Source organism: Triticum aestivum, chromosome 4D, assembly GCF_018294505.1.
Source record: "Triticum aestivum cultivar Chinese Spring chromosome 4D, IWGSC CS RefSeq v2.1, whole genome shotgun sequence".
NCBI lineage: Eukaryota > Viridiplantae > Streptophyta > Magnoliopsida > Poales > Poaceae > Triticum > Triticum aestivum.
Genome location: NC_057805.1, coordinates 490444104 through 490515777, shown reverse-complemented (window position 1 = coordinate 490515777; position 71674 = coordinate 490444104). Strand labels below are relative to the sequence as shown.

The 71674-nt window shown below is 45.8% G+C and overlaps 3 protein-coding genes and 1 pseudogene across 12 annotated transcripts in view; 2 read left to right on the top strand and 2 right to left on the bottom strand.

The window, feature by feature from the left end:
- The first annotated feature begins 28799 nt into the window (after positions 1-28799).
- LOC123098940 (uncharacterized) lies at positions 28800-32242 on the top strand. 8 transcript variants are annotated; one of them, XR_006448048.1, is made up of 3 exons: positions 28800-30077; positions 30572-30637; positions 31138-32242. XR_006448048.1 is itself a non-coding variant. In XM_044521026.1 (3 exons), the coding sequence occupies exons 1-2, from the start codon at positions 28859-28861 to the stop codon at positions 30619-30621; spliced, it is 642 nt and encodes a 213-aa protein (XP_044376961.1). In that variant the 5' UTR covers positions 28800-28858; the 3' UTR covers positions 30622-30637; positions 31814-32242. The 8 variants fall into 8 exon arrangements, 6 of the variants coding, with proteins under 6 accessions (XP_044376961.1, XP_044376960.1, XP_044376959.1 ...); XM_044521026.1 differs by having other exon boundaries at positions 28800-29450; positions 31814-32242; XM_044521025.1 differs by having other exon boundaries at positions 28800-29450.
- Positions 32243-34819: 2577 nt separating this feature from the next.
- On the bottom strand, positions 34820-36679 carry LOC123097132 (uncharacterized; annotated as a pseudogene).
- A 221-nt stretch (positions 36680-36900) lies between these two features.
- LOC123098939 (uncharacterized) lies at positions 36901-39539 on the top strand. Of its 3 annotated transcripts, XR_006448046.1 has the most exons (4): positions 36901-38187; positions 38612-38693; positions 38767-38832; positions 39179-39539. XR_006448046.1 is itself a non-coding variant. In XM_044521020.1 (3 exons), exons 1-2 carry the CDS (start codon positions 36999-37001, stop codon positions 38814-38816), a joined length of 1239 nt encoding a protein of 412 aa, XP_044376955.1. In that variant the 5' UTR covers positions 36901-36998; the 3' UTR covers positions 38817-38832; positions 39179-39539. The 3 variants fall into 3 exon arrangements, 1 of the variants encoding a protein (XP_044376955.1); XR_006448045.1 differs by having other exon boundaries at positions 38612-38832; XM_044521020.1 differs by lacking the exon at positions 38612-38693.
- Positions 39540-70216: 30677 nt separating this feature from the next.
- Positions 70217-71674, bottom strand: part of LOC123100529 (protein REDUCED WALL ACETYLATION 3) — a 4586-nt gene continuing 3128 nt past the window's right edge. Inside the window, exons 8-14 of the mRNA XM_044522445.1 lie at positions 71626-71674; positions 71286-71372; positions 71118-71206; positions 70978-71040; positions 70822-70878; positions 70527-70623; positions 70217-70449 (exon numbers count right to left, since the gene is read on the bottom strand). The exon at positions 71626-71674 is cut by the window's right edge and continues 73 nt beyond it. Coding sequence (XP_044378380.1) covers positions 70291-70449; positions 70527-70623; positions 70822-70878; positions 70978-71040; positions 71118-71206; positions 71286-71372; positions 71626-71674 — 601 coding nt within the window. The 3' untranslated portion in view covers positions 70217-70290. The remainder of the gene's footprint in view (positions 70450-70526; positions 70624-70821; positions 70879-70977; positions 71041-71117; positions 71207-71285; positions 71373-71625) is intronic.

Here is a 71674-nt window from a genome sequence, read left to right as displayed (position 1 = left end):
TGTTATTTGGTGTTTGCGTTGAGCATAAACATGATTGGATTATGTTTATCGCAATACGGTTATTCATTTAAGGAGAATAATGGTTACTCTGTTTATTTGAATAATACCTTCAATGGTCTTGCACCTAAAATGAATCTCGATCGCAGTGATACACATGTTCGTGCCAAAAGATATAAAATAGTAATGATAGTACCACATACTTGTGGCACTGCCATTTGAGTCATATTGGTATAGAACGCATGAAGAAGCTCCATGTAGATGGATCTTTGGACTCACTCGTTTTTGAAAAGATTGAGACATGCGAACCATGTCTATTGGTATATATGCATGAAGAAACTCCATGCAGATGGATCGTTTGGACTCACTTGATTTTGAATCACTTGAGACATGCAAATCATACCACATGGGCAAGATGACTGAAAGGCCTCGTTTTCAGTAAGATGGAACAAGAGAGCAACTTGTTGGAAGTAATACATTTGATGTGTGCAGTCCAATGAGTGCTGAGGCACGCAGTGGATATCGATATGTTCTTACTTCACAGATGATTTGAGTAGATGCTGAGAATATTTACTTGATGAAACACAAGTCTGAATTATTGAAAGGTTCAAGTAATTTCAGAGTGAAGTTGAAGATCGTCGTGACAAGAGGATAAAATGTCTATGATATGATCATAGAGATATCTGAGTTACGAGTTTGGCACACAATTAAGACATTGTGGAAAGTGTTTCACAATTAATACCGCCTGGAACACCACAATGTGATGGTGTGTCCGAACATCATAACTGCACCCTATTGGATATGGTGCATACCATGATGTCTCTTTACCACTATCGTTTATGGGTTAGGCATTAGAGACAACCGCATTCACTTTAAATAGGGCACCACGCAATTCCGTTGAGACGACACCGTTTAGAGAAACCTAAGTTGTCGTTTCTTAAAAGTTTGGGGCTGCGATGCTTATGTGAAAAAGTTTCAGGCTGATAAGCTCGAACCCAAAGCGGATAAATGCATCTTCATAGAATACCCAAAACAGTTGGGTATACCTCCTATTTCAGATCTGGAAGCAAAAGTAATTGCTTCTAGAAACGGGTCCTTTCTCGAGGAAAAGTTTCTCTCGAAAGAATTGAGTGGGAGGATGGTGGAGACTTGATGAGGTTATTGAACCATAACTTCAACTAGTGTGTAGCAGGGCACAGGAAGTTGTTCCTGTGGCACCTACACCAATTGAAGTGGAAGCTTATGATAGTGATCATGAAACTTCGGATCAAGTCACTACCAAACCTCGTAGGTCGACAAGGACATGTACTACTCCTGAGTGGTACGGTAATCCTGTCTTAGATATCATGTTGTTAGACAATACTGAACCTACGAGCTATGGAGAAGCGATGGTGGGCCCATATTCCGACAAATGGTTAGAAGCCATGAAATCCGAGATAGGATCCATGTATCAGAACAAAGCATGGACTTTGGTGAACTTGCCCGATGATCGGCAAGCCATTGAGATAAATGGATCTTTAAGAAGAAGACGGACGTGGACGGTAAGGTTACCGTCTATGAAGCTCGACTTGTGGCAAAGAGTATTTTCACAAGTTCAAGGAGTTGACTACGATGAGATTTTCTCATCCGTAGCGATGCTTAAGTCCGTCGGAATCATGTTAGCATTAGCTGCATTTATGAAATCTGGCAGATGGATGTCAAAACAAGTTTCCTTACCAGTTTTCGTAAGGAAAGGTTGTATGTGATACAATCAGAAAGGTTTTGTCGATCCTAAGGATGCTAAAAGGTATGCTAGCTCCAGCGATCCTTCCATGGACTAGAGCAAGCATCTCGGAGTCAGAATATACGCTTTGATGGAGTGATCAAAGTTTTTGGGTTTATACAAAGTTTGTTAGAAACTTGTATTTACAATAAAGTGAGTGGGAGCGCTACAACATTTCTGATAAGTATATGTGAATGACATATTGTTGATCCGAAATGATGTAGAATTTCTGGAAAGCATAAAGGGTTGTTTGAAAGGAGTTTTTCAAAGGAAGACCTGGATAAAGCTGCTTACATATTGGGCATCAAGATCTATAGAGATAGATCAAGACGCCTGATGATACTTTCAAAGAACGCACACCTTGACATGATTTTGAAAGAGTTCAAAATAGATCAGCAAAGAAGGAGTTCTTGGCTGTGTTACAAGGTGTGAGTATTGAGTAAGACTCAAGACCTGACCACAGCAGAAGAGAGAGAAAGGACGAAGGTCGTCCCCTATGCTTTAGACGTAGGCTCTACAGTATGCTATGCTGTGTACCGCACATGAAGTGTGCCTTGCCATGAGTTGGTCAAGGGGTACAATAGTGATCCGGGAATGGATCACATGACAGCGGTCGAACTTATCCTTAGTATCTAGTGGACTAAGGAATTTTCTCGATTATGGAGGTGAAAAGGAGTTCGTCGTAAAGGGTTACGTCGATGCGAACTTTGACACTAATCCGGATGACTCTGAGTAGTAAACCGGATTCGTATAGTAGAGCAGTTATTTGAAATGGCTCCAAGTAGCGCGTGGTAGCATCCACAAGATGACATAGATATTCGTAAAGCACACACGGATCTGAAAGGTTCAGACCCGTTGACTAATAACCTCTCTCACAAGCATAACATGATCAAACCAGAACTCATTGAGTGTTAATCACATAGTGATGTGAACTAGATTGTTGACTCTAGTAAACTCTTTGGATGTTGGTCACATGGTGATGTGACCTGTGAGTGTTAATCACATGGTGATGTGAACTAGATTATTGACTCTAGTGCAAGTGGGAGACTGTTGGAAATATGCCCTAGAGGCAATAATAAATTGGTTATTATTATATTTCCTTGTTCATGATAATCGTTTATTATCCATGCTAGAATTGTATTGATAGGAAACTCAGATACATGTGTGGATACATAGACAACACCATGTCCCTAGTAAGCCTCTAGTTGACTAGCTCGTTGATCAATAGATGGTTACGGTTTCCTGACCATGGACATTGGATGTCGTTGATAACGGGATCACATCATTAGGAGAATGATGTGATGGACAAGACCCAATCCTAAGCCTAGCACAAGATCGTGTAGTTCGTTTGCTAAGAGCTTTTCTAATGTCAAGTATCATTTCCTTAGACCATGAGATTGTGCAACTCCCGGATACCGTAGGAATGCTTTGGGTGTACCAAACGTCACAACGTAACTGGGTGGCTATAAAGGTGCACTACAGGTATCTCCGAAAGTGTCTGTTGGGTTGGCACGAATCGAGACTGGGATTTGTCACTCCGTGTAAACGGAGAGGTATCTCTGGGCCCACTCGGTAGGACATCATCATAATGTGCACAATGTGACCAAGGAGTTGATCACGGGATGATGTGTTACGGAACGAGTAAAGAGACTTGCCGGTAACGAGATTGAACAAGGTATCGGGATACCGACGATCGAATCTCGGGCAAGTAACATACCGATAGACAAAGGGAATTGTATACGGGATTGATTGAATCCCCGACATCGTGGTTCATCCGATGAGATCATCGTGGAACATGTGGGAGCCAACATGGGTATCCAGATCCCGCTGTTGGTTATTGGCCGGAGAACGTCTCGGTCATGTCTGCATGGTTCCCGAACCCGTAGGGTCTACACACTTAAGGTTCGATGACGCTAGGGTTATAGGGAATAGATATACGTGGTTACCGAATGTTGTTCGGAGTCCCGGATGAGATCCCGGACGTCACGAGGAGTTCCGGAATGGTCCGGAGGTAAAGATTTATATATGGGAAGTCATGTTTTGGTCACCGGAAAAGTTTCGGGTGCTATCGGTAACGTACCGGGACCACCGGGAGGGTCCCGGGGGTCCACCAGGTGGGGCCACCGGCCCCAGAGGGCTGCGTGGGCCAAGTGTGGGAAGGGACCAGCCCTAGGTGGGCTGGTGCGCCTCCCACAAGGGGCCCAAGGCGCAGGGAAAGGGGGAAACCCTAGGCTCAGATGGGCCTAAGGCCCACCTAGTGGTGCGCCCTCTCTCTCCCCCTCGGCCGCCCCTCCAAGTCCCATCTAGGGCTGGCCGCACCCCTTGGGGGGGAACCCTAGATGGGGGCGCAGCCCCTCCCCCTCCCCTATATATAGTGGGGGTTTTGGGGCTGCCATGGACATGACACTTCCTCTCTCTTTGGTGCAGCCCTACCCCTCTCCCTCCTCGTCTCTCGCAGTGCTTGGCGAAGCCCTGCTGGAGTGCCACGCTCCTCCATCACCACCATGCCGTTGTGCTGCTGCTGGACGGAGTCTTCCCCAACCTCTCCCTCTCTCCTTGCTGGATCAAGGCGTGGGAGACGTCTCCGGGCTGCACGTGTGTTGAACGCGGAGGCGTTGTGGTTCGGCGCTTAGATCGGAATCAACCGCGATATGAAGCTACGAGTACGACACCTTCATCCGCGTTCTTGCAACTCTTCCGCATCGCGATCTACAATGGTATGTAGATGCACTCCCCTTCCCCTCGTTGCTAGATTACTCCATAGATTGATCTTGGTGATGCGTAGAAATTTTTTGAATTTCTGCTACGTTCCCCAACAAGGGGAGCCACGAGGGGCCCACGAGGGTGGAGGGCGCGCCCTAGGGGGGTGGGGGCGCCCCCCTACCTCGTGGCTCCCTCGTTTCTTTCCTGACATGCACTCCAAGTCTATCAGGTTGCTTTCCTTCCAAAATTAACTTCTCCAGAAGGTTTCATTCTGTTTCGACTCCGTTTGATATTCCTTTTCTTCGAAACACTGAAACAAGGAAAAAACAGGAACTGGCACTGGGCTCTGGGTCAATAGGTTAGTCCCAAAAATAATATAAAAGTGCATAATAAAGCCCATAAACATCCAAAACAGATAATATAATAGCATGGAACAATCAAAAATTATAGATACGTTGGAGACGTATCACCGGGACTCACCAATTTTGATGTGAAGAAATTCGATGGCACGGGTAACTTCGGTCTATGGCAGACAAGAGTCAAGGATATTCTGGCGTAGCAGGGAATCTTGAAGGGTTTGCAGGAGACGAAGCCGGCCAAGGTTGATAACGATGCGTGGGAGAATCTGCAAGTGCAGGCGGCCGCTACCATACGGCTTTGTCTTGCGGATCAGGTCATGTATCATGTCATGGACGAAGATACTCCTAAGGGAATTTGGGATAAGTTGGCAAATCGTTATATGTCTAAGTCAACGACCAATAAGCTGTATTTGAAGCAAAAGTTCTATGGGCTGAAGATGCAGGAGGGGTCGGATCTTGTGGAGCATGTGAATGCCTTTAATCAATTGGTCACGGATCTAGCGCGTCTGGATGTGAAGATTGAGGACGAGGATAAGGCAGTGCTTCTTCTTGTTTCATTGCCACCATCCTATGAGCATTTGGTCATTACATTGACACATGGAAAAACAACCGTCAATAATGAGGAAGTCACTGCAGCATTGCTTGGGCATGAGTTGAGGAAGCAAAAGAATGCTACAGAGGAGAGTACTCAAGGTTTGGGGTTGGCAGTTAAAGGTTATCGGCTCAGGAAGAGACAAGAGGCGGAGAAGAAAAAGAAGAAAAGGGTGCAGTGCTACAGGTGCAAAGACTGGGGACATATAAAGAGGGAATGTCCAGAACTGAAGGGTGGGGCAAGTGCTAATGCGGCTACTCATGGTGATGGCTTGGACAGTGATAGTGATGTTCTCGTTGTATCAAACAGGCGGTCAACAAAAACTGAAGCGTGGATGTTGGATTCAGCTTGCTCTTTTCATGCTACGCCCAACAGGGTGGGGTTCTCTTTGCACAAGTCTGGTGAATTTGGTTTAGCCTATGTGGGCGATGACACAGGTTATCGTGTTGCTGGAGTAGGTGACATTAAAATCAAGATGCTTCGGGGAGTCAGGCATGTGCCAGGGCTAAGGAGGAATCTAATTTCGTTTGGTGTTCTTCATGATGGTGGTATGGAATTCCGTTGTGATCAGGATACGAAGACCATGAAAATCATGGAAGATGGGGTGACCGTGATGATAGGAGAGAGGGCGACTTCGCATCTTTACAAGTTGCAAGGGAGCACTATTGCAGGTGGAGCCATGGAAAGTGGAGTTGCAGGAGTAGCAGTGAAGTCCCACGGTGACGGCGGGTCTGACCCGTCGGGTAGCTCTCAGTAAGCTACAAAGAAGACAATCCAAGTCCAGAGTACATGGAGGTTCGAGCATGGTCGACTTCTAGGTGGTGAAGAATATTCGCCAAGGTGGAGTTTGTTATATTTGTGTCGAATATTATGTACGCAAGGGGTTACGTGGACTTGGAGTTGTAATTGGTGTGGATTAGGTACGAGTCGTGTAGGAGTCGGACATATTGTATCCTAGGCCTCTTATATACGGAGGGGCACCACACGTTGTAACCCATGACGACTTGATAGCAACAGGTACGCGGGGGAGCCGGCGGCTTGTGCCGGCGCCCGGGCGGCCGGTGTTGCGGTATTTTGGGGAGGAGCGTTCGTAGTCATGCCCCGTGGATGTAGCCATATCGGTGAACCTCGTTAACAAATATTGTGCCTCGGTGTGTCGTCTATGATCTTGCATTAGCGTTTTATTCTAACAGGTTTCAGGCTTTATTATGGGCCCTTTTCCCATGCTTATATTAGAGCTCCAAGAAGGTTGATTTAGATGAAAATTAGGTGGAGAACTGCAAAAGCAAATTGTTGTAGATTTATTCGCAGTTACTGCTTTACACATGAAAGGTTTACTGCTGAACAATAGAATGGTCAAGGTACTGTTGTGATATGGAAACATGATTATTTGGTCACATATTTTTCTTTCATGATATAGGTATCGCCAGCTGTCCTTGCAACCCTGCCGCTGGAAGATGCAGGCTTGCTAGGATGTGAGAGTGAGACTGCACCTAGCGGAACTATCCGGCAAATTTGCCCAGATCTGCTTCCTAGATTATGCAATCAATATAGGTTTTATATAAGCAGGTTTATGGAGGGCCATATGATTATCTCTACTTGACTAATAATAGTAATCACTTCTCTGCAGGTCCTGAAGGATGCAAGCTGGAGGTGGATGCAAAATTTCTACATTAGACTCAAATTCCTTGATGTTGCACTGATTATGTAATCTGGTATGGATTCGTAACTAGGTAACCCCCATGGCGAATCTTTTCAAGAAAAGAAAGAGAGCAGTGTTCAATTATTCTTGTGAATTCATCAGTAAAACTTTCTCTTTGTTCGAATCGAATATGAAGAGCCTCCCCTGGAGCAACATCCTTTGTTTCTTGCTTCAATTATAAAGCTCTGTCTAGACCGGAGAAGTTTAGTGAGGTGTTAATTTACATGTAGATTACCTTTGTTGCCTACAATGTATAGAGCTTATTTTTTGCTAAATGTGTGCCTGGCAGTAAATTTCAACATGATCATGCGAAAAATAATAATTCGAATTGGTTGTATATGGACAAGCATGTTGTAGATCTGCTTATAATAATTTTGTAGTACTGAGGTTTGTTTAGATGGGCTCATTTCTTCAGTAAAAATTGCTTCCATGTTCCATGGCAGAAATTTTGGGAAGCAAATTATTCACCTTCAGAATAGTAGTGCCAGCACACTAAATTATTTGTTAATTACAACAATTCTTATTCAGCTGCGTTCTTGAGGGTAGGTTTTTGAACAACCTTCTATTGACTAGAACAAAGGGAAATCTGTGGAATTTTTCCTAAGATAGCTGTGATTCTGCATTGTGGTGCGACTGTGTCTCTGTTCATCAGGCTTTGAATGTTGCTGCTGTGAACTCGCATCTATATTAACCAGTTCTTTCTTAATACCATTGTTTTTTAGAACCGTTCTTTTTCTGGAACAGGAGTTAGGAATGCAACCTGTCACTTTCTACTGTCCACAAAGGCATTTGTTTGATGTTGCTATTCTGCCTCATATTGGCTGATGCATACATCTTCATTCCTTGCTAAAATCTTGATTTTATTAAGTATTCTACATATAAAGAAGTTTGTTTATTTTTACTACCTAGGATAGGAGCATCCGAGTGACTGGGTAGGACCTTCCACCCGTTCTAAAAAATATTGATCGCACCGCCTGGGGTGCAATTAACATTGTGTTGTCCTAACTGATAGGATTCCAGTGGATTTAGCATCTCCTTGACAATATCACACATTAGGGGAATATTTAGCTAATTTTGGGTCTGATTTCAACATAGTACATACCATTCAAATATACTTTTAGAAAAGAAACACATATAGAAAGAGACATACTGTATGTATACTTCTTTTTACATGCGTGTTAGAAAATTCAGTTTGGAGTTCTTGTTATTTACTTCTTATTGATATAAGTTTGTCATTCTTCTTTTCAGTGAAAATACAAGAGGATTCATGTCAACTGTGCGTATGATTTGTTTTATCACCATGGTGATGCGACCAAGTGGCTTAGGAGTTCATATATATCCCGCTTCGGTACAACCCCCTCCAAAACATATAAAGGGCAATATGGTCTTCTCACTCATCGTATCCATTTTCATACTCATGTTCCGTTGCACGCCGTATAGGCCGTACATATGAGGGTCGGCCCATTAATATTTTTTTAATATTAAAAAATATATGCAGGTAGTGAGATTCGAACTCATTACCACGTTTTGATGCTGGTGTACAGAATGCAACTTTTGTTGTTCTTATCCTAAACAACTCCTGAACAACCTATGTACCCATGCGTTCTACAAATGTTTCTCGGCCGCAGCCGTGCCCTTAGACGTGACGTAAACAAATAAGGTAACGCCTTGTTTTATTTTTTTCTCGTTTTGTCTAGCCATTTTTTTTACTTTTTTTCTCTCGATCTCCTTCTCTTTTTTCATTTTCATTCTCTTTTCCTTTCTAAAGTTCACATTTTTTTTTCTAAATCCTGAAATTTTCATAAATTCATGAACTGTGTTTGAAATCCGTGTCTAATTTCTTAAACTTGTGAACTTTTTCTCAAATGAATGATTTTTTTCAAATACATGAACGGTTTTAGATCCACGAACTTGTCTCAATTTTTACAAACTTTTTCTAAAACCCGTGATTTTTTCCAAAAACTCGTGCGAACAATCTATGTCCGAGCGAGAGGAAAGACGAACGAGAAGAAAATAGCCATTTCCTCTGCTTGTCATAAGCATCGGTCTTACTCTTTGTTTAGGATATGGACTGCTACCATGAATATTCACTAGTTCCGAACTAGGATGGTTCATACAAACAGTTTCATATTCTTCAAAATGAGAGCATTGATGACTGTTGTATTATTTTAAAATCGCAATGTTACAAAATGTTCAGCATATTTATTTATTTATTCATATTTTTCAAAATAGTTCGAAAATATCAAAAAATGGTTGCATTTTCAGAAAAAAAAACAGTTTTTAAAATTGTTTGTGTTTTGAAATATTATTCAGAATTTCAAAAAAAATCTTGGTTTCCAAAATTTATTCAGAGTTTAAAATCCGTTCTACTTTTCGGAAAATTTCTATGCATGTTAAAAAAATCAATTTTGAATTTCTTTTGCATTCAAAAAAGTCACGTTCAAATTTCTAAAAAATTGTTCAGCTATGTCGCTGTTAATAGTCTTAACACACCGCGCTGCTCTTTTATCATTGTAGTTGTGTCAGTCTAGTGGTTGGCTCATTTCCTTGAGAGTGTAAGGTCTTGTGTTCAATACCTGTCGCATGCATGTTTTTTTTAGGATTTTCCGGTGTTTCAGATAGACGACTTGCTGTTGGGCCGGCCTAACGTTAGCCGCTGTTTATTTTCGCGGGCTTTCTAAAAAAAATTGCCGCCGGCGTATTTTGAAAGAAGGACCATCATACCCTTTATTATGAAGGGGTATGGGTATATCTCCTCCGTTGATGTGTTTAGGGGGATTGTACCAAAGCGGAAGTGGCCGTAAGGCTGTCTGGGTTCCGGTAGGAACTAGTTCTGGACGGCGAAGCCCTGCCGGATAGATGACACCGTATGTGTGCAACTCTGTAGAGAGATCGTAGTTTCGGTCTTAGTTCGTGAGTGCCTCCTGAAGGGCTGTCCGTGTGACCGTCCAAGTTTCGAAGGTCCTCCCGAAGGGCTGTCCGAGTGACCGTTCGAGTTTCGAAGGTCCTCCCGAAGGGCTGTCCGCGACATCGTCTGGGGGGCTGTTCGACCATCTCCCGGAGGGCTGTCTGAGGAGCAGATGAGGGTATACATCCTCGCGGTTGGGAGGTTGAAAATTCTAGCTGCAGGGATCTGCACCGCTGATCGTCATCGACTCTACTTCCCGCTGCGCTACGAGTCGGTAACGAAAAAGATGAAACCATGTATGCAGTCTCCATAGTGGTCCTGGGCTCGTGCGTAGGTCGGAAAATTTTTGTTTTCTGCTGCGTTACCCTACAGAAAACACAGTACAGGAAGGAGAAATTCCTAAAGAACAACGTTGTCTCTATGACAACTGATGAACTTGTGAAGATCCAGTCTGAAATCAAAGTTCTCAACGATGATTTCAATGCTTACTATGCTGATTGGAAAGGAGCAAAGGTCAGGTTTGTCAAACTGACAAATATGTTCACCTCAAATGTTGCAGCCCCATCGCAACAAGAAATTCCTCAGGCTGAAGCATCTGCTCAGCCTACTGAAGAACATGCCAGCACCGCTGATGACAATCAGGCTGCTGAAGAAAATGTGAGTTCCAGGGCTGAACTGCATTCCAGCCGCTGATGAAACTGCCAGGGCACCCACTAGTGGTGAGCCTGAAGAAAATGAAGAGGTCAGAGTAACTGCATCAGTTGTGCCAGAATAAAATCAACCACATTCCTCTGCTCCTCCTGCGCCTACACCAACTCCAATTCTTCCATCTGCATCAGATGTGAAGAAGACCAATGCTGCAGAGCGTGCAGCAATGAAGAAAAGGAAAGCATCAGCTCCTTCAGATTCTCTAGCACCGAAGAAGATGAAGAAATTGACAAGCTCATTTGCTAATCCAATTGATGCTGTTCTAGTTTCCTCCATGCCATCAAAGGAAATCATCCCATTTGATGAAGAATATGTGATCACTAGTGGATCTGATGAAGAAAATCCTTCTGCTGCTTCGTCAGAGCAGATGGATGAAGAAATTGAAGTGGATAAAATCCCTTCAACCCCCACAGTTTCCTCGCCTATGCCTCAGTTTACTGCTGAAGAGGCTGGCGTTGAAGAAATTGAAGAAGAAGATGTGGACATTGGCTGTACCACACCAGTGATGAATGATGACTTTTGGGAAAGTCAGCACCCCAATTCTCCACTCTTCACTCCACTGCAGCAAATTCCTCAGTCCCCAGCCAGTACAATTCAAATGGGATCTGATGAAGCTCATGAAGACATTCCAGCCGCTAGTGCTGAAGAAAATGAAAATGAAGATTTGAAGAACTAGGCTGCCACTGAAGAGGAACTAGAAATTCCTCAGCCTGAAGAACCTGAGATTGCGATTCCTGAGGTCATCATGCAACTGACTGACACTCCTCTGCCCAAGCCAAAGGATCCATTCTCAAGGAAGCAACAATTCAAGGCTGATGATTTCTTCGGCGAGCACATATTCTTCACTGATTACAACCCTTATGACTCTGCTCGCATAAGGAAGAGGCGTTTCTGGACTGCCAGCCAGGCAAATTTCTATTCCTCAGTGTTGTTCAACAAAGACAAAGTCTTCGATCATGAGCACATTCCTCACGTGGATATGAAATCTCTGCCATGCTTCAGGCCAGTCCTCAGTGTTCTCTATGACGCTGGACTGTTAAATTTCTGCACTGACATATGTGATTGGAATGAAGAGCTAATTCTTCAATTTTATGCAACTCTGCACATCACCGGCAACTCTGAAGACGTGAATTCATGGGTGCTGGACTGGATGTCTGAAAACACTCACTACAAAGCACCAGCTACTGAATTGCTTCGTGCTTTGCCTCTCAGTCCGCCCCTTGAAGGTGCTTGTTGCGTCTACAATGAACCTGAGCTTACCGATCACTATATGCAAGTGCTGATGAAGCCTTTGAAGCCAGGTCAGGCCCCAAGAACAAAATTCCTTGTGAAGGAATTGTTGTATGTGCCTCGGACTGTCTATCGCATTCTGACGAAGACATTGAGTCCTATCAAGGGCCACGACTCGAATGAAGAAGAAGTCGTTGGCATCATGAAGAATCTGCTTTTCAATATCATTCATGGCGTTCCCGTCAACTTCCATGATTTCTTCATGAGGACTCTGGCCAATGTCGCAATGTCACCATTTGAGTTGAAGCCTTATGCACCGTGGATTATGAGATTCATCAGAACAAGGTCTTCACTCAACTACAAAGCTGATACACTGAACCATTGCAGCTACTTGCCCCCGATTGAAGTCCTTAAATGGACATTTTCCTCAGCTGATGAAAAGGGCAAGGCTACGGTTGTAATTGATGAAGGCATTCGTCCATTGGATGGTCAATTTCGCAAGGCTGTATCCTACTCCACCAATGATGACTCTGCCACCCATGACTCTGCCGCCAACGCACCCAAGCAAAATCCTCAAGGCACAGCACCCAGGGTGATGACTGGCCGTGAGCTTCTCCTCAGTCTTCACCAGAAGGTTGATCGCAATCATAAATGGGTCAAACGTCAGTTTGGTTCAATTCTTCACAACATGACTGCTACCCACAATGCAGTGAAGAAAAACCACTACTACCTTCATGAAACCCTCAACCGCACCTGGGTTGTTCTGTCGCACATATATGGTGAAGAAGATCTGAAGAAAATGGGTCTCAAGGATGATCTTGACTGGGCTACATCTCCTCTGAAGAAGTACAAGAAGGTCAAGGTTCCTTCCTTGGTGGCCAGCTCCTATTCTTCATCGCGCGAAACTGATGAGCATGAAGACTTGGACGACACTGCGGAAGGCCCTACTACAACAAACGACCCCGACAACGCTGACGCTCCTTCATCTACTCGATATTCTTCAGGGGCGTTAGTCCTCATTTTCGAACCTTTTGGTCATTCGATGACAAAGGGGGAGAAATTTGAGTTAGTCTTCAAGCGGGTCTATTATATGGGCCTGTTTTTTTCCTAAGTTACAACTCTCGTTCTTCTGATGACTTTGTTGGATCGAGTTGTAAACTTAAACTCTATGGTGGCCTGATACTTTTGCTGTTTCTTCTGCATGCTTATTCCTCGTTAATGTCATTGCACGCATGCTGAATTACATCAGTCACCATATTTCATCATGCATTTCAAATTCTTCATATATTATGTCAAATGCGTGTATGAATTACAAGATATAGGGGGAAATCTCCATGATTCAACTCTTCAAGTGTGCATTGTTTCAAAAGCAAATTCCTCACTATGCACATCTTCAGGGGGAGTTCTTCTATATCTTGCAATCAAATTCCTCAATATCAGTATTTAGACTTCATTTGTTTATCCCCGTTGAAAACTTAACCTATATTGTCATCAATCACCAAAAAGGGGGAGATTGTAAGTGCATCTAGTGCCCCTTAGTGATTTTGGTGTATTGAAGACTTATAGGTTAAGGGACTAATGTGTTTATGAGTGTACACAGGTCTATAAGTCTATGAGGAGTTTGATATTTACAGAGAAAGTCGACCCCTAAAAATGAAGTTCTTCGACTGAAGACTTTAGATTTCTGAAGACTTTCTGAAGACTTTGAAAGTGAAGAAATTGGTGTGACCTTGAAGACTTGGTATTCATTTGAGCAACATGAAGCGTGAAGACTTTTTTTACGTAGTTTCATTTTCTCTTTCTTGAGTCATAGGAAACACCGTACTGTTAAAGAGGGTCGAGGAAATACTAAGGAAAAATTTCCATGTGATGCTCAACTCAAAATCCTACACCTACCAATCTCTTCGAGTGAAGCCATTGGAAATCTCATACAGTTCAGTCATATTCTTCAGTGACAGAGACGAAGTTCTTCTGGTCTCTAAGGAATTTGTTCTGACTTAGGAGTTAGGAATTCGCCAGTGCGGATTGTCTACACAGTGAGGAACATGATAGCCCTGAGGAATTTGATACTCAAATTTCCGACCGTTGCTGTGCTATGCGCCAGCCCTCCCAAAATATCTACCCACCTAACGGACATATCATTTAAGGGCATTTATGTCTTATCATGCCGGGCTGCTCCCTAGGCTATAAATAGCCGCCCCCTACAACCACTAGCTGGTTGGCTGCTCCGAGAGAAACTGACACTTGTCATTTGAGAGCATCCCATCCTCTGAGGACTTTGAGCGAAAATCATCAAGTGAGGAAAACCCAAACCCAAACACCCACAAACCTAAAGTGATTGAGCATCACTGAAGAGATTGATCCTGCGTGGATCCGACGCTTGTTACCTTTGAAGACTGTGCTTCTTCCAGACGGTTAGGCGTCATGGTATAGAGCATCCAAGAGCAAATTGTGGATCGCCGAGTGGCCGAGTCTGTGAAGGTTTGGAAGTCACCTGAAGACTTACCACGAGTGATTGGGCGAGGTCTGTGTGACCTTAGCTCAAGGAGAATACGGTGAGGACTGTGTGTCCTTAGGTTTAAATACCTAGCCGCTCCAACCAGACGTACAACTGAGACAGCTGTTGGAACTGGTCTACCAAATCATTGTCTTCACCAAGCCTACTGCTTCTATTTCCTCAACTCTTTTATTTCCTCATAACTGTGTTGTGCACTTGTTCATATCTGTGTTTGAAGACTTTGACTGAAGACTTTCTCAATTTCCTCAGTTCAATTTCTTCAGTCTGTTTGTCTTCATCCTGTGCTATCCTGTGTTTACGCTTCTGTACTCTGTGCTTGTCTTCATTTCATCATGATGACCATGCTTGTGTTCTGCTATGCATACTTTTGAGTACTTATTCCGCTGCAAGTAGTTCTTCACTAAGGAATTTCCTCACTGGAAAATTCCTCAGTGAAGAATTCATAAAAATCGCCTATTCACCCCCCCCTATAGTCGATACAACGCACTTTCACTTCTGGGTGGTCGGCTCTGCTCCAGCTGATGGGCTTCTCGGACCAATGCATGAACTCGGGGGTCTCCGACGCCACCGCATTCACTTCTTGCTGTCATTGCCATCTGTTGTGCTTATCGTCGGCCACGCTGGTGAACACGACATAAGCTCCGTGCTCTTCAGGATACTCGTCGTGTATGGCTCCGATTGGTTGAACCGCCGGCTGCTGGGGGGAGGAGGAGGCGGCTGCCCAGCAGGCGGAGGAGGCAGAAGGCCGTCACCCTTGGCGCATCACTGTGGTGTGGTTGGACGGCTTCGCACCACTGTGGAACTTGCAGGGCGCATCAAGGGTCTGCTCATATGAGAAAGCGGGCAGCCAATTGGGCTTGCCGCCCTTCTGGCGCTTAGATGGGGGCTGCCCTTCCAGCTGCTGGTCTTCGACTGTCGCCACCTGCCGGCTTATAGAAGTCGTCTGCGCGGCCTTGCGTTTGTTGTCATTGGGTTGCTGACGCCGACTGGTGTCACCAGCCGGGGCCCGAGGAGCTGGAGGAGCCACTTTGCCAGACGCATCAACTTGGATCTCTGCCTTCATGGAGGAGTCGGCCGTGGCGTATTTATCTGCTATGATCAGCAGCTCGTCGAGGGTCGCTGGCTCGTCGCAGAGAAGCCTGTGCTTGAGAAGGGTGCCCTCTCGGCACCCGGCGGTGAAGTACTCGATGTCCTGCACCTCGTGCACGCCTTCGCAAGAGTTGTGGAGCTCGGCCCAGCGCGTGAGGTAGTCATGAGTCGACTCGTTGGGGCCTTGGACACACAAGGAGAGTTGTCGAGGCTTGGGCGGCCGCTTGTATGTGTTGGTGAAGTTGCGGATGAAGGCTTCGGTGAAATCGATCCAGCTGTTGATGCTGCGGGGTTTCAGGCTGTTCAGCCATGTCCGGGTCGTGCCCTGGAGCATGAGCGGAACATACTTCACGGCAACGCGCTTGTTGCCGTTCGCGATGCTGACGGCTGTGGAGTAGTCGACCAGCCAGTCATCCGGCTTCACGGAGCCGGTGTATTTGGGCGTGTCTCTCGGGAGCGTGAACCCTTTTGGGAAGGGCTCATCTCGAATGCGGGGGCCGAAACAAGGCGGACCCAGCTCATCTTCTTCTTCTAGCGCCAGGGATCGGTTGAGACGGTCGATCCGGTGGCGGGCATCGTTCTCTCCGACCCCTTCTCGGCGGCCAAGGCGGTCGCCGAGTGTCGGGTGTTCAATAGGCAGCGGGGAGACGCGCCTTTCCCTGCGAGGGGGAGGAGGCGGACAGCCATCCCGTCGTTCTACTGCTCTTGGGCGGCCATCTTGGTCACGCTCGAAGGTGAGGCGAGTCCGGCTGCGGCTGGTAGCCGGCTCCTTGTCTCTTCTTCCGCGGACGCCACCAGTCAGCGTCCGGGATGTCGCGCCTTGATCTCGGCGGGGAGGCGGATCGTCATTCTGCCGGTTGGGAGCCTCAGTACGGCAGCCGGCCTCGTGCTGCTCAGCAGCCGCGTCGAGGAGTCGCTGGACGCGCTCCGCCATCTGGCGACGCTCCTCGCCCTCAAACTTGTCCAGCTCTTCTGCTGCCTCCTGGGCAGCTCGTATGTTTTCCGCGGGCGTGGCATAGACGGGGCGATCTGCCCCGAATAGGCTGGCGATGGCCGCGCTGCATTGCTGGACCGTGCCGATGCGGCTAGGTCCACCAGGAGCCGGCATGCCACCCGCAGCGCGGTCCATCTCGCGCTGGTAGACCTCCGACATGCGTCTCATGTTGGCCAGCTTCTTGGCGCTCTCGACTAGCTGGGCGCGGCGTGCTTCCAGCATCTCGGCGTCGGCGAGCCTACAGATTCCAAGTCCACAGCAGGCTCGCTGGTGACGTGGAGCTGATCGAGGAGGCTCGCGAGGCAGCTCTCAGGGCCTTCGGTGCCCGCGTCAGACGTGGGCTCGTCGGAGAGGCGAACCTCGCCAACAAGATCGGCGAAGCAGCCCGCCGCGCAGGCGACCTCCGCGCCATGCAGCACGTCAGCGCAGGCTCCGTCTTTAGTGATCTAAACGCTCTTATATTTCTTTAGAGGGAGTACAAGATTTGTAAGATTTTGTTACTCCCATGTTTTATACTCATCACTGTGGTCCCTTGTAGCTTACATTATGCACGAGATTTGCAGGTCCGGAGCAGTCAAATCTATAAATATTGTAGAGTATCTGGCAGCATTACTGATGACATCTTAGTTGAGCCCAAAGATGGATCAGTTAAGCTTGAGCCCACTGAATGTTGTGTCAATGATAACTGTGCGGAGACTGGAATATAGTATTTCCTTGTCACTCTGACCCCAAGGACACTGAATGCGTAGACTCTATTTCGGAGCGCCATGATTACAAAGAGCTTGACACACTATGTAAGGGTAAGTGCACCTCCAGCGGTAGATCAGTATAGTGACCTAGCTACTCCCTCCGTTCCTAAATATAAGTCTTTATAGAGATTCCACTATGGATCACATACGGATATATATAGATGCATTTCAAGTGTAGATTCACTCATTTTGCTCCGTATGTAGTCAATAGTGAAATCTCTACAAAGACTTATATTTAGGAACAGAGGGAGTAGATGCCTAGATCACATCCATGCTATGCTATGCTGCTGAACACTCCTTTGTAATCATTGTTGATTTGGGTTACATGGGTGGGTGTGAAGCTCATTTATATATGAAAAAACAGATCGATGCACGTACTCTCACTCCCCATCCATTTTGTTGAACGATCTTATCGACATGATGAAGCCAATAGTTGGTATGAACAAAGCGAAACTTCATATTTGCTGCTTGTACTGAAGTTGCGAAATGCGTATGGCTTGCATTGTCAACTTCATATGCGTTCATTTTACCTGGATGTCATGACGGTTTGTTTAAAGTGGTGTGTAACGGGTTTCTGCGAGATGAATCCGTGATGTGTATATATGTGAACTGCCTGATATATTGTTACAGAAGGCATGCTAACATTTCTTTGCGGTGTTAAAAATAAGAACATTTCCTTGTGAACCAACCCGCTCGTGACCTGCTGGTGGTATGGAAACATTGCAACCGGGTGTATGACAAGTGTACTGGCAGTTCAATTTATGAAACTCCAGGATTGCTACCGGAATCAGAGGGTGATGTGTTTGTGAAAGAAGCAAAATTTGAAGAAAAGATCAACTACAGATCATCTGCTTTGCATCCCTGGTCACAATGATCATCTGCACCGCCATCTTCCCCATCTCCACCACCTGCATGTTCATTCCCTCCAGTAGATTGAGATTCTGATATTCAACCCCCTTCAGATCTTGATATAGGTGGTCAATTCTTTGAGATTTATTGGTAAAATCTTGATATTGTATCTATCATGATACAGCCCTTGTTCACGACTTCGATTGTTTCTTGTGAGCAATTTCACCAGTTCTTGAGGACAAGGGTAAACACCTAATTTAAGTATTGAATTAAACTTTCTTCAGTTGTCGTGTTAATATTGTTTCTTTGTGTTGTTTAAATTCTTTCATGACTGTTGAGTACATGCGTTATGTGCATATTGTGTATTGGGCCTGCCTCCTAGTTCCTTGTATAGTTGAGGTCCGTGTCCCACCTTTGTACATCATATATACGTGCCTATGCACAGGAGCAATACATCGTGCAATCATCACATCTTACAATGACTTTGTGCGAAAACTGATTGCACATTCTTTGCCTTCAAGAAAAGCCTAGTTCCTCCCCTCGCCGGCGCCGATCCACTTCGAGAAAGGCTCGAGGCCTTGAGCCGCTTGAGATCGACTTGTCTTTTGGCTCGACTGAAAAATAAATAAACTGAGTATTATCACTTTATGTAGCTCGGTCGTGAAACAAACTGGTCTTGAGGCAACATTAAATCACTTGATTTTACTTCCATAGCTTGATTAATATAATTATATTAATTAAGCCCAATATATATGTTAAAAAGAAATAGGATAATTTATTACCATATATGTTGTGTATGATTTTTGTTCATATTATACACTAGCAACCATTGAAGCTTAGGAACAATATTTAGGCCCTTAAATGGTTTGTAGTCACGTGGATTAAATATCCTGCTATTTTTAGCCAAACTTTGAGAGGAAACACACTTTCATTTTCTTCTATTTATAGTTCATCCATGATATCTTGCTAATTTGTCCAAGATGAACGCTCGAGGACATGACGGAGACTGTTGTACGTTCGATTGAAGTAAGCCATTTTTCTACTTCTTTAGCTTGAAACTGCTCGAGGTGGGGCTGTGACTTGATCCTTTTCCTCTCCCGCGACCGTGTCGCCCCCGCGGGCGGCCAGTCGCGTCCAGCCTCCTCCCCCGCGCAACTCTCCCTCCCCCTTCCTCCCTGCCGCCGTCGCCGGCGCCCGCTGCGGGCCTGGCCTGGGCGACGCTGGTGGCGGCGGCCCCCTGGCCTTTCCCCTCTCGGGTGTCCACCGGCGCGGGACGGGGCGACCCCGGGTGGTGCTTCTAGGCGGTGACGGTCCAGCGCGGCGGCGGGGGCTCCTGGCGCGAGCGGGGGCGTACTTCTGGTCCGCGGCGTCGCCGTTGGCGGCGGGGCGACGCGGCGGCGCGGTCTAGCGGCGCCCGCTCGACCAAGATCTGGGCCCTTCGGGCCCCATCTGGGCCTGGGCGGGCTGGCGGCGGGGTGGGTCTGCTTCGTGGCTTCCGGGAGGCGGGGGAGCGGCGATGAGCAGCACGGTGCTGGCGGCGCCATCGCCGGCTTGCTGCAGCATGGCGGCGGGGCTTAGCGGGCCCGTTTCGGGCCTGGCCGGGCCAGGGGTGGCCTGGCATGCCCTGCTGCCGCGTCCGGACAGCTACCGCGACGGTGCCGGAGGCTCTGGCCTCCCACACAACGGCGGTGGAGGTGGTTCCCTCCCGTTCGGCTTCGGTGCTGCTTCTCCCTCTGCGGGGCACTTCTCTCCGGTCCTCTTGGCCTCGTGTGGGTGTTCGCAGTGAGGCGGCGTGGGTGGCGGCGCAACCGCGATGGCGCATGGTGGTGGGCGGCGGTTTGGCTGATCGGCTCCGGTCCGTTGGGCGGTGGGGATTGGAGTACGGGAGAAATCTTTGCCGGTCTTCGGCTCCGATGCGGTGACACCTACGGGTGCCACCATTCCTTCCTGAAGGGTGTCGGTGATATCCATCCCCCACCTCCCTCCGCGTGCCGGGGAAACCCTAGGACATGTCCGGGCAGCAGCGTCGTCGGTGTCGCTTTCCTTCTTGGAGGTGATGTTTTGTTCGCGGTGGTTCGGAGCCTCGGGTTGTAGTGGTTTGTCTCTGGTGGGCGTAGCGGTGGCGGGTCATCCGCGCTTGTCGAGCTGCCGTTGTTGGCATTTGCTTCTTTTTCTTTTTCTTTTTGCTTGTTGTGCTGCTCGCCCCAGCAATCCTGTATCGGTGTTGGTTGCTTTGGAATACAAAGCGGGGAAACCCTTTTTCGATAAACTAGCTCGAGGTCGATACAAACTGAGCAGAAGCCAGTTTCCACGGCTTCCCCTTGAGCTTCACTCAGTTTGAGCTCGCTCTCGAATTTGAGGATAAGTTGAGCTGACCGGGGCTTCAAGAAAGGCTCGAGGCTGTGAGCCGCTTGAGACTGGGTTGTCTTTTCACTCAACTCAAAAATAAATAAACTGAGTATGATCATTTTATGTAGCTCGGTCGAGAAACAAACTGATCTTGAGGCAACACTAAATCACTTTATTTTACTTTGATAGTTTGGTATAATATAATTATATTAATTAAGCCCAATATATATGAAAAATAAATAGGATAATTTATTACCATATATGTTGTGTTTGATTTTTGTTCATTTTATACACTAGCAACCATGGAAGCTTAGGAATGAAAGTCCTATTCCGATCCCGAGCTCAAATGCACTCTTGTGAATAGTAAAATCAAAAAAAAATATTAAACAAAGTAAAAAAACTCTGATTTTTTTATAAACTTTCACAACTGTTTTGTATGCCTGTCAAATTTGAGCATGAAATGACATTCGTGAAAATTTGTGCTGAAATTTGGCTCTCGTCGAGGATTGGTCCTGGCCCTCGTCGCCACTCCTCTGGTCCAGCCAGTGTACCCAATACACTAAAATGTGGGCTCAAACTGCAATCGGGATCACCGACGCAGCAGGGTAAAGATCGCCTAGTACACCTGCGGGAATCCACTTCCTCGCACCGCTCTTAGCTAATCGAGAACAACCCACCTCAGCCAATCGTTCACGTTGCCTGGCCCCCACAGCCTCACGACCCCACCAGTCATCCTCTCCGAAAGCGGCTATGAAAGCTAGCGGAGGCCTCCGGTGGGCAGGGTATGGCAGCCGCCATACCTTGATTCTGAGGAGAAAAAAATGTATACGTATGTAGTATGTTACGGCTGCCTTGCTAGTTGGTTTTGACCGCTCGCATTTTACGCTAAAAGGAGAGATGGGCGGATGCATCCAGCTAGTTGGGCCAGGAATTGATCGAGCGCCCACGCACGAAGCAGCAAACTATCGAGGTTCCCTAGAAAAAGCAAACGACGGAGGTTCCCCTAAAAAAAAAAAGCAAACGATCGAGGCGTCGAGCCAAACACTCTGCTATGCTTGATCAGGGTCGTCACTTGTGGCTTATCCACCCCTAAAAAAACATGTGGCTTATCCATCCTATATTTCTTTGAACACTTTTATGGATCAATAAAGTGTTGGCAAATCAAAAAAAAAAAGCAACCAATCAAGACGTCGAGCCAGGTCGAGAACGCACGACCCTATCAAGACGCACATGCACGTCTCCACCCACTTCTTACTCCACGCGACGACCGACGCGACGAACGCTAACTAGCACGGCAGCGACGGTTGGCCAGGTCACCAGGACATGGCGGGCAACCGCGACGGGGCAGCCAACGCCAGATGGCCAGGTCGCCAGGACGAGGCAGGCGACCGCGACGGGGAAGCCAATGGCGGCGGCAGGCGACCGCGACGGGGAAGCCAATGACGGTGGCAGGCTGGGGGCCTAGAGGGCGGCGGCAACAAGCGACAGCAGCGCCAATGGCAACTCTTGCCGAGGCGGGCAACCGCGACGGGGCAGGAGGTTTGGTTCATCAAATGGAGACCTTTTGGTTCAACCTGAATAAGCTTGCTAAGCTTACAGAGATTTATCATGATGATTTCTCTGATTATGAACGTGGACTTTAGAGCTTGTCATGATATTGCAAGCCTAGCTAAATGCTGGTTGAACTTAAAAGGCATGTCATGTTTCCTACTGTTTATCGCCTCATCGAGTTGGCATTGCTACTACCGGTAGCGACGACAACAGTTGAAAGGGCCTTCTCATCAATGAAAATCATCAAGACTGAGTTGCGCAGCAAGATGACCGATGGTTGGCTTAATGACTTGATTGTTTATTATATTGAGCAAGATATCTTTAAAAGTATTGATCTTGATAAAATTAAGTAAGATTTTCATAATGAGGGTAGGGCATTGCCATTGCCTGGGTCTTCTAGATGCCATTGAAAACTTCATTATCTGTATGTTTTAGGTTGTTTTCCTATTGAAACATGCATATATTTTCATTGTATTTGGTTTTCCATTGTAATGTGTATGGACTCTTTCGATTTGAATCAAAAGAATTATTTCCTGAAGACTTCGCCACACCTCAATTTTTTCCCGTCCTCCGCCTCTGGCTATGAATGTTGGAAACTGTGGACGGTTGACCAGCCGCCAGCAGTCAAAAAATCACTATGGTAAATTGATCTGGCGGTAAAAAACGCAGCGCTTGCGGGATGCCTCTAGAATAGCGGGTAGGCGCGAGGTTTATAGGAGAAACGGGAGTCGAGCGAGGGCAAAACTGGTAATCGCCTCAAAAAAATTCTTCGACACCTTTAAAGATTTAATTGAATGTTATATTTTTAAAATTTATGTAAAAGGTAAGAATCTTAATATATGGTCATTAGCATTTCCAAGAGCGAAAAAAGGAAGCATGTATAAATCTTAATGGCCAGTAAATCAGAATTGACCAAGTTTATTTCCATTGTCCGCCTGATCCTTTCCTAAAGAAGGCATACAAATACCAGGAAATACAGCGGCTACGACGTGGAACCGTGAACATCATAGCAAGGCGCCATCGAGCACAATGGCGCCAATAGTCCTGTCCATGGACGTGCACTGCAATGGCTGCGCCAAGGACATCCGAAAGGCCCTCAAGAAATTTGGTTGTGCGTCTACTCTATATACCTTACCTACGGGTGCGTTCGTGGGTGAGTCCACATCGATCGATCGATCGATCGATCTGTATAATACATGTATGTGCTTTTGGTTGGTTGCAGGGGTGGAGAGCGTGTCGGCGTCGTACGAGACGGGGCTGGTGAATGTGGAGGTGGAGGGCGTGCCGGCGTCCTACGAGATGGCGGTGGTGCTCCAGTTGCGGCTCAGTCGCAAGATGAGGAACAAGCCCGTCACCATCGTGTCCTACGGCGGCTCAGACGAGGATCAGGCGCCTTCCAGCCCAGCTCCAGCAGCGCGCGCGCGGACATCTCCTCCCAACTACCCGCCGCCACCACCGCCGACCAGAAGATACACGCCGTCGTCTCCTCCAAACTACCCTCCGCCATCCCCGCCGACCAGCCGCTCCAGCTCCAGCTACTACACGCCGACGTACTCCCCTCCGCCGACTAGCAGCTCCAGCGACTACCCGCCGGGCGGCTACTACTCCTACTACGCGCCGCCACCCCGGCAGCCGGACGGCGGGTACGGCTACCCGCCGCTCGACGACTACTACAACTACGACCAGTCGCGCGGCGGGCCTTACTACGCGCCCACCACATTCAACGATGAGAACCCAAACGCTTGCTCCATCCAGTGACCGATGACGACCCAGCGGCACCATCAACGTCTGCGTCCACGTCCAACGCCACCTCCAGTTCCAGTTTTATTAGCCCTCCTCATGAGGTGCTATCGTCGTTTAGTTCCAACTGATAATATAGTAGTACAATATAAAGCTGCAACTCAATAATAAAAAACATCGATAATAATATCTGGATGATAGCCGTCCGATTGTTCTATTTTGGTTGGGAATTCTGTGTGTTGGGCCTCAATTAGATTACATCGGAGGCGTTGAAGTATTTTTCCCGGAGACTAGAGGACATCGAATTGATCATATGGATGCAAAGTATCACCGAATTATTATCTTCTTAATTTTATTTTCGGTAGAGCCTTCTAAAATGGTTTTTTTTTGGTTGATATTTGTGCATGGCAAGAATGGATCTATCCACATTACGATCACACACCAAGATGGGGAAGTTGCTGACCTTTATGTGGAATATCGTACGGAGGAGGAAGATCACTTTTTTCCCGATAAAGTGTAATATGTTAATACAAGTGGATAACAATTATATCCAGCCTCTGCAACATCACAAAATCATGAACAAGTCTAAACAAACCCGTAATCTGAGAAATGAAAGCTAGGTTTTCACTTTCCTTGCGATGGGCCTGGCTTTGGGAGGAACATGCCAAGTATCTGCATGGGATTATTGTTGGAGTGTTTACTCCGGACACCAGGGATCAAGGATACCCTATATTTTTTTAGTTCGGCCATGGTTTACATCAGCAATCATAAGTAAGGTACTTGAAGTCCTTTTCTCCAACAGAATTATAGAAGGCAATGGACGACCAGTTGTGTTTTTGTCCATCGATTATCACACTCTTTCCTGCTACAACAGTTGTACACCATTCAGAAGATATTTCATGCCTTCTCTTTCTTTTGCAGAGTCTGTATGTAGTGCATTAAGCTCATATGTTTTTATACACCTCAAATTGTTCACTAACTGATCTAACTGAGGGTCCAGGAACCAATACCATATTGCAAAGTTGTCCTAGACTTTCATTTTCTAACTGGAACAATCAAACTCATCGGCTATCTGGTTCCCCCTCTATTTGTCCTTCTTATCGTTTTGAAAACAGCTTCGATTCAATATACTTTATAAAACAGTGTGACTGCAACTGTAACTAGTTGGGATGCTGAGGGTACAACTTGCAGCTTTGTATTGGAGAACCCACTTCTAGATTTTTTTGATCTGCCGGATACTTACCAAGGCCTTTAGTATTGCAATGTGTTGAGCGGAGTTACCAGAGGAGCACTTGAAATGGTCCATCCTCTATACTGCCATCTTCATATTCTCTTGTCAAATAGGCAATGAATAATTACTTGATAAAATGTAACTGGGATCCCTGACCTCATGCTTCTATAAAACTGACATTAAAAAAATAAAACAAGAATTGCATAGTAATATAATGCTTTTCCCCATGTGGATTGCATTTCCACATCTTAAGAGTATCTCCAATTGATGATCTATTTTACATCATCAAAAAGTGGTTAGAATAAAATATACATCACCAAAAATGCTTTTTACATCACCAAAAACGTCCAACTCGAACAGAGGATGTAAAATAGGGCAGCCGCATTATAGCTGCTCCAACAGATGATGGAAAAATAGGCCACCAGCCGCGCGATAGCAGCACAACATCAGCCAACAGCAGCTAACAACCGCATATGTTTGAATCAAAATCATCCCAAATTAATTCGTAAACAAACTTAAAAGAATTTTATCAATCCACCATATCAAATTATTACATAATTCATCAAATCCACAACATGAAATGCAACACAAATACAACAAAATTCTTACACAATACGACAAACATAGAGATGAAACGGGCTTGTTTCCCATGCCATGTCCACCACTCCTCCATGATATCTTTCAAAAAATTACCCATTATTTGGGGAATTCAGATGCAACATAAGCTGCTTTATGGAGCCACCTCCACCTTATTGATCTTTTGACTTGGTGGTGCGCCACATGCTCGAATTAGCGACTTCTCAGAGTACTATGTGTTAATGTTGTATTGTTTTCTTTGAAATGCCGAACTTTTTTAACTAGTAGGAACTCAATGACTGCATGTCAGACTGCTTCAATTTTTGTGAGTTATGTCATGTCTTAGTTTCAGTGAAGTAATGAGTGGATAAGCTGAATTGCCTATCTCTTTCAGATTTGGACACTTTTGGTTACTAGTTTGGTTATTTTGGCTTTGTAAATGATTAGAACTGATGTTGCTATAACAATAAGTATGATGCAGCATGAGTACTAGAGAACATATCCATAGTTATGCTCTTAAGGAACTGATATGGAGTTCTCTCAAGAAAGAAATTTTGATGTAAAGTTTAGATGTACTCCTATAACATACTGTACTAATTTCCCATCTGAAGTTTTTCTTAAAGGTATGTACCAACCATCTTATCAGTAATAGCTTCTGTTTTGTACTCCCTCCGTTCCAAATTACTCGTCGTGGTTTTAGTTTGAACTAAAATCACGACGAGTAATTTGGAACGGAGGGAGTAGGTGTCAGGAATATAAGTGATGACCAACATGGTCTCATTTTATTTAATTTTCTGCAACCTAGCAACATTCTTTTGGTTATAACTAGAACCAGTACGCAAGGCAGCTCCGCCTAGTGCAATGACTGCTTGCCATCTACGTGGCCTTGGCCTGATCCATCTCACCAAGGTAGTTCCGTCTGAGGCAAAAGTTGAGAATTTTGCAGCACAGCTTGATGCTAAAATTGTTTGATAACAGTATACAACATCAAGTTATTTTAGAGAAGAGCAATCATTATCGAGTTTTGCTTGCCATGTTGCATAGATATCTGAATATGCAAAGCCCTGTGACAACCATAACCAAAACAACCAACAAAAAAAGTTAGCTCACCACCATACAGCATGCAGACATTGAGCAAAAATATAAGCCGTAAATTCACTAATATTCTGAAGTGGCAGAAAGAGGGTTTTATCTGAAGGATTCTGTTCTATGCCATTAGATTTCCAAACATGTCTCACACTAGCGCAACCAAAGTCATATTATGGCAATCGCCATGCTTTTTTACATTAAATTCTGTGGAGTAAGATAATCCGCTTCCTCGGCTTCAATGGAATTCGCTTCTACGAGTGGAGCTTGACACACTTTGTAAGGATAGCGTGCCTGCAGCGGAAGATCGGTATAGTGACCTGGATCACATACATGCTGTGTTGTTGCCTGTTGGCCCCATATTAGATCAACAGACGGAGGCCCCATATTGAACACAAGCTGATCGGCTTGCTGCTGCAGTGGGTGAAGATAGTTCAGCAGGAGAAGGACATGCAGGCCATACAACTTTGGAGATCTGTATTTCCTACTACACCTGGAGATGTGGTGCAGATATCTGAAACTGAGACCCACCAAGAAATTGCTAAGGACACAAGTGAAAGTGGCGCAGAAAAATTATCTGTGGCTGACACCCGAGGCGATGCTCTGGTTTACATGGACGGAGTTTCGGCGACAGGACCATATCTGCTGGATATGCCCCCATTATCTCTAAATTGCAGAGGTACCAAAGACGATTTCCGTTGCGACGAGATCCTGATGTTCTGATGACACCTGATGCTTGTGGCTGTAACAGAAACACATAGGCATTTCAACTTTTTGATGTGAATGTCAGTTGTTGGTTCAAGTTGCTTTCGACTAGGATGGTGTACCATTAGTTGGGAGGTAATTCAGGGGACCAATAGTAAAAGCACTTTTGCCTGAGGAAAATGGAAACCAGTGAACACTGCATTTTGTTCTGAATTTGACTAACACCTGTACCTTTGCATTGAGGGGAAAGAAGTTGAGCATTCCCTTGTAATCTTTGTAATCTGGGCAGAACAACAATAAATAAACACAAAGTTCACCAGGCAAGAAAACGAAATCCATGACTTGTACTACGTAATTCACAAATAAGTGACGTGTTTTACATTGGCTTAGTCTTTAACCTTTAATCTCTGCTGTACTCTGTAGTATATGTTTAAAACCTAAGAAATTTTGTAGTACTCAATAAATATTTCCCGGGACAAATCAATTTATACAATCTCGTCTTAAATTCCAATATTTAAAATGATATCAGCGAACCAAGTTTCGACAGTTTGATCAAAGTAAGTCCAGTACATCATAGTGGAGAGTACCAGTTCAGCTCCAGTATGTTGCCAACTATAAACGCCAGCCTTGAGAACTTGGTTGTCAACAACAGAGAAACTCTTCTGTATATATTTAGGATGCACTTGGTTACTCGCATGGTTTTCGGGCACTTCCGTATGTGGCTCAGTAGAGCCTGTTTGAAGGTATACAGGCTCTGGGCCAACTTTTGTAGATTGTATGGTACCCTGCATCGCACCACTGAGCATTTGAATGCATGACCTCCTCGACCCCGTCCACCTCCACGCCTCGTCCTTGGGCAAGATCCAAAGCTCACGTTCCCGTCCGCGCACGATGCCACCCTCCGTCGGCAAGCACATCCCACCCCTTCCTTTTGAGGTGGTGGTCTCAACCAGTGACCTGGATTCCTCATCTTCGGACCCTGTTCTTGCGGCTATGGAATTGCTCAGACTCAGACCCAGACGAAAGCTCTGACCGGCTTGCCATTGCTGGCAGCGAAGGCACTCGCGGGTGTCGTTTCCCTTCTTGGAGGCTCTGCCATGGCCTTTATTTGTTCCCCTCTTCGAGCACCAGGGAGGATCCCTTTCTCTGCTTCGGATGCGTCCACGCCTTCCTCGTTCGTGCCATGTGTTGTACCCCTCTACTAAATTCTATTTCCTTCAATCAATGAAATGATACACATTCTTTGTGTATTAATGAAAAAGATAATGTATATATTACTCTAAGGCAGCTTTAGTACAACTTGGGAGTACAAAGATTTTTTTTACTTTCTCTTTTGAAATGAAATTCTGCTCCGCCTCTTCTTTCTAAAGAAAAAGAAAAGAGAAATTCTCCCCCGCCTCCATTCCACTCGACTCGACGCAGCCTGCAGCCAGAGAGTCCCAAACCCTAGCCTCGCCGGAATGAGCCGCCCCTCGCCGGCGCCCGCGCTGGACGGCGGGGTCCTCCTCGAAGAGATCCTCCTCCGCCTCCCTCCGCAGCCCTCCTCCCTCCCGCGCGCATCCCTCGTGTGCACGCGCTGGCGCCGCATCCTCTCCGACCCCGGCTTCCGCCGCCGCTTCCGCGAGCACCACGGCCGGAACAACCCACCGCCACTGCTCGGCTTCTTCGAAAAGGAATTCCGCGTAGACAAGCCGCCCATCTTCAACACCACGGCGACGGGCGAGCGGGACCGCATCCCACCCGCGCGCTTCTCCGCGCCATGGAGCCTGGGCGAGGGCTGGGAGTTTCTCGGCTGCCGCCACGGCCTCGCCCTCCTCATCTGCCGGGCGCGCCGCGAGGCAATCGTGTGGGATCCCCTCACGGGCCACCGTCGCCGCGTCGCGTTTCCACCGGGGTGGAAGTCCGTCCAGAACGCCGCGGTGATGTGCGCCGCCGCCGGCCAAGATGGGCATGTGCACGGTGACTGCCGGTTCTCCCCATTTAGATTGGCCTTGGTGCGCGGGGGTTCTAACGGCACACGCCATTTTGCATGCCTCTACGAGTCAGAATCAGGTGTGTGGGGGGATATTGCTTCAGTAGAGACTGAACATTCGACTTCGACTTGCATTGCGAACCCCAGCGTCCTGCTTAGGAATTCATTTTGCTGGCTTCTGTCTGGAGGTGCCATCCTGGAGTTTGATTTTCAAAACCAGAGCCTTGCGGTTATCCAGAAGCCGGCGGACGCTCATGCTGCCGACTACTACTGGTCCTTTTACGTGGTACAGACAGAGCATAGTAGCCTGGGCCTTGCTGTTTTGTCAGAGACAGATTTTGTAAGCAGCATCATCCAATTATGGGAGAGGAAATCTAACTGCGATGGTGTTGTTGGATGGGAGCTGCAGAAAACCATTCAACTAGACGGGCTCTTTTCACCAGGACCGACCATGGGGCAAAATGCGGTGATGATGCAAGGGTACAATGAGGACACCGATGCGATTTTCTTATCTACCTTTTTCGGCAACTACATGCTCCAGCTTGAGACCACACAGTTCACAAATCTTCCTAAAACACGAAGAAATTGCATGTCTAGCAGGACCTTTTATCCCTACAGAAATTTCTACATTACATGTAATTCCTTGTCTCTGTCTGTCATGACTCCGCTTGTATTGGCATATTCAGCATGAGCTTTCTGATGAACCGGTAAGCAGCAAGTGGGCAACAACTGCGCTAAAACTCTATTGCGAAAACATTTTATATCATAAGTGTTATTTGATTTCCACATGTGGAGTACTATATATCTTCATATTAATCATAAATTCATAATAGCTATTGGCATCTATATTATCCTACATTGGAAAAAAATTACTAGTTTCATTCAACCCGAATAGTAGTGAGTATTGTCATTTGCCACTTAAGTTTCTCAAATTGAGCTTTTGTTTTTTACCCATTTGGTATTACTGGAAGGAAACCTCTCCAGAATAGTAATTCTGTTTGAAACCTCTGGACAGCTAAACAGTCCTAACATGTAATTCATTACTAGGTAAATGATAATTGTCGCTCTACCTTGTGCCTAGCAGTAGGTGCTGTTCCATTTCCCTATTCCTACCTTTGTCATAAATGGTAGTTTTTGCCTTCTCATCATTTTAGCTCTTCCACGAATTTTCTTCGGTTTATTGGAATCCTTTTACCTGCAGGTAGCAGAGTTGGTGGTCAAGATGGTGGAGCTGAAATGTCAATTAATTAGATGATTGTCCCATTAGGTATGCTAATGTGCTATGTTTGTTGAACAGGTTATGTCGATTTTGCTGTTTTAATATATCAACATTCGTAAATATGGACGATTCAAATGTTTTATATAGTATTGGACCTGAACTAGTAGTAATCATTATCAGAGATCAGTTGATGATGCTGTCTTTGGACAAGTGAATGATGCTTCTGCTTCTACTTTGCTTTTGTTTATCCAATCTATACAGTATATATTAATTGCTGTAGCTGTTCGTTTCCTTATTTTGTTAGAGCGCTATGTTGCTACTGTTGCATATTCTGTTAATAATTTCATCACTCGAACACTCTTACATACATATTGTTGGGCAGTATAAATTGATCTCCCTAGCTGTTTGTTTCCTCATTTTCCATTCAGGGTCTTGTTCACTTGTTATATGACAAATGCTATTGATTGTTTCTCGAGTGAAGTGTTTTTCATATTTCCCTGCAACTAACATGATATCCTTATTCCGGGCTTGTGCTTTGGGGAATTCAGATGCAATGCAAGCTGCTTCGTGGAGCCACCTTATTGTTCTTTTGACTGGGTGGCGGGCCACATGCTCAAATTAGTGACATCTCAGAGATGGTCACCACAGACCTGACAATTTCATTGTATCTAAGCTGCATTAGTACTGACTGTTGTTTCATGTTTTATTGTTTGCTCCGAATTGTCGAGCTGGTAGACTGAAATATGCTGCAAGCCCTGCAGATTAGCTATTTAACTAGTAGGAATTCAGTGACTGCATGTCAGACCGCTTCAGTTCTTATGTCATGTCCTAGCAAGTGTGTACTGTTTTTAATGGAGTAATGAGTGGAACTGCCAATATCTTTCAGATTTGAACTCCTTCCTTCACTAGTTTTTATAGTTTTAGTTATGAAATGATTAGAACTAATGTTGCTGTAACAGCAAGCATGATGCAGCATGAACACTAAAGAATATATCCATAGTTATGGTCTTAAGGAACTGGTATAGAGTTCTCTTAAGAAAGGTTTTTTTTAATGAAAAGTTTAGTGTGAATGGGGTGTATCTTCTCAGATTTGTTTGCCCACCTCTATTTTAACTTGCAGGCGGCACCCATACATTGGCCTTCTGTCTTTGTTTGTCCTACTGAAATACTAGTTTCTTTCAGCTCCTTGCTTTTCACTGACTCACTATTTTTCATGTTGATCAGAGAAATGTTTAACTTATTTGCCTTGAAAAGAATCAGCCATCATCCGTGCCCTGATATCTTCTTTGCGAAACTGTGTGCATCGATTCCTCATTCGTGTGACTGATAAGCAGAGCAAGGAACAAGGTTTGCGCACTTGTTCAACCTCAGCCATTCAGGAATGCATTTCAATTGGTGTTGGAATGTTGCCGTAGAGCTACAAAGCAGGGCATGTGGTTAATAGCACCGAAAGTTTCCGAGTTCTCTCCTGCCTTTGCTTATGACCAATGTAACTATTACTCCCTCCGTACCATATTAATTGTTATTAAAACAGATGTATCTAGATATATTTTAGTATTAGATATTGCCGTTTGAGCGGCAATTAATACGAGACGAAGGGAGTATATTCCAAATCAATGAAGTGCACCAGATGGCTTTAACGTAAAAAACAAACTGCGACCCGAATGTTCTTCATAAGTTCTGATGTACCCCCTCCGTCCCATAATATAAGCATCTTATATTATGGAACGGAAGGAGCAGTATTGTTTGTTGCAATAATATCTTATATTATGGGACGGGGGGATTAGTATTGTTTCGACCACATAAGATCAGTTTCACGAAATGCAAGAATTGTTACACCTATCATATTCCCGATGTTCAGACTTCAGACGATCAAGCAAAAGCAACAAAGTGAACACCTTTTGTTTTGGCAGTAGCTTAGACTACCAAATTTAAGAAGTAGCAATGTCATGAGGGATGGCTTCAAAGGTAAACTTATAGCAGCGAGTTGAAGAATCATAGACGCCATCTTCACCATCTCCATGAGTACCATGTGCATGGCCTACACTTTCAAGTAGAATGAGATTCTCTAAACTCAACCCCCTTTAAATCTTGCTATTTGTGATTGATTCTTTGGGATTTCTTGGTGAATTCTTGATCCGTATGGATTGTATCTATCATCATATCGTGTGTTGTGTGTAGTTCCATTAGTTTATGAGGAAATGGGTAAACACCTTGTTGAAGTATTGAATTCAAATGGTTGTTGTTTCTATATCTTGTTTAAATTCTTTCATGAGTTTGTGTGAAGACCGACAACATATTCCTTTTTGCCTTTATGGACTTAGAAGGATACACCATGGTTGCATTAATTGATGTTGGGATGTTCCAGTGACATAAACATATCCCTGATTTTTGATGCTATTGTACATAGGAGAAACACATGAACCCTTTGATCTTAATGTTGTGGCCGGGTGATTGTGCCTTAATTATCTTATTGTGCCACTCTAACCCCTTGTTTGTGCATTTTGGAGACTCAAACTAAATTATAATAGTAGCCTCTCATAGTGCAAATAATAAATACCCAAAATTACTTAAAAAAAACTACAATTACACCATTGATAAATGATTATTATTTCCGAGGCCTTCATCTTGTCAAGTTAGATACCTTCCTTGGTAAGAACGAGGCATGTGTCCTAAAAAAACAACTTCCGATGTCTTTCATCTTGTCTAGTTCATTGACAGATAAGACCAACAATCTGATTTGAAAATAATGCTGATTTATATTCTTAATAAATATTTTTCCATCGAAATTAATTGTCACTCAAACGGATATATCTAACACTGAAATAGTGCTAGATACATCTATTTGAGTGACAACTAATTCCGGAGGGAGGGAATACTATAAAAGAGATATTTTACACTCATGTTCCCTGGTGTTTTTAACGGGGTATCATGCTCAGAGGCTCATGTTGCTGGCCTAACAAAAAGAAGTCAAGCACAAGAGTTAAAGCGGTTTTCTTCATCAAGCATGGCAAGGCTAAACTATTCTCGATAAATATGAATAGGTTGAGACCATGTAATTTGCTCTCAATAATCATCCATTTCGTAAATTAGCCTTTTGAAATTATCCTAATAAATAAATAATTTAATCTGGTAGTTCGTCATCGGTATGCAAACGGGTTTTGTTTTTGACAAAGAGGCCTCTTTGACAAATGAGATAAACCAAGAAGGCGTTGATCGTGCTTAGCTGTGTTGTGTTTTTGAGTTTTTTTTTGTTATTTGATTTGACACGTGGGAAAGATGGTGTATTTTGTTTATAATGTCGTGTTTTGCTTGGCACCGTGATTTTGTGTTATTTATTACCCCCTCCGTTCTTTTATATAAGATGCATTTGTTTTTTCAAAAGTCAAGCAAGTGCATGTGTTGACCGTGTTTTTAGCAAAATATATCAATATCCACAATACGAAATTTATATCACTTGATTCATCATGAAAAATAGTTTCATATTTTATCTATTAAGTATGGCAGATGTTGTCAGCTTATTCTATAATTTTGGCCAAACAATTAAGTGGTTGACTTGCACAGAAACCAATACACCTTTAAACTCATACTCCGTTTGTCCCGAATTACTTATCGTAAAAATACACATATTTTTAGTTTCAAATATATCTATTTTAGTTGAGTTTGTGCAAAAATCAAATTAAATACATCTATTTTAGTTGGGAAACGTTTACTGCCAGGACACCGGCCGAAGCGTTGCACCGGACGCACACGGGCCTGGCGATCGCTTGATCGTACGACGGGAGCACCCCCAGAAAAAAAGCAACGGGACCACTCTTTTTCCAATCGTTTTTTTCCTCATCTCCTGCTTCCCCACGAACACCTCATCTCTTTCTTCCCCACGAACACAGACACCATGGGCACCTGCAGCACCAGGAACCAGCCCCCGCCCGCGCTACCAGCACACACGCCTCCGCCCGCGACCGCGACCGCGGCACCCTCCCCCATGCGCGCGCCCCCTCACCCCATTCACGGCTTCCATTCGTCTCCTGCTGGAAGCATCTCACGTCCCTGACGGTTGAAGCTTTTTCCACCAAGGTTGAAGCTTTTTTACCCGACAGTTGTAGCATCTGCGCGATGGGTCACGCTGGTTCCATCATCTGTCAACGAGGTCGCAGCTTCCCGTCGCCGCACTGTTAGCACACAGCCACCAGGGTGGTAGCAAAAGTGCGCACCGGTGGTAGCAAAATCCTAGTCAGCGTGGTCACCCGTGTCGCCGTTCGTCGCACCACCGCATGCCGGTTGCACCACCTCACACCGGTTGCAGCAAATTCGCTCGCCGATGGTAGCTTTCCCGCTGCCGGTTGCAACAAATTGGCAACCTGTTTTCGCCTGCCACACTTCGTCGTCTTCCTGGTTGTAGCAAAAACGACCACTGTTTGTAGCTTTTCTCATGCCGTTCGCAGCAAAAATTGTGGATAAAAGCTTAACCGCGAAAAACACCTTCGAGCGGCGCGGGAAAAGCTTCAACCGGTCAGTGAAAAGCTTCAGCCTTGAAAAAAAAAGCTTCAATGGCCATGGAAAAACAGCTTCAACCCGGTATGGCCATTGATGGCATGAGCCAAAGAGCTCTAGCCATCGCTACGCGGAGCTGCAACCAGAGAAGGCAGCTGCTACATGTGTGGAGCCGGGGGCGAGGAGATGCATATGGCAACCGACGACGAGGATGCCGCGGTGGAGCTTCAAGCTCCGTTTTTCTCGCGGAGGTATGCTGAGGTGTCGGCGGAGCTCGAGGCCGTTGCAATTTCTATCCCAGAGGGGAGGGGAGGGGGGGTGTGGGGAATGACTGCGAGGAGGACGAAGCGGGGTTTAGATCTGAGAGCATCTCCAGCCGCGCCCCAGGAGCCTTTTTTTAGCACCGGCGTTAAAAAAATGTCCCAGTCGCACTCCCACAGGCTCGTTTTGCGCCGGATTTAACAAAAACTAGGGCCGGCGCTCGCAAGGCAATCCCAGGAAATCGGGGGGCAGCTGGGGGCGCCGGCATTAGTTTTTGGCCGCAAAAGGCCCACTGCCAGCCTCTATTCTCTCTCTCCTTCCTTTTTCGGACTACTAGGCCCACCACGTGCAGTGCCCGCCGCCCGCATGCAAGAATCTCCTCCATGCTCTACCAGCCCCCATCCGCCGTCGCGGCCTGCGCCGGCTCCGGACAGGCAAGTGCGGCCGGCGAGCGGGCGCGGTCAGGACTCCACCGCGCCACCTGAGCTCGCCTCTCCGGCCGGATCCCGCGGGCGCGGCCGGCTCACCTCGCTGCTGCTCAATGCGGCAACCGGCCTCTGCCTCCTCACCGCCGCTGGTCGCGGCCGCCTCCTCGTCGCGCGCCGGCCTCTGCCTCGCCACCCGAGCTTGTCCAAGAACGCGCCGTCACCGTCGCCGTCTAGCCTGTCGGAGCCGCGCCCGCTCATCATGTCGGTGGCCGTGGTCTGGTACCTCTTCGTGATTGCCTGCACGGTATCCCCGTTGCCCACCCCGCCGAAGCACGCGCAGTGCAGTGGCACGAGCAGCGCGGTCCCGGCGTCAAGGACGCCGCCGTTGGAGTCCCTGATCCAGTCTATGGCGGTGAGGCCACCGTAGAAGCGCGAGAGCGTGTCCCCCAGGCGGGAGACGTAGCGGACGGAGGTGGCCCTGCGAACGCCGCCGGAGCAGGCGCAGGGGACCGGCATGCGCAGCGCGAGGCCGGACCGGGAGGATGCGGCCGGCCGGGCCCAGGGCGGCGAAGTCGATGGCGTTGGCGGCCAGGATGGCAAGCGGGTCGGCGGCGAAGAGCGCGGACAGCTCGGCGAGTTTGAGGTCGGCGTGGAGGGCGGAGGAGAGCAGTGCGGGGCATGCCGTGGCGGAGGCGCAGGGCTCGAGCAGCGCGGGCTTGGACGCGGCGCCGGGCGGCCCCGTGCAGGCGACCGCGGCGAGGAGGAGCAGGAGGAGGAGGCGGCGGTGGAGTGGGGTGGGAGTATGGGAGTGTTGACTTAGAGGCTCACGGTTTCCGAATGGCGGCCGGTCGGGGAATGCGCCGTCGCCGTCGCCGGCCAGCCTGCTGGAGCCGTGGCCGCGCTTCATCGCCACCGAGTAGGCGATCCGCTAGCCAGGCGGTTCGCGTGGTGGTGGTGGTGATGGCTGGGTAAAGGCAACGAGTGAATAAATATCTATCCCAGGCTTAATTTTTCGCTGGCAGCCCCACAAGCGGTGGAAAAAATGCCTCCCGAAGACTCAACGGCTGGAGATGATCTGACTGCCGCTATATCGGGCGGCTGGGGCGCGATGGGCCGGTGCGTCGGCGCCCATCAGTCCCCATTTTAGTTGAGTCCCCCTACCCCTTCACTCGAGTCTCCACTCGACGCAGACTGCGGCCAGACTCCCGAACCCTAGCCTCGCCGGAATGAGCAGCCCCTCCGCCGCCGCATCGTCGCCGGCGCCCGCGCTGGACGGCGGCGTCATCCTCGAAGAGATCCTCGAGGAGATCCTCCTCCGCCTCCCTCCGCAGCCGTCCTCCCTTCCGCGCGCATCCCTCGTGTGCACGCGCTGGCGCCGCATCCTCTCCGACCCCGGCTTCCTCAGCCGCTTCCGCGAGCACCACGGCCGGAACAAGCCACCGCCGCTACTTGGCTTCTTCGACGAGGAATTCCGCAGAGACAAGCGGCCCATCTTCAAGCTCACGACGATGGGCCGGTGGGACCGCATCCCACCCGCGCGCTTCTCGGCGCCATGGATTCGCGGCGAGGGCTGGGCGTTTTTCGGCTGCCGACATGGCCTGGCCCTCCTCATCTGCCAGAAGCGCCGCGAGGCCGTCGTGTGGGACCCCCTCACCGGCCACCAGCGCCGCCTTGCGTTTCCACCAGGGTTCTGCAGGAAAAAGGGGAGGTTCGTCCAGAACGCGGCGGTGATGTGCGCCGCCGCCGTCGAAGACGGGCATGTGCACGGTGACTGCCGCTTCACCCCATTTAGATTGGCCTTGGTAGGCAGTGATTCTGACGGCACACACAAGTTTGCTTGCCTCTATGAGTCGGAGTCCGGTGTGTGGGGGGATGTTGTCTCACTAGAGACCACACGTTCGACATGTGTATGTGTTGCAAAACCCAGCGTCCTGGTTAGAAATTCATTTTGCTGGCTGGTTTCTGGAGGTGGCATCCTCGAGTTTGATTTTGAAATCCAGAGCCTTGTGGTGATCCAGAAGCCAGCAGACGTTAATGTAGCAGCCTACCACTGGTCCTTTCTCGTTGTACGGACACAGCACAGCGGTCTGGGCCTTGCTGTTTTTTCCGAGCCAGATTATCAGAGCGGTACCATCCAATTATGGGAGAGAAAATCTAACCGTGATGGTGTTGTTGGATGGGAACTGCAGAAAACCATTCAGCTAGATGGGCTCTTTTCATTTGGACTGACCGGGGAGCCAAATGCGTTTATGATGCAGGGGTATGATGAGGACAGCAATGCGATTTTGCTATCAACGTTTTACGGTGAATACATGCTCCAGCTTGAGTCCATGCAGTTTATAAATCTTATTGAACACCAGAGCGCTTGCATTTTTACAAGGACCTATTATCCGTACAGAAATTTCTATGTTATAGGTAATCCCTTGTCCCTGTCTGCTCTAGGTGTATTTAGCATGTTCTTTCTAACTATTGGCAACTGGCGAGTGGCCGAGTGTGCAGGAACTATGCTAAAACTGTATTACCAAACCATTTTATATGTAATGTGTTATTTGATTTCACATGTGGAATGCTATGTTTCTTGATTGATCTTGATATTAATGATATATTCATAATAGTTATTGGCATCTTTACTATCATACATGGAGAAACGTTGCTTGTTCATTGAACCTGAATAGTGGTGAGTATTGTCATCAGTCACTTAAGTTTCTCAAGTAAAAGTAATGAGCTTTTTTTTGACCCATTTGGCATTGCTGGAACGAATCCTCCTCAAAATAGTAATTCTATCTGAATACATTTCCTCTGAACAGCTAAACAGTCCTAACATGTATTTCATTACTAGGTAAACGATGATTGTCTACCTTGCACGCCTAGCAGTAGATATGGTTTCATTTCCCCCATTCCTACCTTTGTCGTCATAAAGGGTAGTTTTGCCTTCTCATCGGTTTACCTCTTCCATGAATTTTCTTCGGTTTATTGGGTTTCTTTTGCTTGTAGGCAGCGGTGTTGGTGGTCGAGATGGTGGAGCTGAAATGTCAGTGCATTAGATGATTGTCCCATTAGGTATGCTAATGTGCTATGTTTGTTAAACAAGTGATGTGGATTTATTGTTTTTCTACATCGACAACATACATAAATATAGACGATCCAAATGCTTTATATAATATTAGAACTGAACTGGGTGTAATCATTAGCAGAGATCAGTTGGTGATGCTGTCCTTGGACAAGTGAATGATGCTTCTGATTTTCTTTTATTTTGGTTATCCGATAATTACAGCGTAGATGAATGTGTGTCTAGAATCCCAAATGGCTATGCAATATGATTCCAAACTCAATGATATTCATTTGTTTCTTGAAGTGAAGCATTTGTCATATTTTCCCTGCAACTAACAGGGCATCCTTATTCCAGGCTTGCACGTTGGAGATTTCAGATGCAATGCAAGCTGATTTCTGGAGGCATCTTATTGTTTTTTTTTGACTTGGTGGCGGGCCACATGTTTGAATTAGTGACATCTCGGTGATGGTTATTACAAACCTCGCAATTTCATTGTATCTAAGCTGCATTAGTACTGTACTATTATTGTATATTCTGTTCTTTGCTTTGTAGTGTCGAGAACGTAGACTGAAATATGCTTAGATGCCCACGGGTTAGTTATTTAACTAGTAGGAACTCGATGACTACATGTCAGATGGCTTCAATTGTTATGTCATGTCCTAGCAAGTGTGTACTGTTTCAGTTGAGTAATGAGTGGGACTGCCTATCTCTTTCAGATTTGAACTCTTTTTATTACTTGTTTGTTAGTTTTGGCTTTGAAAATGATTAGAATTGATGCTGCTGTAACCGCAAGCGTGATGAGCATGAATACTGGAGAATATATTATATATCCATAGTTATGCTAGTAAGGAACTGATAAGGAGTTCTCTTAAGAAAGAAATTTTGATGAAAAGTTTACTGTGTACATAGTACATACTAAATTTCCTATCTGAAGAGTTTCTCCAGGTATGTACCAATCATCATACTAGTGAATGCTTCTATTTTGTAGATGTCAATATGAGTGCTGACCAACATAGTTTCATTTTATTAAATTTCATACGGCCTATGAACATTTTTTTGTTATAATTAGAGCCAGTTATTGTGATTTGTGGATGTAAAAATGTTTGTCCCCCCATTAACTTAGTTTCAATTCTTGGGCACATGCTTGGAAGATGTGAAGGTCTCGTAATGATTTGGATGTAACACAACACCCATGTAATGTGAGCAATGGCTGAGAGATGTGAACCAACCGCCACGCAGGTGGAGGGATGAATTGTGGGGCTGGCTTGGTTGTAAAAATATACCGATTCACCAGCAGAAAAGGGTATTGGCTCAGACGGCGATGATTTATCAGCAGGTGTGTCCTACAGAAATAGTTACTTTAACTTGCAGGCAGCATCCATACATTTGCCTTCTTGTACATGGTTTGTCCTACTGAAATACTAGTTACTTTCAGCCCCTTGCTTTACGCTGAATCACTATTTTTTATGTGGATCCGAGAAATGTTTCTCTTCTTTGTCTTGAAAAGAACCAGCCATCATCCGTGCCTTGATGCGTATATCTTTTCCTTCTTTGCAGAACTGTGTGCATCGATTCCTATTCCTGTGACTGATAAGCAGAGTAATGCACCTGTTCGACCTTCGCCGTTCAGGAATGCATTTCAATGGGTGTTGGAATGTTGCCGTAGAGGTACAGAGCAGGGCATGTGGTGAATAGCACCGGAAGTTTCTGAGTTCTCTCTAGCCTTTGCTTATGAAGTGTGAACAATGCAACTACTTATATCCAGATACAGAGGTATTATTATATTCCAAATCAATAATGTGCGCCAGGTGGCTTTAACATAAAAGAAAAACTGACCCCTGAATGTTCTTAATAAGTTTTGATTTATTGTTTTGACCACATAAGACCAGTTTCCAAGTATGAAATACTAGAACTGTTACTGTTACACCTTTTTTTTCCGCGGTGTGTCCTTCCTGTGATTGTCCGTGCAAAATGCAAAAAGAGAGATTCATGTGGACCCACACAAACTGGCCCGTAGTTAGCTCTTCTGAACTTGGCTCGACAATAAGTTAGCCCAATGCGGACATGGAGTATATGCTCCCGAGCTCAAATGCTCCCTCATGAACAGTGAAATCGAAAAAATAGTAAATAAAATCAAAAAATTCTGAAATTTTTTGCGGTAAACTTTGACAAATTTTTGCATGCTTGCAAAATTTCAGCACGACATAACATTCGTGTAAGTCGTGAAAAAAAAAACAAAATCGATGTTCCAAAAATGCTAGTTTTGAACACATTTTGGAGTGACGATTTTGTTTTTTTCGCCACGCCTTCCACGAATGTCATTTCGTGCTGAAATTTTGCAAGCATACAAAACATTTGTCAAAGTTTATCACGAAAAAAATTCAGATTTTTTAAAAAAAATTAACTTTTTTTCTTTCGATTTTACTGTTCATGTGGGTGCATTTGAGCTCGGGAACAGAATAGTACTTTCGGCCCAATGCAGTATTCATACTCTCAAAAAACATCATTGAGATACTCATTTGCAATTCAAAATAGCATTCCGACTACAGTGAGGATTCTGTTGGCATGAGTTAGATAATCACAATTTGAAATATACGCCAATTTAAAATAACATTCGGACTATAGTGAGAAGTATTTGTTCCTGGATGAGATACAACTTAAGCAAACAGAATGATAAAGGCAGCTACGGAACGGCACACCTCCCAACTTCCAAGAAAGAAGGGGCGACTTTCCTCCTAAGGGCTTTCGCCGCCACTAGTTTCCCTTGCCTCCGAGTGCCTTCCGGTGGGGGGCTCACCTTGGTCTGGGATGGTATGTAATCTCTAGTCGCCCTAGCAACAGTTAGGGGTAAGTCTAGGTGTGTGGCCTACGGTGGTGAAGCAATGTCGCGATGGGCAATGAGGAATAAGACCTCCCTGTCATGTCCTTTCTTCGGTGATGTTGTTTGGCATTGGTAAAGGGCGTGTGGAGCTTCAATTTGGGCCAGATCATGGGACTCATTTTTTTGGCGTGGGTTCTAGCAACCAAACGAAGAAGTTTTTGATTGTCTAGGCGACTAGCGACATCCTACTAAGGGGTGGCGTCATGACGTGATTTTGTTCCCTGGTTCCTTTTCCATCCGATGAAGCTCAGCCAAATGCAACTTTGTTGGGGAGCCTGCAAGGTTTGTGCCCCCCTCCTCTGTCTGGCTAGAGTTGGGATTATCTCCTGGCCCTCCTTTGTGCTAGTTTCTCCATGATGACAATCTGGTCACACTGTGGTCGTCGGCGTCTTATAGTCTACATCCGCAACTTATCCGCCGCTGCTTCTTCAAGCTCCTGGGTTTCAACAAGGTTGCTCTAGTAATACGAAGGCTTAGAGGAGGCAACAAGCTTTGCTAACAGCGTGCTGCCAGTGGATGCGAAAGGGAGACAATTATGATTTTATCAAGGACTTTCTTACGATTTCATATTCTTTTAAGGATGTTCTTCTAAGTGTTGGTTTTTATCTAATACATGGCCTTGAGCCTTTCCACGAAAAAGATATGAGATACCGGAACGGAAAAAAGCACAAAAAATATTGTGCTTTCACGCCTCACATAAATAACATAAGGTGTGCATTATATAGAGGTATGAAAAGGTACTAATATTTGTTGGCCTTCATTACTTCATATAATATTATCAAGTCCTAAAGCTCCTTGTCTAGATCGCCAAATTTAATGTTGCCCAAAAGGAGTTACACCAACTTAAACCTCAGCTTGCTGACCCTTCCAGGGTACACCTCCCCAGGCACCCTCTCAAGCCAGTCCCTGTGTGGCGCATCTTCATCACATTCTGTCCATCAATGGCCAATAGACCTAGCTATTGACATGATGAATATTGCACAATCCCACCCATGCTTGAGTTGATGTATCCTATTCGATGTCACCTTCTTCCACAACCAGTAGCATCCAATGAAGAGAGGTGCTCAGATGGCGGGTGGCTTGGGAGTTTGTGTGGCGAGAGATATTGTGGTGGACAAGTCCCGGAGGATGGCGAGTGGCATCGAACACCAATAAGGACCGGTGTGTTCCTCTTTCCTGATCAACTTTCTCATTGCCATTCGAAAAAGTAACAGCCCACAGGATGTTTAGGTCAACTCCCATAGCAAATGTATCTTGAGCTCTGTGAGCAAAGAATCGAGCAATGTTGGGGGTCAACATATCATATGTGATCATCTCAAATCATGTTTGCCATATGATTGAAGAACATATGTATGTTGCTTAATGTCCAACTGAACCTATAAGGGAACTTATGTTGTGGTGTGAGTTCTTGCCAACGCATTGTCCATTCTCTTGTCCTTGTGCTTTGTCATTCTTCTTGAGAACAAGTTCATAGATCATTGATGGCGCGTGTTGCTGCGCCCATCGGTTTAACGTAGAGTGATAGGAATATTCGAAACATATAAGGGAGATTGAAAGTAAAAGGTTAAATATGCACGGACCTTCAAGTTTTTTATGTTTGTTAGTAGTGGAAGGGATTATTTTCAACTTAATGTTGAAGGACTATCAAAATTGATTTGCTACAAATAATTTGGAACCTGTCTTACACAATCCTTTTTTTGTTCTAATATCTACCTGAAAAATTATGTTGATAATGAGGGGAATTCCTTAGTTCACTGAGTAGGTAACAAACATAGTCGAACAATTAGCATACAGAATGAGATAAATGTTATATTATTTTTAGAGCGAATAGTTACAGAGGCCGGGGGGGGGGGGGGGGGGGTGATCCCTCATTTTCAGAGAAAAAAAGCTGTTAGGAATAGTTAGTATGAAGTGTACACCTATTTATCAGGTATATCTTTCTTTTACAGTTTTTGCACTTCTTGTCTTGTGTAATGTAAAGAGGAAGTATCATCTATAGTGGCAGTCTATAAGATGTAGAATTTTAAAAATATAAGCTTATGCTTGATTTCCTGAATATGATCTTGATATCATGATGACTGCATCTCAGGTATTTCCTTGATGGTGTTTGAACCTCTGATCTTATATTGCTCCCAAACAAATAATAGCAGTAGATTAAAGATTTGTCGCTCTTGCCATTTGCTTATTCTGTACCATGGCAAAGCTTTTACACTGCCCATGGAGTCATGCATCAACTTTTCTCTGTTCATTCCTAACCAACACACTTACGCGTGCTCTCATTCCAGGTGGAAAATTACTGTGTACAAGGCTGCATTTGCCACACGGAACCAGAAGTTGAGGTCGTTCTGATGTGGGCTCTGACAAGAGTGGACATCGTCAACTACACAGGGACTCCAGCTCAACTTTATGTTGTCGAGCAGCTATTGGCAAGGGCGCCGAGGATTAGATTGTTGACAATAATAATCTCGGAGGCTGAGGATCCTTCACTGGGCAACATTGAAAGCTTATGCCCTGCAGGTTGTCTGCTTGAGCTTGTACGGTGTTAGAAGAGTGGAGGAATAGGTGACCTGATAACTGACTTGCTATTAGAGCTGTGAAGCGTACATTTTTTGTTTTCTTTTGAGGGATGCACACATCTGTCCGTGAGAGACTGAAGATGAATGCATACATATGTTCATTGTACATGTACAAGTTGGGCGCGAAGCATTATTGTATACAGTGGGTATATACGGAATCATGAATAATGACTGAAATAGAAGAATCTCATATATTGGATTTACTCATATCATGGATGTGATCAGTTCAGTCTACTTATTTGTTTGTTGCTGCATTTGTTGTCTTGGGGATGGACCTATTATTATTATGTAATTTTTTTGGACGCCCATGTCTGGCGACGGGTCGCGAGGAGCTGCTCCCATCGAAAGTTTTCGTTCGTCGGGGGCTCCCAGCGAACTATTTTAGCCGCCCCGATTGATCGGTAGGAAGGAGGCTTGGGGTGAACCCCCAATTTATTTATTTTTTCCAAAAACAATGCCATCAATAAAAAAAGGACCCTAAATTGCCATGATCTAACTTATGAAAAAAAATGCCATACTACTTTATAAAAAAAATCCCATCTCTCTAGTTTATAAATATACAATGAATATGATTAAAAAAAGGGTTGTATGAACTACAAAATGAAAAAGTCATGCTAAAACTTTAAAACTGTCATCCTTGGGACAAAAAATGCCGTGAACAAAAAACTGCCATGTGAAAACAAAAAGAAAGAAAAAATGCCATGATAAAAAAGGGACATCTCTTAATAAACAAAAAATGCCAGCTAAAAAATAAAAAATGCCATCCCTTAATAATAAAAATGCCATCTCTTAATAATAAAAAGTTTCATCTATTAACATAAAAGCACCATCTCTAAATAATAATAATAATAATAATAATAATAATAATAATAATAATAATAATAATATGCCATTTTTATAAAAATGCCATGCACTTAGTAATAAAACTGCCATGCCATTAAAAAACATAATTTGCCATGTGACCATTGCAAACATTTTCTAAAACCATGTCTTAGATTTTTTTTATAAAGTTCCCATGATGTGCAGAACAAAATTTTAGAAAGTTGCCATCCATGATTTTTATAGAATTTATATACAAATAATATTGATTGTCATGATGTACCATTTAAATTTCCCATGTGAACATTGTATATTTTACCAAAAATTTCCCTAGTTTTGTAGAACAAATACCCTAAAATTTTCTTGTCACCGTTTTCAAAGCTTCTTAATTTTCTATGGTCTAGGAAATTTAATTTTCCATGTGAAAATTTTCAATTTTTCAAATTTTTTTCTAAACTTGCGTTGATTTCTGATTTTTTTTCTACGGTCTGTTACGTGACCACTATTAACATTTTCCAAATTTTGCCATGCTTTTAGAGGAGAAATTGCTACATTTTCCATCTGACCAATAATTTCCATGATTTTAGGACACAAGAATTAGTAAACTAGTCATCGACTTTATAACTTTGCCATGATTTTATGACACAAAAGTTTTAATTAGGCCATGGATGGTAACTATGTAAAGCAACCATGGAACATTCATTGTTTTGTCGATGGTAACCTTTTTTATATGATTTATTAAGCTATTTTAAAGTTCCCCAAGACTCCGATCGCACTCGCCGGCCGGCCATTTAATCGCCCTACGGGGCGCTCACAAGCAGCCAGGTTTCAGAAGGATCCAAGCTTCGATGCCGGTTTTGTGAAGCTTACGGGCTGTTTATTCCTGTTATTTTTGTTTTACTTTTTATTTTTATTAATTTAGTTTTTTCTGGTTGTTTTCCTTTTCCTTTCCTTTTCTTCTCTTTTTTATTCTTTTTCAGAATTTCACAAACATACAAATGTTCTAAATCTTCAGAAACCATTGTTTGAATTTTCGAAAAATGTGTATGTTTTTTTTTAATATTTTCAGAATTTCAAAAAAATTCACATTATTAAAATTTGTTCGTGATTTTTAAATGCTCGGAATTTCAATAATTGTTCAAAACTTGAAGAAATGTTTAATTTTAGAAAAAATGGTTGGGATGTGAAAAATTGTTCGTGAACATGTTTTGAATTGCGTGAAATATTTTTGAATCCGTGAATGTATTTTATTTCACATACATTTTTTGAATTGGCGAACATTTTTGTTGTTTTGCCTGATTTTTTGAATTTTCGAACATTTTTCTGATTCATGAATATTTTTTGTATTTCATGAATTTTTTGATTTTGCGAACGTCCTTTGAATTCGCCTACATTTTTTGAATTCGCAAACCTTTTCATAATCACGAACATTTTTTGAATACATGTGTATATTTTTTCAAATCCACAACCTTTTGATTTTGTGTTCGCAATTTTTTAAAATTATAATTTAAACTGACATAAAAAAACTACGAGAAAAACGAAAAATAACTGACGTGCGCCATCTGGTTGGGCTAGGCCCATCTCCCGCGTATATCCTAGCAGCGCCCGGTTTACCCCTCAAAAAAAAAAAGAGCAGCGCCCGGTTTAAACCCGTGAGAACGTCAGATAGCTATTCGCGATGAAATTTTTTGTGTGCGAGTTGTTCCTGATTTCGACGTAATCGATCCTCGGAAAATTCCAACACGCGCTCGCCATGGCCATGGAGGAAGGAGCACGCCATGGCGGCCTTCCCGAGCCTCCAGCCGGAGGAGGACCCGATCTCATCAGCCCCCTCCCGGACGACCTGCTTCTCCAGGTCTCGCCCGCCTCCGCTGCGCCCGCGCCGCCGCGCGCACCAGCCTCCTCTCCCGCCGGTGGAGCCGCCTCTGGAGCCGCCTCACCGAGTTCACCTTCCGCGACGTCGCGCCACGCTTGCTCCGACCCGCGCTCGACTCCCTCGTCCACGTCCCCGACGTGTCCCTCCTCGACATCCACGTCCCCGAGCCGCCCCCGCGTCCTCCTAAGTACGATATGCTGAACGTGGCCGACGTCGCCTCCCTGATCCGCGCCGCCGCCGGGCTCTCACCGGTGGAGCTCCGCTTCAACGTCTCTCGCAGCCCACTTGCCCGCCGGACACGCGACCTGCCGTACCTTCCCCCTCCCGTGAACCTGCCCGGCTTCCACCGGGCCACATCCGTCGACCTATGCGGGTTGGACCTCTTCCTCTCCGCCGCCGCCGACCCGCCGGCAAGCTGCTGCATGTTCCCCGCGCTCGAGGCGCTGTCCCTCTCTGGCTGCCACGTCGACGCCGCCGCCTTGCTCCTCCATTGCCCGCGCCTGCGCGTGCTCAGGGCGGCCGGCTGCTCGCTCGGCCACGCCATCCGCTCGGCATCCCTGCAGGAGCTCGTTCTGGAGAACAAGCGCAAGTCGACAGGTCGCGTGCACGTCGACGTCCCCGCACTGAAGCAATTGACACTGTCCATAAACACTCCCGGCGAGCTCAGATTGTCCATCTCGGCACCCATTGTGGAGAAGGTTCTGTGGCGGTGCTGCTATTCCAAGCCGGCTGCCGGGATCGGTCCTTGGGGCCTTGCAATGGTGAGGCTCGAGACGGCGGAGAACAATGCCGGCCTGTCCCTGCGGATGGAGTCGGACGACAGCAGCCTTGTGCGTTTCCTTGTCTCCTCTTGCTCACTTTACTTACTTATTATTACTGAAGTTGCCAACTAATTAAACTAGTAGTATTAAACTTATTATGGATGATATATATTACTGTCAATTGTTTTTGGCAGGGCTCATTTAGTTTTCCACAGACCGAGCTCAGCCTTGCGCAAGAAATAGAGGAACATCTAGTGCTTACAAACTTCTCCGTTTTGGATCTACATTTCAACACAACCGGGTGTAAAACGTAATATGTTGGGAACTGCTCGACACCCTAAACCGGGGTGTGGCTATCTCATTATATAGAGGGTACCCCAAGGGGTACAATACAATGTTACAGTATATTACAGAGGCTACGTATATACAGTCTAACACCCTCCCTCAATCTTAAGTATGGCCTGAAGTACAAAGCAAGTTAAGATTGCGCCTACAGCCTACAAACTGTGGTTGTGGAAGGGACTTCGTGAAGATGTCAGTAAGTTGATCCTTGGATGAGATAAACTTGATACAGAGTAGCTTCTGTGCAACACGTTCCCGAACAAAATGATAGTCAACCTCAATGTGTTTTGTTCGAGCATGAAACACCGGGTTAGATGACAGATAAGTAGCACCGATGTTGTCACACCACAAAACTGGAGGCTGAGCCGGAGAGACACGCAACTCTCTCAATAGAGACTGTACCCATATGATCTCAGCAGTTGCATCAGCAACAGCTTTATACTCAGCTTCAGTACTACTGCGAGAGACTGTGGCCTGCTTACGAGCATTCCAGGCGATCAAGTTAGAACCAAGGAATACCGCATATCCCCCCGTGGATCGCCTGTCATCAGGACTACCAGCCCAGTCTGCATCAGAGAAAGCTGAGAGCTCACACGACGGTGCAGGCTGAAGAAGCAAACCATAGGAGGCAGTAAGACAGACATAGCGCAAAATACGCTTCACAGCTGACCAATGAGATGTCCTGGGGGCATGCAGAAATTGACACACACGGTTGACTGCATAAGAGATATCAGGCCTGGTAATAGTAAGGTATTGCAGACCACCAACAAGACTGCGATACTCAGTAGCATCATCAGACGAGAGAGAGTCTCCATCAAGGGCAGACAACCGATCAGTGGCAGACATCGGAGTGACAGCATGTTTGCACTGAAGCATTCCAGCACGCCGCAACAAGTCCAGGGAGTACTTTTTCTGAGTAAGAGTCAGCCCAGCAGAAGAGCGGGAAACCTCCAGACCAAGGAAGAAATGCAGTGCACCTAAATCCTTGACAGCAAAGTTACCACTGAGAGCAGTCACAAGGCGATCAGCAGCAGCATCAGAGGAACTGATGAGAATGATGTCATCAACATAAACCAGGAGATACATCGTAACCTCAGGACGTTGTAGGAGAAACAATGACGTATCAGCAGTGGAGGGAGTAAACCCAAGGGCCCGAAGAACAGATCCAAGGCGAGCATGCCATGCTCGAGGGGCCTGCTTGAGTCCATATAGCGCCTTAACCAGTCGACAGAGATGATGAGGACGTGCCGGATCAACGAAACCAGGCGGCTGACGCATATAAACCTCCTCCTCTAGAATGCCATGGAGAAAAGCGTTCTGCACATCAAGCTGACGAAGGAACCACCCACGAGTAACATCAAGAGACAGCAATAATCGAATGGTAGTAGGCTTGATGACTGGACTGAACGTGTATTCATAATCAAGACCATACCTCTGTTTGAAACCCTTGGCGACTAGCCATGCCTTGTATCGTTCCATGGAACCATTAGCATGTCTCTTGACTTTAAAGACCCACTTAGAATCAATGACATTGACACCAGGTACTGGAGGAACAAGACGCCAGGTGTCATTCTTGTGAAGAGCCTGAACTTCCTGTTCCATGGCGGCACGCCAGTGAGGGATGCTCAGTGCAGCCTGAAAGTGACGAGGCTCTGCAGTGGGATCGGCAGTAGTATGGGCCATGCATGCAGCAAGCCACGCAACCGTACCATCCGTGCGTTCCTTCGGACGAAAAATGTCGTGCTGGCTCCGTGTTCGAGGATGAAGAGCAACCGCAGGCTGCGGCGACGAGGCCGGCGTGGGACCAGGTGAGTCCGACTCGGAGGAGGCCGAGACAGAGCCTGTCGGCGAACTGGAGACCGAAGCAGGGCTGGTCGGGGCAGGTGACAGCACTGCCGGGCCAGTCGAGGCGGCGGCCGGCGAGCCCAGCACCAGTCCAGGTGAGGCGGCGGCCGGCGAGCCCAGCACTGACCCAGGCGAGACAGAGGCCCGCGAGCCGGGCGAGGCCAAAGCCAGCCCAGGCGAGCCAGGCGAGGCGGGTGCACGTGCGTCGGGCGAGGCCAGCGCCGGCCCAGTCGAGACGGCGACCCGCGAGCCAGGCGCGGGCGCACGTGTGTCGGGTGAGCCGGGCACCCGCGAGGCAGCCTCCACAGGTGAGGCGGTAGCGGGTTGACGGGCGCCACCCGTCATGCATGGCGCATGCACGTCCGGAGCGCGAGTCACATCCACGACCTGTTCATCAAGAAGCTCGAGACGGGCGCCGCATCCAATACCTGCAGCATGATTTGGAAGCAACGCAGGGGCATATGCAACATCCACAAATTGATCAGGCGAAGGTATAGACACAGGCACTGATGACATAGGAGTGGTAGAGTGAGTCGGAAGTGCACGAAAGGGGAACACATTTTCATCAAACACAACGTCACGAGAAATGTAGACGCGGTTTGTTGGAACATGTAGGCACTTGTACCCTTTGTGGAGGGAACTATACCTGAGAAAAACACACTTCTTAGACCGAAACTCTAGCTTACGCTTGTTATATGGACGAAGGTGAGGCCAACATGCACACCCAAACACTTTAAAGAACGTGTAGTCTGGGATTTCATTGAGCAAGAGTTCAAGCGGGGTTTGCATTTTTAGAAGTCGTGAGGGAAGCCTATTAATAAGAAAACAGACTGTGGAGAAAGCATCACTCCAGAACCGAAACGGAACAGATGCATGAGCTAGTAAGGTTAGGCCAGTTTCAACGAGGTGACGATGCTTACGTTCGGCAGTTCCATTCTGCTGATGTGTATGAGGACATGACACGCGATGCGAAATCCCAAGTTTGTTAAAAAACGAGTTGAGGTTGTGGTATTCACCACCCCAGTCGGATTGGACATGGATGATTTTCTGTTTAAGAAGACGCTTAACGTGTGCTTGAAACTGAATAAAAACATCGAACACATCAGACTTGCGCTTAATAAGATATAACCAAGTAAACCGACTATAAGCATCAATAAAACTGACATAATAATTGTGACCACTAATGGATGTCTGGGCATGACCCCAGACATCAGAAAACACAAGCTCAAGAGGATGTTTCACAACACGACTAGGCTCTGAAAACGGAAGTTGGTGACTCTTGCCCTGCTGACAGGCATCACAGACAGTTTCAGCAGTTTTATTGGACACAACTGGTAGCTCATAACGATGCAACACATGACGAACTATGGGAGCTACAGGATGACCAAGGCGCGCATGCCAGTGAGTGGGCGACACACGGACACCACTGAACGCCTGAGGAGAAGACTGCAAGGAGGGTGTGCGTGACGCATCAAGTGCGTACAAGCCATGGCGAAGACGACCGCTAAGCAGAACGGCCCTCGTGTCCCGATCCTTGATAAAGAAACGAAAAGGGTGAAACTCAGCAAAGACATTATTATCACATGTAAGTTGAGGAATAGACAACAAACTACGCGTAGCAGAGGGAACACGAAGGACATTGGAAAGATGTAGTTTGCGAAAATTGTGTGCAAGGAGAGAAGCCTGACCAACATGAGAGATGCGCATACCTGCTCCACTGGTGGTGTGCACCTGATCATGACCACGATATGGCTCCTGAGTAGAGAGCTTACCCATCTCGCCGGTGAGGTGGTTAGTAGCTCCGGTGTCCATATACCATGTCGGATCAATGGAGTAGGACGGAGTGTGACCATGATCATGACTCGTCACGGCGGCGGCGGCCTGCTTGTCGTTCCCTTTACCATTGTTGCCGAGGCTCAGGAAATCTTGCTTGTAGCGACGATGGCAGCGAGAGGCGATGTGGCGCTCAAGGCCACACAGCTGGCAGGCCTGCGGGGCACCGCAGGAGGAGCAGCAAGCAACCGGCCGGTTGCCCCCCGTGATGGATGGCGCATTGCCACGCGGGGCCGGCTTGCCACCGGAAGATGATGACCGCGGAGGTTTGCCGCGAGTCGCGGCATTGGCGGAGGCAAAACCTGGTGAGACACGACGCGTCTTGATGCGCTGTTCGCAGCCAAGGAGTCGGGCGTAAAGCTCGCGAGGTGGAAGTGGATCATCACGGCCATGAACGTTTTCAACGAGATTGTCATAATCATCATCAAGCCCGTTAAGCACGAAGGTGGTGAACTCCTCGTCCTGCAGAGACTGGCCAATCGAAGCCAGTGTGTCGGCGAGGCCCCTCATCTTGTTGAAGTAGTCCGTAATGCTGAGGTCACCAAGCTTGGTCTCACCTAGCTCGGTGCGGATAGAGTGGGCACGCGCCTGAGACTGAGAGGCGAAGCTGGTGTGAAGAGCCGCCCACGCCTCTCGTGACATAGCGGCGAAGATGACCAGCGACGAGACGCTCGGAGCGAGCGAGGACTGGATGGCGGAGAGGATGGCTTGATCCTGGGCCACCCATGCATGATACGCCGGGTGTTGGGGAACGTAGCAGAAATTCAAAATTTTCTACGCATCACCAAGATCAATCTATGGAGTTTACTAGCAACGAGAGGGAAGGAGTGCATCTACATACCCTTGTAGATCGCGAGCGGAAGCGTTCAAGTGAACGGGGTTGATAGAGTCGTACTCGCCGTGATCCAAATCACCGATGATCCTAGCGCCGAACGGACGGCACCTCCGCGTTCAACACACGTACGGAGCGGGGACGTCTCCTCCTTCTTGATCCAACAAGGGGGAAGGAGAGGTTGATGGAGATCCAGCAGCACGACGGCGTGGTGGTGGAAGTAGCGGGATTCCAACAGGGCTTCGCCAAGCGCTGCGGGAGGAGGGAGATGTGTCACGGGAGGGAGAGGGAGGCGCCAGGGCTTAGGTCTTGTTGCCCTCCCTTCTCCCCCACTATATATAGGGCCAAGGGAGAGGGGGGGCGCAGCCTTGGCCCTTCCTCCAAGGAAGGGTGCGGCCATGGAGGAGTCCTTCCCCCCAAAGGCACCTCGGAGGTGCCTTCCCCCTTTAGGACTCTCCCTTTTTCTTATCTCTTGGCGCATGGGCCTCTTGGGGCTGGTGCCCTTGGCCCATATAGGCCAAGGCGCACCCCCTACAGCCCATGTGGCCCCCCGGGGCTGGTGGACCCCCTTGGTGGACCCCCGGACCCCTTTCGGCACTCCCGGTACAATACCGATAAAGTGCGAAACTTTTCCGGCGACCAAAATAAGACTTCCCATATATAAATCTTTACCTCCGGACCATTCTGTAACTCCTCGTGACGTCCGGGATCTCATCCGGGACTCCGAACAACTTTCGGGTTACCGCATACTAATATCTCTATAACCCTAGCGTCACCGAACCTTAAGTGTGTAGACCCTACGGGTTCGGGAGACAGGCAGACATGACCGAGACGACTCTCCGGTCAATAACCAACAACGGGATCTGGATACCCATGTTGGCTCCCACATGCTCCTCGATGATCTCATCGGATGAACCACGATGTCGAGGATTCAATCAATCCCGTATACAATTCCCTTTGTCTATCGGTATGTTACTTGCCCGAGATTCGATCGTCGGTATCCCTATACCTTGTTCAATCTCGTTACCGGCAAGTCTCTTTACTCGTTCCGTAACTCACATCATCCCGTGATCAACTCCTTGGTCACATTATGCACATTATGATGATGTCCTATCGAGTGGGCCCAGAGATACCTCTCCGTTTACACGGAGTGACAAATCCCAGTCTCGATTCGTGCCAACCCAACAGACACTTTCGGAGATACCTGTAGTGCACCTTTATAGCCACCCAGTTACGTTGTGACGTTTGGTACACCCAAAGCATTCCTACGGTATCCGGGAGTTGCACAATCTCATGGTCTAAGGAAATGATACTTGACATTAGAAAAGCTCTGAGCAAACGAACTACACGATCTTGTGCTAGGCTTAGGATTGGGTCTTGTCCATCACATCATTCTCCTAATGATGTGATCCCGTTATCAACGACATCCAATGTCCATGGTCAGGAAACCGTAACCATCTATTGATCAACGAGCTAGTCAACTAGAGGCTTACTAGGGACATGGTGTTGTCTATGTATCCACACATGTATCTGAGTTTCCTATCAATACAATTCTAGCATGGATAATAAACGATTATCATGAACAAGGAAATATAATAATAACCAATTTATTATTGCCTCTAGGGCATATTTCCAACAGTCTCCCACTTGCACTAGAGTCAATAATCTAGTTCACATCACCATGTGATTAACACTCACAGGTCACATCACCATGTGACCAACATCCAAAGAGTTTACTAGAGTCAACAATCTAGTTCACATCACTATGTGATTAACACTCAATGAGTTCTGGTTTGATCATGTTATGCTAGTGAGAGAGGTTATTAGTCAACGGGTCTAAACCTTTCAGATCCGTGCGTGCTTTACGAATATTTATGTCATCTTGTGGATGCTACCACACGCTACTTGGAGCCATTTCAAGTATCTGCTCTACTATACGAATCCGGTTTACTACTCAGAGTCATCCGGATTAGTGTCAAAGTTCGCATCGACGTAACCCTTTACGACGAACTCCTTTTCACCTCCATAATCGAGAAAATTCCTTAGTCCACTAGATACTAAGGATAAGTTTGACCGCTGTCATGTGATCCTTTCCCGGATCGCTATTGTACCCCTTGACCAACTCATGGCAAGGCACACTTCATGTGCGGTACACAGCATAGCATACTGTAGAGCCTACGTCTGAAGCATAGGGGACGACCTTCGTCCTTTCTCTCTCTTCTGCCGTGGTCAGGTCTTGAGTCTTACTCAATACTCACACCTTGTAACACAGCCAAGAACCCCTTCTTTGCTGATCTATTTTGAACTCTTTCAAAATCATGTCAAGGTGTGCGTTTTTTGAAAGTATCATCGGGCGTCTTGATCTATCTCTATAGATCTTGATGCCCAATATGTAAGCAGCTTTTATCCAGGTCTTCCTTTGAAAAACTCCTTCAAACAACCCTTTATGCTTTCCAGAAATTTTACATCATTTCGGATCAACAATATGTCATTCACATATACTTATCAGAAATGTTGTAGCGCTCCCACTCACTTTATTGTAAATACAAGTTTATAACAAACTTTGTATAAACCCAAAAACTTTGATCACTCCATCAAAGCGTATATTCTGACTCCGAGATGCTTGCTCTAGTCCATGGAAGGATCGCTGGAGCTAGCATACCTTTTAGCATCCTTAGGATCGACAAAACCTTTCTGATTGTATCACATACAACCTTTCCTTACGAAAACTGGTAAGGAAACTTGTTTTGACATCCATCTGCCAGATTTCATAAATGCAGCTAATGCTAACATGATTCCGACAGACTTAAGCATCGCTACGGATGAGAAAATCTCATCGTAGTCAACTCCTTGAACTTGTGAAAATACTCTTTGCCACAAGTCGAGCTTCATAGACGGTAACCTTACCGTCCACGCTCGTCTTCTTCTTAAAGATACATTTATCTCGGATTTCATGGCTTCTAACCACTTGTCGGAATATGGTCCCACCATCGCTTCTCCATAGCTCGTAGGTTCATTGTTGTCTAACAACATGACTTTCAAGACAGGATCACGTACCACTCTGAAGTAGCACGCATCCTCGTCGTCCTACGAGGTTTGGTAGTGACTTGATCCGAAGTTTCATGATCACTATCATAAGCTTCCACTTCAATTGGTGTAGGTGCCACAGGAACAACTTCCTGTGCCCTGCTACACACTAGTTGAAGTGACGGTTCAATAACCTTATCAAGTCTCCACCATCCTCCCACTCAATTCTTTCGAGAGAAACTTTTCCTCGAGAAAGGACCCGTTTCTAGAAGCAATTACTTTTGCTTCCAGATCTGAAATAGGAGGTATACCCAACTGTTTTGGGTTTTCTATGAAGATGCATTTATCCGCTTTGGGTTCGAGCTTATCAGCCTGAAACTTTTTCACATAAGCATCGCAGCCCCAAACTTTTAAGAAACGACAACTCAAGTTTCTCTAAACGGTGTCGTCTCAACGGAATTGCGTGGTGCCCCTTTTAAAGTGAATGCGGTTATCTCTAATGCCTAACCCATAAACGATAGTGGTAATTCGATAAGAGACATCATGGTATGCACCATATCCAATAGGGTGGAGTTATGATGTTCGGACACACCATCACACTATGGTGTTCCAGGCGGTATTAATTGTGAAACACTTTCCACAATGTCTTAATTGTGTGCCAAACTTGTAACTCAGATACTCATCTCTATGATCATATCATAGACATTTTATCCTCTTGTCACGACGATCTTCAACTTCACTCTGAAATTACTTGAACCTTTCAATAATTCAGACTTGTGTTTCATCAAGTAAATATTCTCAGCATCTACTCAAATCATCTGTGAAGTAAGAACATAACGATATCCACTGCGTGCCTCAGCACTCATTGGACTGCACACATCAAATGTATTACTTCCAACAAGTTGCTCTCTTGTTCCATTTTACTGAAAACGAGGCCTTTCAGTCATCTTGCCCATGTGGTATGATTTGCATGTCTCAAGTGATTCAAAATCAAGTGAGTCCAAACGAACCATCTGCATGGAGTTTCTTCATGCATATATACCAATAGTCATGGTTCGCATGTCTCAATCTTTTCAAAAACGAGTGAGTCCAAAGATCCATCTGCATGGAGCTTCTTCATGCGTTCTATACCAATATGACTCAAATGGCAGTGCCACAAGTATGTGGTACTATCATTACTATTTTATATCTTTTGGCACGAACATGTGTATCACTCCGATCGAGATTCATTTTAGGTGCAAGACCATTGAAGGTATTATTCAAATAAACAGAGTAACCATTATTCTCCTTAAATGAATAACCGTATTGCGATAAACATAATCCAATCATGCTCAACGCAAACACCAAATCTCGATAGTAGAGGGAGCATGCGATGCTTGATCACATCAACCTTGGAAACACTTCCAACACATATCGTCATCTCACCTTTAGCTAGTCTCCGTTTATTCCGCAGCTTTTATTTCGAGTTAATAACACTTAGCAACCGAACCGGTATCTAATACCCTGGTGCTGCTAGGAGTACTAGTAAAGTACACATTCATATAATGTATATCCAATATACTTCTGTCGACCTTGCATGCCTTCTCATCTACCAAGTATCTAGGGTAGCTCTGCTTCAGTGACTGTTCCCCTCATTACAGAAGCACTTAGTCTCGGGTTTAGGTTCAACCTTGGGATTCTTCACTAGAGCAGCAAATGATTTGCTGTTTCATGAAGTATCCCTTTTGCCCTTGCCCTTCTAGAAACTAGTGGTTTTACTAACCATCAAAAATTGATGCTCCTTCTTGATTTCTACTCTCGCGGTGTCAAACATCGCGAATAGCTCAAGGATCATCATAACTATCCCTGATATGTTATAGTTCATCACGAAGCTCTACTAGCTTGGTGGCAGTGACTATGGAGAACCATCACTATCTCATCTGGGAGATTAACTCCCACTCGATTCAAGCGATTGTGGTTCTCAGACAATCTGAGCACATGCTCAACGATTGAGCTTTTCTCCCTTAGTTTGTAGGCTTAAGAAACTTGTCAGAGGTCTCATACCTCTTGACGTGGGCACTAGTCCGAAATCCCAATTTCAGTCTTCGGAACATCTCATATGTTCTGCGACGTTTCAAAAACGTCTTTGGTGCCACAATTTTAAACCGTTAACATTACGCACTGAACTATCACGTAGTCATCAAAACGTGTATGTCAGATGTTTCGCAACATCTACAGACGACGCTGAGGTTCAGCACACCGAGCGGTGCATTAAGGACATAAGCCTTCTGTGCAGCAATGAGGACAATCCTCAGTTCACGGACCCAGTCCGCATAATTTCTACTACCAACTTACAACTAAATTTTCTCTAGGAACATATCTCAACCAGTAGAACTAAAGCGCAAGCTATGACATAATTTGCAAAGACCTTTTGACTATGTTCATGATAATGAAGTTCATTTGATTATTTAATGAACTCCCACTCAGATAGACATCCCTCTAGTCATCTAAGTGATACATGATCTGAGTCAAACTAGGCCGTGTCCGATCATCACGTGAGACGGACTAGTCATCATCGGTGAACATCTCCATGTTGATCGGATCTACTATACGACTCATGTTCGACCTTTCAATCTCTTGTGTTCCGAGGCCATGTCTGTACATGCTAGGCTCGTCAAGTCAACCTAAGTGTTTCGCATGTGTTCCGAGGCCATGTCTGTACATGCTAGGCTCGTCAACACCCGTTGTATTCGAACGTTAGAATCTATCACACCCGATCATCACGTCGTGCTTCGAAACAACGAACCTTCGCAACGGTGCACAGTTAGGGGGAACACGTCTCTTGAAATTTTTAGTGAGGGATCATCTTATTTATGCTACCGTCGTTCTAAGCAAATAAGATGTAAACATGATAAACATCACATGCAATCAAATAGTGACATGATATGGCCAATATCATTTTGCTCCTTTGATCTCCATCTTCGGGGCACCATGATCATCTTTGTCACCGGCATGACACCATGATCTCCATCATTGTGTCTTCATGAAGTTGTCACGCCAACGATTACTTCTACTTCTATGGCTAACGTGCTTAGCAATAAAGTAAAGTAATTTACATGACGTTATTCAATGACACGCAGGTCATACAAAAAATAAAGACAACTCCTATGGCTCCTGCCGGTTGTCATACTCATCGACATGCAAGTCGTGATTCCTATTACAAGAATATGATCAATCTCATACATCACATATATCATCCATCACATCTTCTGGCCATATCACATCACATAGCACATGCTGCAAAAACAAGTTAGACGTCTTCTAATTGTTGTTGCAAGTTTTTACGTGGCTTGTATAGGTTTCTAGCAAGAACGTTTCTTACCTACGTAAAACCACAACGTGATATGCCAATTTCTATTTACCCTTCATACGGACCCTTTTCATCGAATCCGTTCCGACTAAAGTGGGAGAGACAGACACCCGCTAGACACCTTATGCAACTAGTGCATGTCAGTCGGTGGAACCTGTCTCACGTAAGCGTACGTGTAAGGTCGGTCCGGGCCGCTTCATCCCACAATGCCGCCGAAACAAGATAAGACTAGTAGCGGCAAGAAGAATTGGCAACATCTACGCCCACAACTGCTTTGTGTTCTACTCGTGCATAGAAACTACGCATAGACCTAGCTCATGATGCCACTGTTGGGGAACGTAGCAGAAATTCAAAATTTTCTACGCATCACCAAGATCAATCTATGGAGTTTACTAGCAACGAGAGGGAAGGAGTGCATCTACATACCCTTGTAGATCGCGAGCGGAAGCGTTCAAGTGAACGGGGTTGATGGAGTCGTACTCGCCGTGATCCAAATCACCGATGATCCTAGCGCCGAACGGACGGCACCTCCGCGTTCAACACATGTACGGAGCGGGGACGTCTCCTCCTTCTTGATCCAGCAAGGGGGAAGGAGAGGTTTATGGAGATCCAGCAGCACGACGGCGTGGTGGTGGAAGTAGCGGGATTCCAACAGGGCTTCGCCAAGCGCTGCGGGAGGAGGGAGATGTGTCACGGGAGGGAGAGGGAGGCGCCAGGGCTTAGGTCTTGCTGCCCTCCCTTCCCCCCCACTATATATAGGGCCAAGGGAGAGGGGGGGGCGCAGCCTTGGCCCTTCCTCCAAGGAAGGGTGCGGCCAGGGAGGAGTCCTTCCCCCCCAAGGCACCTCGGAGGTGCCTTCCCCCTTTAGGACTCTCCCTTTTTCTTATCTCTTGGCGCATGGGCCTCTTGGGGCTGGTGCCCTTGGCCCATATAGGCCAAGGCGCACCCCCTACAGCCCATGTGCCCCCCCGGGGCTGGTGGACCCCCTTGGTGGACCCCCGGACCCCTTTCGGCACTCCCGGTACAATACCGATAAAGTGCGAAACTTTTCCGGCGACCAAAATAAGACTTCCCATATATAAATATTTACCTCCGGACCATTCCGGAACTCCTCGTGACGTCCGGGATCTCATCCGGGACTCCGAACAACTTTCGGGTTACCGCATACTAATATCTCTATAACCCTAGCGTCACCGAACCTTAAGTGTGTAGACCCTACGGGTTCGGGAGACAGGCAGACATGACCGAGACGACTCTCCGGTCAATAACCAACAGCGGGATCTGGATACCCATGTTGGCTCCCACATGCTCCTCGATGATCTCATCGGATGAACCACGATGTCGAGGATTCAATCAATCCCGTATACAATTCCCTTTGTCTATCGGTATGTTACTTGCCCGAGATTCGATCGTCGGTATCCCTATACCTTGTTCAATCTCGTTACCGGCAAGTCTCTTTACTCGTTCCGTAACTCACATCATCCCGTGATCAACTCCTTGGTCACATTATGCACATTATGATGATGTCCTATCGAGTGGTCCCAGAGATACCTCTCCATTTACACGGAGTGACAAATCCCAGTCTCGATTCGTGCCAACCCAACAGACACTTTCGGAGATACCTGTAGTGCACCTTTATAGCCACCCAGTTACGTTGTGACGTTTGGTACACCCAAAGCATTCCTACGGTATCCGGGAGTTGCACAATCTCATGGTCTAAGGAAATGATACTTGACATTAGAAAAGCTCTGAGCAAACGAACTACACGATCTTGTGCTAGGCTTAGGATTGGGTCTTGTCCATCACATCATTCTCCTAATGATGTGATCCCGTTATCAACGACATCCAATGTCCATGGTCAGGAAACCGTAACCATCTATTGATCAACGAGCTAGTCAACTAGAGGCTTACTAGGGACATGGTGTTGTCTATGTATCCACACATGTATCTGAGTTTCCTATCAATACAATTCTAGCATGGATAATAAACGATTATCATGAACAAGGAAATATAATAATAACCAATTTATTATTGCCTCTAGGGCATATTTCCAACACCGGGTGCTGAGGGGGCGGACACGGGATGGACCCGTCGACGTAGCCCTCCAGGTAGTGACTCCGCAGAAGAGGCAACACCTGGGCACGCCAGGACAAGTAGTTGTCTGGCGTGAGTTTCACCGGTAGCAGGTGTGAGAAGTAAAACGGCGACGGCACTGCGGCCTGATCACCGTGAGCATGCGACGGTGCGTAGAAGCCCATCAACGAATGTGCAGCCTGTCCCGAGTAGGACGGATAGGGCCCGACAGAACCAGCCGTCGGGGCGCCGTAGGACGCCGCAGCTGGCGCCCCATACTGCAAGGCAGCCGCAGCCACATGGGGCGGCGGCGACGGAGCCGGGTAGGCTTGGGGCGGCGCAGGGTAGAGATGCGTCGGGGGCACCGAGTAGGGCTGCATAGCAGCGGCAGCCCCAGGAGACGACGGCGACGGCACCAGGTAGGGTTGGTGTGGCGCCGGGTAGGGTTGGTGTGGCGGCGCGCCATAGGGATGGGACGACTGGACGCCGTAGCGGTGCGGGACAGGAGGCGCACCGGACGGCGGCGCCATCCAGGACGACGCCGGCGGCGGCCCACCATGAGCTGTTGCAGGAGCGCCGCACGAGTACAGATCGCCCGCCGCGACGTTGGGCGGGGCGACATGATCGCCAGGGAGGCCCGATCCGATCTAGGGACCAGGCGATGGAGGAGCGCCATGGGCCATCGCAAGGGGGCGCGAGGCCAGGAACGGCGACCCAAGGACCGGCGCAGCGACGGCGGGGGCGGTGACAGAGGTCGGCGCAACGACGGCGGCGGCGGCGGTAGAGGCAGCGGAAGCCATCCTAACCTAAACTGATACCATGTAAAACGTAATATGTTGGGAACTGCTCGACACCCTAAACCGGGGTGTGGCTATCTCATTATATAGAGGGTACCCCAAGGGGTACAATACAATGTTACAGTATATTACAGAGGCTACGTATATACAGTCTAACACCGGGCATGCTTTTGGAGCATTTGTCTTTCGCCTCCTTAGGATCCATTGGATCCGCACTGCTACAAAAATCCTCAAGATAGAGATGGTAATTCTTTCCTCTGCTTAATTATTATACATGAATGAAATCTATTATATGTAGCAAAAGGAAAATCCAGGTACAAGTTTTGGGATGATGTCTTTGAGGAGTACCAATAATTGTAGTTATTCATATTCCTTTTAGGGGGCAAAAGGAAAAGCATGCCCGGTAAATTGTCCCTGTGATGAGCCTGGGAACTGGAGAAGCGAAACTACCCCCTTGATCAATCTCCAAGAAGTTGAAATCAGAGACTTCGGAGGAGAGGATCATGAATTTGATTTCTTGAGGCTGATATTGAAATGTGCACCAAGGCTGAAAAGAATGACCATGAGGCCGTCACATGAGGTCACATCAAGTAACGACGACTGGAACGCAAAAATATACGACATCCTGAAGGTGTATCCTTCTGTGGGATGCAATGTTTTTCCTAATTTTGGTAAGCGAATCTACTACCTGATTATCATGATCTTAGATGTGACACTTTGATTTTTCTTTGAGTGAACGTTACTACTGAATATGTGTGCATACATATCCTTATATTTTCTCTTTTCAAAAGTGATTGCTGAATGGTGGAAGGTAAAGAATTATTGAAACTTTATAGTTTGAGCAGGCTTCCTTATATTAGCATTGCTGACCCTTTTTGGTTTACGCAACCTTCTCTATTCGCTGAACTTGCAAATTGCTGACCCTTTTTGGTTTACGCAATCATCTCTATTCGCTGCCCGTGCAAAATCGTAAAACTCCTGTGGATATTCTGATCTCCTTTTTTTTAAGGAAATATTCTGATATCCTTAATTTGCGTGCAGGCCCAACGCACAGCAGCCAAAGTGGTGACTCTCATCCTCAAATTTGCTGATTCGGGGACTCATCAAAGAGATCATCCTGTCTCCACTGTCTGGTTTCAGGCATTTTTGCTTGGTGGCTTGCCTTCAATAGATAAATTTGTGTTATTTTGCTACTGCAATGTAGTTGCTGATTCGAAGTGGTGCACTGTTAATTAGTTAACCTGTAAATGCTAGCCATGGCCTATTTGTATATGACATTAGTCCATCGACCAGATCAGATGATGTGTTATTTTGCTATAGTGTAATGGAGTTACATGCACCCTGACATGGGTGGAGTAGCTAGAATCTAAATTGAGCAGGAGAGAAGAAAATGTAGATAGTTTTCTTTGACGGAAAAGACAAGAGCTCTGTCATTGCATTATTACAACAGGGAACAATCTGTATAGGGTTGCTGAAGCCCAGAAGGCCTCTAGGATAAGGTCAAGATCATCACGAGCTAACATGTCTCTTCGAAAATTCTCCTGTTTCGCTCAGTCCATAAACAGATGATCCAGATAGCAGCGGAGAGCTAGCAGTACTCAAGACCTTAGCATCTTCCAAGCATGTGCCCAAGAATTGAAACTAAGTCAATGGTGGGGCAAACGTTTTTACATCCAGAAATCACAATAACTAGTTCTAAGTTATAACCAGAAAAAATGTTTCTGGGTTGTATAAATTTTTAATAAAATGAAACCATGTTGGTCAGCACTTATATTCCTGACATCTACAAAATAGAAGCTATAACTAGTATAATGATTGGTATATACCTGGAGATAATCTTCAGAGGGGAAATTTAGTGTGTTCCATCTAAACTTTTCAGCAAAATCTCTTTCTTAAGAGAACTACATATAGGTTCCTTGAGAGCATGACTACGGATAAATTCTCTAGTATTCAAGATGCATCATGCTTGCTGTTACAGCAACATCAGTTCTACTCATTTTCATAACAGAAATTAAAATCTAGTAGTAACAAAAGGAGTTCAAATCTGAAAGACATAAGCAGTTCCACTCGCTACTCCATTAAAACAGTACACACTTGCTAGGACATGACATAAGAACTGAAGCGGTCTGACATGCAGTCACTGAATTCCTACTAGTTAAATAACTAATCTATGGGAATATTATCATATTTCAGTCTACAAGCTCCAAACAATACAACATACAATAACAGTACAGTACTAATGCAGCTTAGAGAAAATGAAATTGTCAGGTGTATGGTAACCATCTCTATGATGTCACTAATTCGAGCATGTGAGACGCCACAATACAGAAGAACAATAAGGTGGCTCCATAAGCAGCTTTGCATCTGAATTCCCCAAAGTGGAAGCCTGGAATAAGGGGATGTCATGTTAGTTGCAAGGAAAATATGACAAACATTTCACTGTGAGAAACTAATCAATGGCCTTGAGCTTGGAATCATATTGCATAGTCATTTCTGATTTGCATGCATATTTGGAGGTTCATGCATGACTATTTCTGCTATAGGAACCGACATGTGTACATTTTTAAGTTCTAAAACTTTAGGTACATTTCTAAACTGTTTACCTTTGTCATGTACACTGTAGCAACACAACAAGTGAACAATATCCTGATTCCTGAATGGAAAATGAGGAAACGAATAGCTAAAGCAAGTAATCTATACTACCCAACAGTACGTATGTATGTAAGAGAGTTCAACTGATGAGATGATTAACAGAAGATGCAAGCAGTAGCAACATAGTGCTCTGTGTGCTATGGAGAAACAAAATAAGGAAACGAACAACTACAGCAATTAATATATACTGTATAGATTGGATAAACAAAAGCAAAGTAGAATCATAAGCATCATTCACTTGTCCAAAGACAGCATCATCAACTGATATCTGATAATGATTACTACTAGTTCAGCTCCAATACTATATAAAACATTTTAATCGTCCATATTTATGAATGTTGATATTATTAAAACAGTAAAATCAACATAACCTGTTCAACAAACATAGCACATTAGCATGCCTAATGGGACAATCATCTAATACATTGACATTTCAGCTCCACCGTCTTGACCACCAACTCTGCTATCTGCAGGTAAAAAGAATCCAATAAACCGAAGAAAATTCGTGGAAGAGCTAAAATGATGAGAAGGCAAAAACTACCATTTATGACAAAGGTAGGAATAGGGAAATGAAACAGCATCTACTGCTAGGCACAAGGTAGAGCCACAATTATCATTTACCTAGTAATGAATTAAATGTTAGGACTGTTTAGCTGTCCAAAGGAAATGTATTCAAATAGAATTACTATTCTGGAGAGGATTCCCTTCAGTAATACACAAATGTGTAAAAAAAGCTCAATTTGAGAAACTTAAGTGGCAAATGGAAATACTCACTACTATTCGGGTTCAATGAAACTAGTAATGTTTTTCCAATGTAGGATAATATAGATGCCAATAGCTATTATGAATTTACAATTAATATCAAGATACATAGCACTCCACATGTGGAAATCAAATAACACTTTCGATATAAAATGTGTAGACAATATAGTTTTAGCGCAGTTGTTCTCATCAAGATTTTCAAGTCGACGAGTCGTTCTGGGGTAGCGACTCGTGACGAGTCGAGCCTGGCCGATCGACTAGTCGCAACTAGTCTCGACTAGTCAAGGGGTTTGAGTCAACCCTGGCAGTGTCGACGACTAGACTCAAAAACAGTGGTTCTCATGCTGAAATACCAATACAAATACAGGGACAAAAAATTACCTGTAATGTAGAAATTTCTGTAGGGATAATAGGTCCTGCTAGACATGCAATTTCTTTGTGAACTGCATGGACTCAAGCTGGAGCATGTAGTCGCCGAAAAAGGTAGATAGGAAAATCGCATTGGTGTCCTCATCGTACCCCTGCATCGACACCGCATTTTGCCCCATTTCTGGTCCTGGTGAAAAGAGGCCGTCTAGTTGAATGGTTTTCTGCAGCTCCCATTCAACAACACCATCGCAGTTAGATTTCCTCTCCCATAATTGGATTATCTTGCTTACATAATCTGTTTCTGACAAAGCAGCAAGGCCCAGGCCACTATGCTCTGTCCGTACCGCGTAAAAGGACCAGTAGTGGTCGGGAGCTCCATGTAAAATCGGATGAGCGTCTGCCGGCTTCTGGGTCACTGCAAGGCTCTGGTTTTGAAAATCAAACTCCAGGATGGCACCTCCAGACATAAGCTAGCAAAATGAATTCTTAACCAGGATGCTGTGTGGAGTGAAGTGGACCGTGGAGGTGGAGGGGAAATTGATTTGACTTCTGCACAAACTGAACTATCCAATTTCCTTGCTGAAATGAAATGCTATTTGAGCCCAGCGAACTAGCCGGCCACCATTGGATGCAAGTACGAATCTCAGTTTGCTATTCGTACTTGCTAGCAAAAACGTTGTATGGTGGGGTTAGTTGCCACGTCGGATAAAAAACGTTTGCCGGGATTGGCATATGTGCGAACGAAGCCACGGCCCCACCATACATCCCCTTCCACTCTCTCTGTCCATCACTATCCTCATTTTCACCCACGAGCTCAACCACCCATCGCGGCATCGCGTTGCTGTCGATTTTTCAAGGTCGAGGACGCGTGCGACGCTGAGGAGATGGGCGGCGACGGCGTCGACGAGCGGGCACGCTAGCGTGGCACAGGCTGAGCCTGCGCGCTCAGGATGGCCTGCTCCCTACCGACTACCGCGCCGCCTATGAGCATGACCTCCTGATGGAGCTAAATCCGGCAGGTCTCAGTAGGACGTCTCGAACTAAGCATCTAGATATGACAATACAAAGACACAAGGTTTTACCCAGATTCAGACTCTCCAAAAAGATAAAACCGTACATCTTGCTTGTGTTAATTGCTTTGGATGGAGAACAAAGTATAGATGATCTATCCTGAGATTGTTGTTGTATTTCTACGAGCCATACCCCTCGGTTTATATAGATACCGAGGGTCTAGGGTTATAACATCATAGTCGGCTACGTGCTACGAGACCAAGTCCTTGACGATTTTGGTACCTAGGAGTACATGACAAGACTTCAGGAGCCTTCCCTTCTATTTAGCATGGGCAGTCCAACATAGCCCACTCGTTAACTGACATGGGGTCCTCGGCCTGGCCCACCAGGCTGGGAGACGACACGGTGAGAGAATTCCTAGCTAGGACACCATCACCTCCCCGCCGCGCACCAGGAGGAAGGTCCACGACCAGGCCGATGGAGCCGCTCGACTGACCAAGTGTGCGGACCTCGGCTCAGTGACCTCATGCAAGGGCGGCGTGGGGGACCACCACCAAGGCGAACCTTTGACGACGTCCTTAGAGCGGCTCAGCCTCTTCCTGGTGGCAATGGACGTCGATGCGGGACGAAGCTACCCCCGCTGTGTTCTTCTACAACTTCCTCTGGCGACTCTTGCCTACTGCTCCTGGGGTCCCTCCGACGAGCTCCCTCCATCGGTTTTCTAACAAGATCCCTTGTTGGCCCATTCCACGGCCAATGCCACCCTCTCTGGTAAGTGCAATTGTCTCCCATCCCTTGTTTTCTAGTTTGTATTCAAGGGGCAAAACCAGCTAGTTGAGAACATGTAATCTGCCATGGCAATAATCTATATTTTTTGCCATGGATTTTTTCTTACTTTTTCTAGTGCACAGCTTGTTCAGAAATATTATCTAGGACATGGCAATTTGTGCAAATGCTTTGTAATTGAGTTCATGGCAATTTTAAGGATATAACGCTCTATAACATGACCATCTTTTGGTGTTGTAGTATGGTTGCATCACATTAATGTCCTCGACTGGTTCTGTACCCTCAGCCACGGAGAACCACCTTGAGCCCTCTTGCGGCGAGGATACGGAGGATTACGTCGAGGGGTCGGATCCACTCGCTAGCTACCGATCCTGAGGATGAGGCAGGGGACATGGGTAGTGGGGACAACTCGGGGTCTGGCACCGAAACGACAACCGGGAGAAAGCGCTCAACCCATGGTCCATCCTCGGCACCGAAGGAACCCGCGCCTGCCGACCTTCGACCTATCCTTGAGCCCAAAGGAGACAAGTAAGCAAAGATCATACAAATTATTTACCTTATTAATATTTGCACACTGACATATGATTTTCCTTTTCACTGTGCAGGGAGTGGAAGTGTCTTACCAAGGGGCACAGGCGCATGCCGAACCACATGCTTGGCTCTCTCCTAAAGAAGCACTTCTCTGGATTGGTCCAGTTGAAAAGGGACAAGCCCGCGACGCCAGGTTTCACTTGGGAGCACTACAAAGCGGCCAAGGATGAGGAGGGTGCCAGCAAGACTGAGCACGTCTGTCGTGAGTTCTGCGTATGTGCATGTGTCATTGCATTGATCGTTATCTCGACGCCCGGTAATTATTTAACTCCTATATGCATTGTTGTAGAATCACTTTGCCTGCACGCCTGGGTTCGAGGATGAGGCTGCAAAGGTGTTAGAGAACATTGCCAAGGGCCGCCTCTATGACATGAAGCACAATGCGCGCACTGCGGCCGTGCAGAGAGCACGCCCCATGCACTCCGAAGGGAGGAAGATGACGAGGTGTCTAACTTGCTGCACCTACGACCTCGAGCAGGACGAGTACTTGGCGGTGACTAATACGTCTCCAACGTATCTATATTTTTTTACTGTTCCATGCCATTATAATATCAATCTTGAATGTTTTATATTCAATTATGTGCTATTTTATATCATTTTATGAGACTAACATATTAACCCAGTCGCAAGTGTCGGTTGTTGTTTTTGCCTGTTTTTGGTTTTCCAGGAAATTAGTACCAAACGGAGTCCAAACATTATGAAACTTTTTGGCGATTTTTTCTGGACAAGAGAGACCCTAAAAGTTCTGGGAGGAGACCAGAAGGAAGACGAGGAGACGACAACGCAACAGGGCCCGCCCAGGGCGGTAGGCGCTCCCTGATGCCTTGTGGGCCCCTCGTGGCTTCGTCTGACCTAATTTCACTTCTACAAATTCTCAAATATTGGGAAACCAACAGAAAGCCACCCAAACACTTTTCCCGCCGCTGCCAGTCTCTGTTCTTCTGCTATCCCATCTGGATGCCTTTTCCGGTACTCTGCCGGAGGAGGAATCGATCACGGAGGACTTCTACATCAACCTTGCTGCCCTATCGATGATGCGTGAGTAGTTTACCATAGACCTACGGGTCCATAACTAGTAGCTAGATGGCTTCTTCTCTCTCTTCGATCTTCAAAACCATGTTCTCCTCGATCTTCTTGGAGTTCTATCCTATGTAATTCTCTTTTGTGGTGTATTTGTTAGGATCCGATGAATTGTGGGTTTATGATCTGGTTATTTATGAATATTAATGGAGTCTTATCTGAACTTTATTATGCATGATTGTTATAGCTTTGTATTGATCTATCCGTTTGGTTTGGCCAACTAGATTGCTTTATCTTGCAATGGGAGATGTGCTTTGTAATGGGTTCAATCTTGCGGTGCTCTATATACCAGTGACAAAGTAGGGGACAAGACATTTATTTGTATTGTTGCCATCAAGGGGAAAACGATGGGGTTTATTCATATTGATTGGATTTACTTTTTCTACATCATGTCATCTTGCTTAAGGCGTTACTCTGTTTTATACTTAATACCCTAGATGCATGCTGGATAGCGGTCGATGGGTGGAGTAATAGTAGTAGATGCAGGCAGGAGTCGGTCTACTCAGGGCTTGTACTTCTTTCCTAAACTTTTCTAGCTTAGCCACCTCCTTGTTTGTGGTTACCACTAGCTGATGCAACTCTCCTTTCTACCTATCAATACAATGATACCCAATTTGCGTATTCACAATTTGCGTATTCACGAAGAAAAAAACCTACCTGTTACATAATGGTATGTGCTAAGTTAACTAATTGTTGATTGATGGAGAGATAGAAGCAAAAATATGCCAACAATGAAACTTCATAGATCTAAAGGGCCTGGAAGGGCAAGCGTGGTCCAAATAATACTTACTCAGAATGAACAAATATATAGCATACTTGTTAGAAATTTAATCCTCCTTTTGACATGACAGATTAAGTTTTAAGATAAACAATTGGTAGAAATCTTATCAGCAATATTATTGAACAGAAATGAGGACATAGTGATATTGTAACGTGGAAAGTGAGACTAGCTCCCTCCAGTGGAGGATTGGATGTTTGCCTAGTCCACTTGCCACATGCATCAAATGTAGCTAAAATAGTTTGGAGCAATCGACACTGTATGTTTCAGAAACCACTGGTGCACTTACCTCCAATCCCTATGCAAACGGAACTTAGAGAAGTGGAATTATTCATCTAGAATCACATGGAGGTTAAAAAAATGCTTAGATATGGAGGGATGGAGCTCATATATGAAAACTATTGTACAACAGATTTGTAACTTTACCTATACAACTGGAATTTTCAGAAGAATATGTGAGCAACAATACAAACATAAAGAAATGACAACCCCAAAAATAAAATTTTGATACATGCGATTGTTGTCTCTATTGGGAATAAAGGCTCCCTTCAGTACTTTTGTCAGCTCAAATACTCGGTATGATAGCTGCAATTTTAAACATGCGAAATTAGTGCATTTTATGATTCTGTTTTATGAAGTGCACATGAGATTGACAAACTTACAAAAATATAGATTGTTGTAGTAAGCATGAAGTTAAGCATTGGGTAATCCGGTATGAAAGATAGAAGCCATTTGGGCTGCCCATTTGGTACACTAGACCTGTTAAAGTGAAACCGACCACATATAACTAAAGGAGAGAGCACAGTAAACATGAAGAGGGAGAATGTCAACATATCCTGGAGCCATCAACTTAAACTTTCAAAATCTTAGAGGATACTCGTCAGTGGACTAAATGTGCATTGATTCAGTACATAAAAAAGGATTAACATATGCTGAAATCAACAACTCAGTTCCAACCTGAGCCAGATGTGGAACTGAGAAATGTAAGTCTCAAGCGTGACCTTGCCAAGCCAACTGTCAAATAAAATCTCTGTCTTAGTAATGCAGAAAGCAAAGGAATAGGGAAGGGCGGCAAATGCCTGATGCAAGGGTGCTACAGACTTAGATGCTCACGTGAAAAGAGCTAGAGAGGCGCCCCTCAACTGTTGGGTGCAATTGCGCAGACAAATATACACGCTGCAAGAAATATAAGGTACTGTGTCAGCTGCATGTCATATATATTGGTTATGCTACCATCTTGTTTTTATACTTACGTGATAGGAATCCATGACGTGTAGGGATGGTACTTGTTGTACGTAATTTTGTCTAGCTTATAGATATATTCATACCATAGATAGCCCGCCTAAAAGAACACAAGTCCTAGTTAGTATAGAATTACTAAATTAATAGTCAAGCATAAATGTGATGGTCAGATGACTTACTATGATAGAAATAGTCACAATGGTGCCCTTGATCGACAGCCCAACCTTAGTCTTAGATTCTTCCAGCTTCTCCATCCATCTTTCCACCTAAGGTTCTATGCTAGATTAATTTGAGATAGACAAAAGAGACCGGTATAGAAGATAATAACACATCTAAATCCATGTGCTATTTTTACTGTTTATGTATATAAGGAGAGACTCCAAAACAAACATTTGCAGAATAGTTTATAACCCCCGGCCTCTGCATAATAGATGCTTATAGCCTAACTTAAAAAAGATCGACTACTCATGCATGCATAATGAAAAGAGGGAAGTACATGTACATGTTTGAAAATCTTACATTAGGGTGGAAATAAGCATAAATCATTCCAATAATCCATATGTATCGA

Coding starts and splice junctions, on each gene's coding strand:
- LOC123098939 (XM_044521020.1), top strand. CDS start 36,999: ATGAGCAGCCCCTCCGCCGCCGCATCGTCGCCGGCGCCCGCGCTGGAC. Junction 38,188..38,766: donor CAGAAATTTCTATGTTATAG/GTAATCCCTTGT, acceptor TTTTGCTTGTAG/GCAGCGGTGTTGGTGGTCGA.
- LOC123098940 (XM_044521023.1), top strand. CDS start 28,859: ATGAGCCGCCCCTCGCCGGCGCCCGCGCTGGACGGCGGGGTCCTCCTC. Junction 30,006..30,571: donor CAGAAATTTCTACATTACAT/GTAATTCCTTGT, acceptor TTTTACCTGCAG/GTAGCAGAGTTGGTGGTCAA.